This window comes from Balaenoptera acutorostrata, chromosome 3 (assembly GCF_949987535.1).
Source record: "Balaenoptera acutorostrata chromosome 3, mBalAcu1.1, whole genome shotgun sequence".
Lineage (NCBI taxonomy): Eukaryota > Metazoa > Chordata > Mammalia > Artiodactyla > Balaenopteridae > Balaenoptera > Balaenoptera acutorostrata.
The window spans coordinates 27,878,771-27,950,859 of record NC_080066.1 but is presented as its reverse complement, the minus strand read 5'-3'; positions in this window follow the sequence as shown (position 1 = coordinate 27,950,859).

Here is a 72,089-nt window from a genome sequence, read left to right as displayed (position 1 = left end):
CAAAACCCCAATGCATTCTAGAGAAGTTGTGAAAGGCTCCCACTTTACAGCCAGGAAAACTGAGGCCGCGAGCGATCTTGGGAAACCTCACGTCCCTCAACCAGCCCGGGGCCGACGCGAGCAGCGGAGATTCTGATGCTGGAGGGCCTCGGAGATTCTGATGCTGGAGGGCCTCGGGCCTGGGCAGCTGGAGGGCCTCAGGCCTGGGCAGCGGGAGGGGCCGGGCTGGGTCTTTACTGCCTTAACCTTGTAGTCCTGTAAACTGAAGCTCTTGAGTTTATGGAAAGCGCACCCACTGCAGCCCCAGCCGACAGCCAAGAGGTGCTGAGCCAGTGCTGTGTCTTTTATTTTCTTCACTTTCCAGATGGTTAACTATCTAAATTTCAGTGAGGAATGGCCACCTAAAGCAGAACCAAACCGACAAGGGCCACCTAACCTCTCTCCTGTCCTCCTTTTTCTTCTCAAAAAATGCTAGTAAAAATCTATTTGTGAACAGAGAAAGGAGCCTTTCAGGGAGGGGTGAGTGGAACAGAAATAAACCCTAATCGAAGAGCCAAGTGTGTAGGCCAAGAAGTGATGTAAATTAGTCCGAGTTTGGTCATTTTTGAAGCCGACTCCCAGACTCATCCTTCATTCCAGCTCCACGCCGAGAGTCCCAGCATAATAAAGCAGGGTTTTACGTCGTCTCTCTGACATGTTTATGGGCTCCTGGTGTACTATCCTTCTCGCTATTTTAAAGTCCTGGTCAGCTGTCTTCATAGTGAAGCCAAGGGCCGGATTCCTTTGAAAATTAAGCAACTCTAACTTGACCTTCACCACTTTGGATAAAGGCCTATTCAAACCTGGCTGCGTGATCGGGAACCCTGTGCATCGTGAAATGTGGGGCCCCCATTCAAGGCGGTGCCAGCGGGGCATGAGGTAGGCGGGGCCGGACGCCTGCTGAGGTCAAGGCCAGGAAGCCAGCTCCGGTCACCAGGCAGCAAGGGCTGTGAAGCACAGCAGGCACCTCTGGCCTGCGCCCTGCACAGATCTCCAAAACCCTATCACTTTGCACCTCGGTTTGCCCCTGTGTGTACAGAGCTGTCCGTGCTTGCAGGGGAACCGTGTGTGCAAAAGCCTAGGTTGTGTGGTAACAACTCATACTTATGATCTGTTTGGGGCAATATTAAGCAAGGTCATAACAGCATAGAGTATCAGAGAACCCGGAGACTCTGCCCCATCCTCTGTGCTAGTGATGGAGAAGCCAGGGCCAGACAGGGCACTGACATCTCCGAACCTCATGAATCCGCAGGGGAGCAGTATCTCTTCCCAACCAAAGTCGACCCTGGCCATTTTGTGGGTTTCCTGAAGGCAGGGACGGTGTCTTATTTACTTATTTTTGTTTACTTATTTTTAATTGTGATAAAATATACACAACATAAAACTTTCCATCTTAATCCTTAAGCGCACAGTTCAGTGGCATTAAGTACATTCATACTGTTGTGCGACCATCACCACCGTCCATCTTCAGAAATTTTTCATCATCTCATACTGAAACTCTGTACCCAGTAAATCATAATTCCTCACTCTCTCGACCCACTGGCAACCCCGATTCTACTTTATGAACTTGACTGCTCTGGGGACCTCATATAAGTGGAATCATACATTTGTCCTTGTGTGTCTGGCTTACTTCACTGAGCATAATGTCCTCAAGGTTCATCCATGTTGTAGCCTGTGTCAGAATTTCCTTCCTTTTTAAGGCTGAATATTATTCCACTGTATGTTTACACGGCATTTTGTTTACCAAGTTATCTGTCAATGGACACTTGGGTTACATCCACACTTGGCTGCTGTGAGTCATGCTGTGAACATGGCTGTACAAATAGAGGTTCAGGTCTCTGCTTTCAATTCTTTTGGGTCTTGTTTACTTTTTAGTTATTTTTTTTTTTAATTAATTAATTAATTTATTTATGTTTGGCTGTGTTGGGTCTTCGTTGCCGTGCATGGGCTTTCTCTAGTTGTGGAGAGCGGGGGCTACTCTTCGTTGCGGTGCATGGGTTTCTCATTGTGGTGGCTTCTCTTTCAGAGCATGGGCTCTAGGTGCGCAGGCTTCAGCAGCTGTGGCACGAGGGCTCAGTAGTTGTGGTGCATGGGCTTAGCTGCTCCACGGCATGTGGGATCTTCCCGGACCAGGGCTCGAACCCATGTCCCCTGCATTGGCAGGCGGATTCTTAACCACTGCGCCACCAGGGAAGTCCTGGGTCTTGTTTATTTTTGTATGCCTCACACCCACCAAAGTTAACAACATAAACACAAAATCCACTTCTGTTGGATGGTAACGAGTGAAGAAATATCCTAGAGTAGATGGTCTTTTTATCTCTTAAAAACAAAAACATAACAAGATGCTGTCTCCATTTTAAGGCAGCAAAGACATCTCGACCATCTTCTCCTCTCCAAAGTGAGCCCCGGAGAATAAGAACAAATCCAGAAAACAAACTCTCTTCCATGAAGCTTATAGCATAACCACGAACTACGTGCATGTGAAAAGGTGTCAAATGCAGGAAGATCACACGGGGAACGGAAGACCGTGGAGAGGGGCCACCACCTGGGCCCCAGACACAGCCGGCAGCGCCTCAGGTTTCCCGAGTGACGTGGAGTCTGGTTAGAAGATGCGAGCTGCAGACACTTCCCCAGTACCGCAGAGGAGCAGAGATGGTGCACAAAGAAACAAAGAACAAGTGTACTTTTTGAGCATCCGGCAGCCTGTGTCAGGTGTTAGGCTAAACACTTAGACGTTACTTTAACCTCTGCAGCAGGCCAGGTAACAGTGATGTGAAGGGGACAGACTCCAGACTGAGCAGCCCACAGTTCTCACTCTCTACTAGCTGGGGAGAAATAACGGAACTAATGCACGCACACACACATGCGTGCACATGTGCAAGCACTCACACAGCCCTGAGTCACAAAGAGCCCCATTTGTATTGTGTGTAAGTAGCTGGTCCAGAAAAGACTCCCTTTGTTAAAAGATGAATTTAACAAGAAAGAAAAAAGCAGCGGTCTATTAAAGATACTATTTTTTAAAAAAAGAGGGAAGGGAGAAGTCAAACAAATGGGAACCGATGGGCCATGGAACAAGTAGGGACGGACCCGGTGTGTCCAGGGAGCTCATAGAAACGCTCTCCCTCAGGAGGTGTTCAGACAGGCGGGGAGAGGCTCACGTGCTCCGCTGGCCCCTCAGCCAGAGCAGGAGGGAACAGCAGTTCACGGCAGAAGGGAAGCCACCACTGGAAGGGCCGGCAGCGAGCAGGAGGATGGAGGCTGAGAGCGGGACGAAACGATGTCAAGACCAACCAAGGGGAAGAGGTCAAAAAGGCACAGATTTAAATCAACCTGATACAGAAAGAAGCATGAATTGCCATCTGCAGACTGCAAGAGCATGCCAGACACTAAGAAGACACTGACAATGGATGAGTAACAGGGATCTATTAAAAGATGAAGAAAAGTTTCTTTAGGCAGCCAGGCCAAGGAAACAAAACAAACCACAAGATATCATAAGGGGAAAATCTGCTGTCCTCATGCTCGCCAGCGATACTTAATTCCAGAAGGGAGGAGAGCAGCCTGGAGCACGGAAGACCCAGCGGTTCTGTCCCGTGGACCCCTCCTGGGGGTTACTATGCAGTGTGTGGAGAAACTGAAGTGAAACGTGGGTAGCGAGCCCTGAAGCCATTTAAATGCAGGAATAAGACGAGAACTATGGTGAGGATTATGGTATCACAGCAGAATACTGTAACAGCAGAATGTTATAAATAAGACGCCGCAGCCCTGACACCATCACGGGAATGGGCGGTGGTATAAATAGGCAGCATTCCTCTTCTTGTGTAGTCTGGAGTTTAAACATACGGCATAAAAATAACAAATGATGCATATCTGAAAGTATAAAGTATTAGAAGAACTAGGGACAATAAAATTAAATAAACTAAAATTGTTGAGGTAAGAAAAGAGGGAACAGAGAAGTTAGAAATACACTAATTTCATACTGAATAAGAAGTCTAGAGATACTGACTAAAGAGGGTTAGAGGATTAAGCATACTATATAGTTAGTTTTAAACTGTAAAACTAACTATATAAAACTACAACAACTGTAAATAAAATGTAGTAAAAACTACAAGCAAAATGAAAAACTTTTAAATTAGCATGAAAGGAAAGACACAAAAGCGCATATGAAGTAAACATTACACTCATAGACCACATAGTGAAAAATTTAAGGAAAAAAAGGAAAAGAAGAAGCATTGAAAACAGAAAGCAAAATGAGAGATAGAACCTGCAATTCCACTTCTGGGTATGAACCCAAAGGAAGTGAAAGCAGACTCTCAAACAGATACCTGTACACCCGTGCTCTTAGCAGCATGATTCACGATAGCCAAGCTGTGGAAGCAACGCAGTGTCCATGGGCGGCTGCACGGATGAAGAACTGTGGTCTGTACACACAATAGAATATTGTTCAGCCTTAAAAAGGAAGGACATTCTGACACAGGCCACAACATGGATGAACCTTGAGGACACCATGCTAAGTGAAATAAGCCAGATGCAAAAGTACATATGTGATTCCTGAGGTCCCTAAAGCAGTCAAAACCAGAGACAAAAGTAGAATGGTGGGTGCTGGGGGAGGGGGAATAGGGAGTGAGTGTTTAGTGGGGACAGAGTTACAGTTTGGGAAGGTAAGAAAGTTCTGGAGATGGATGGTGGTGATGGTTGCACAACAATGTGAATGTACTTAACGCCACTGAGATGTACCCTTAAAAATGGTGAAGATGATTTTATGTTATGTATATTTTAGCACGATTAAACTTTAAAAAAATTAAACACACACAGAAAGCATAACATATAATGGAGGCAAGACCCAGGACAGTGTAACAGGTCTGAGTAAAAAATAAAAATTCATAAATACAGATAATCTAGGCCAGCTGGAAGGATATAACAGAAACTGGTAACAGTGAGTGAGCAGAAGATGCAATCTCCCCAGTCTATCCTTATATTCAAATCATTTACCATGTATATATTCAGAAGTATCCAAATACACCCAAAAGCAACTGATACCTGGGAAAGAATGCTCCTTACATAATTATCACAAGCTGATAAATGAATCCTTGTATTAACCATCTAGTATATGCTCACTCTACCAATTTTTCTCCGTATCCACAGAATCGGAAATAACATTCTATCAAAAATGCACGTTCTGGACTTCCCTGGTGGCGCAGTGGTTAAGAATCTGCCTGCCAATGCAGGGGACATGGGTTCTAGCCCTGGTCCAGGAAGATACTACATGCTGCAGAGCAACTAAGCCCGTGTGCCACAACTACTGAGCCTGCGCTCTAGAGCCCGTGCTCTGCAATGAGAGAAGCCACCGCGATGAGAAGCCCACGCACTGCAACAAAGAGTAGCCCCGCTGGCCGCAACTAGAGAAAGCCCACATGCAGCGACGAAGACCCAACGCAGCCAAAGATAAATAAATAAATAAACATTTAAAAAACCAAATGGGAAATCAAATTTTTTAAAAAAATGCACATCCTGATAAGACTGTAAAGACACTGTCCGTGTATTTCATGGGCTCCTGGGATTACATCGATTTAAGGGCTTTTACAGCAGGATCTCTCTGCCTGGGCCTTGGTACAGACAGCCTGCCACGGAGCCGTCCATCCATGTGTATGAGCGGGTGTGACCTCTGCCACACACAGTGGGAGGTGGCCAGCAATGCCTATGGAAAGAGTCGTCTTGTAAAAGCACGAATCATCTGGAGGGAAAAAAGGCTTTGTGTTGGAAGGTGGATATTGATAAGGGGTTCTGACTGGCTTTAAAGATAAGTGGTTGAAGTAATTCTTTCCAACTAGAATGTTCTACCTTATTTCCTTTTTTTTTCCCATAGTAAAAAAACACTTTATAAATTTATAGATATGTAAGATCGTTTAGAGCTATAGAATATTCTCACTTTCCCTTTTGCATCTTCCAACCACACCATCTCCAAAAGTGAGATACTCTGGGATTTAGTTAACATATCACAGTAATTTTGATTTAAAAAAAAAGATTTTATATTTTTAGAGCAGTTTCAGGTTCATAGTGAAACTGAGAGGAAGGTAAGGAGATTTCCCACATATGCCCCGTTCCTACCTCCACACATGCATATCTTCCCCCCGCCATCAACATCCCCACCAGGTGGTGCATCTGTTACAACTGATGAACCTACATGGACACGTCATCATCACCCAGAGTCCACAGTTGACATTAGGGGGTCACTCTTGGTGTCGTACGTTCTGTGGGTTTGTGCAAACATATAATGACATGTATCCATCACTAGAGTGTCATACGGGGTAGTTTCACTGCCCTAAAAACCCTCTGTGCTCTGCCTATTCATCCTTCCCCCCAATCATTCAATATTTTTTGTAATTGTAGATAAGAAAAAAAATCATGAGCAGGTGAATTTTTACCAAGAATTTTGACCACAGCTGTGATAAATAGCTGTAGCTTATTGACAGAATCTTACTGGTCAGTCAGGAAGTGTCTGCTGTCTCCTTTCAGACTTTGCTATGTTTACTTTGAAGGGCAGTCACTATGTTTCTGACTCTCCATTGCACACCACACAGTTCTCTGTATGGGTTCCCAGGTCAGACGTGTGGGACTATACCTCGTGGGTATTAACCTGGCACAGTAACCAATCTATTTAAATCACTCGATAAAAGGCAGTAACAGCCTAATCTGCGATGTGGCATCACGCCACCAAACTCCCACGCCGTGAAACAGAATGGCGGCTCAGTTTGTCATCAGTATCGTTGAGGTATTTTAACACAGACCTCAGTGAACATTAAGATCATGGTCTCAAGCACACATTTCTGAGAAACTACACCTGCCTTCATATTACAAAGGCGTTCGTGGTTTTATTTTCCATTTTTCACCAGGGTAACACCTCACACGTGGCTTTACACAAACTTAATGCATTGTTCAGTTGAATTAACTAGCTGCGGACATGCAAAAATGCTCAAATCAGATAATTTAAAACTTGCATTGGACCAAATAAAATTTTAAAAGTGGTCCGTGTATAAACTTCACTTTGTGAGACTCAACATAGTTATGTAGATTTTTCAATGCTCAGTGTCTTAGAAACGATCATTGAACTTGATTCAACTCACCCAGGGTTATTATTCGAATTCCATCTTGTGTGGCTTCCATCTGTTTACAATGAAAAAGAAAACAGATGTTGTATTGACCAGCAGCAGCCAACAGCAGTGATCCACACATCGTGCTCTCGTCGCTATTTACGTAGGAGAAATATACGGAGGGGGCTGCAGGGATGGGATTGAAGGCAGAACTCAGACAAGAATTTTCCAGCGTGTGAGCCAGATGAAAGTTTACACCTTTGAATTCAGTCTCAAGACTGAATTACAGCCCCGCCAGCTACTGAACCGCGTGCATTGTCGTTCTTAACACTGAAGGACGGGCCTCCAGATTCACAAAAATGGGGTTTCCTTGGTGACAGCCAGAAAATTTACCTACCTGTCACCACCAAGGAGAATGATTGTGCTAGGACAAGCCAATTTTCACTGAGAGATTTAAGTGCCTTTGAAGGTAAAATGGGCTTTCCATTTTGAATCCCACTGGTTTAAGAACATGAGGTCCATCCATCTGATCCTATTGTCTTGGACTGATGAAAACAATAAATTATCAAAATACATGAATTCAGATTCCAATCACATTAATGCTCAATCAGCCCTTCATTAATAATGGTCCATCAAATGAAATGCAAATGACAAGAAGTAAAATTAATCAAGAATTAACAAACTTTCTCTGTAAAGTAGCTTCGAGGAATTTAACTAATCAATTCCAATTCATACATTCATACGTTGACAAAAGGTCTCTTCGGGTTCCTCTCGTGTATCAGTCACAGGGGTGGATGTTGTGTGAGGTTATCACGGGTGTGAGATGCTACCTTGGAAGGTGGAATCGCCAGGCTGCCCTTCACCACAAGTAACAATCACTATGGTTTGAATTATGGAGAGAAATGCAGTGCAATATGGACACAGATGGGTTGTGTGTGGAGAGGGAAGGGGGGCAGGGGGAGAGGAGGCCTGCGGTCAGGGGAGAAGACCTCTCCTCGTGCCCAGGCCCCTTAGGCTGTGATTTCAGAGACAGCCGGCGCTGCCCAAGGCGGGGACCCAAGGCTGGACGTCTGGACCTCAGGCCCTGGGGTGCTCTGCTCTGTGAGGTGGGCCGCAGCCGTCCTGTCCAGAGAGGGGCAGCTTAATGTCTCGGCGTTGGCAATAACTAGGGTAACATGACCTATAATCACACAGGACTCACTCCTGCCCCACTGGTCCCCTGCTCGCCCTTGGCGAGCGGCCTCCTGTATGAGGCTGGGATGAAGAACTGGGACGAAAGAGGCTGAGCGCCTGTAAGATGGAGCGGCTTTGAGACAGGACAGGGTCCGGGGGGAGTGGAGACCTCCCGGCCCTGGGTCTCCCGCTGGGGAGGGGCTGTTGGGGCCAGCGATGCCTGAAGCTGAGCGCCCCACGTGCGAGCTCCTGACGCGGAGATGATGTGAACTAGAGGACAGGCTGGGGTCCTGAGGAAGCGCAGAGGCCTCCTGGGCTCCGTGGGCCCTGCACAACTCTCTGCAAAGACAAAGGGCAAAAGGAGGGGAAGTCATGTTCTAACGTACAATCTGCATAAGAGGGACGCATAGATACACACGGGCTTTATGGGGAGTGACGTCCAGGGCCTGACGTGTTCTCGGCATGGAGCATGTGCCAAGGGGCCATGGGCTGAGCTTTGCTGTGGGAGCAGCAGGCAAGGGCTTTCTCCTGCAAGGGACAGCCCCGTGGGACGGCCGGGGCTGCTGTCTTTGTGGTCACCCATCTAGCGACCTCCCTCAACCCACGTGCCCACAAATGCAGGGGCAGGGAAAGAAAGGGGGAACCCCAGGTGGCTCCTGAAACTTCTGCCCTGGTGACCGCCATCTCTTCCACCCCCATTCAGTTGGCTGAGCGCACAGGTGCAGCACCTGGAGTGACCGACAAGACGCTGGTGAGACTGACTGCCCCGGGTCTCTCTGGGAGCCTCCCTTTGCATGGAAGACGGTCACAATCTCACAGGCACACTGGACCTCAGAGTCCCCACCCAGGAACCGGGCGGTCCTCCCAGTTGGGGTGGGGTGATGTCCCAGCTTCCGCGTGCCTTTGTGGGATCCTTCAGGGGGTGGTGGCTGAAGGGATTCAGTTGGGTGGGAATTTTATCAGCAGTTGTATTACAGAAAATAGTGCTTAATCGCTTATTTGTTGAAGCATCTACTAAGACACATAAACTTGAGTTACCGAAGCCTCACGTGCATCTGCCACGGGCTGAGTGTCCCCAAATTCATGTGCGGAGGGAAACTTGAGCCCCCAGGGGATGGTGTCAGGAGGTGGGGCCGTTGGGGGGTGATGAGGTCATGAGGGTGGAGCCCCCATGGTGGGATCAGTGTCCTTATAAAAGAGACCCCAGAGAGCTCGCTCACCCCTTCCTCCAGGTGAGGACACAGGGAGAAGACGCGTCTGTGAACGAGGAAAGGTGCTCTCACCAGACAACAAATCTGTGGTCTCCTTGATCTTGGATGTCCAGCCTCCAAAATTGTGAGAAATTCATGTCTCTTATTTATAAGCCCCCAGTCTGTAGAATCTTGTTACAGCAGCCTGAGCTAAGACAGCATCTCTTCAGAGGTAAGAAAGGGAAGAATAGGGAGTATCTGGCATGTGGACCCCAGACCCCTGGGAGAACGGTAGAAATGCCTGAGAAGATTTCCCCAGGGGGCTGCGACCTTAGGAGAGCACAGCTCATGGGTACATTCATGGAGGTACAGCCTCTGGAGCCTCTGTGGCAGGGCTGGCCTGTGCCCCCTGCGGAGGCTGGAGGGGGAAGGGAGATAGGTGGGACACCTGTCAGGCCAGCCAGCCTCGCACAAGGCCCCCCAGGACTCAACAGAGACGTTTTATTGGTGTGTTTTCTTAGGTGTTGGACATCCTTGTCAGGCGTGTGAGTGGATAAAGACAGGAATGGGGTGAATTTAAGGGTGATAACTGCAGCTTTAGCACCTAGGCCAGTGCTTGGCCCTTGGATATTCAGGAAGTTTTTGAGTGCTTAGGAGAGAGCAGAGGGTTCTCCATCCAATGGGACCAGAGGCAGAGGGAAGGAAAGCTGGGTCCTCGGGGTCCCGACTACAGCTCCATCTGGAGAGTATGCTGCTAGGGGTGTCACCGCCCCTCACCTGGATCTAAGGGACCGGGGTGAAGACCCCCCAGTGGGAGGAGCAGGAGCCGGGCTCCTCGCTCAGCGCTGCCCCCACCCCTGGCCCCGTGCATCCTCGGAGCTGAGCTGCACGTCCTCCCCCGGCACACGCCTGGTAAGATACCCTGCCCTTAAGTCAGGCTCTGCTTAGTCAACAAGAGAAGCTGCTCTTGACCTTGTAGTCACTGAGTGGGCTATCACTAAATGATCTGCAACTCTGAGGCCATCATGCATCTTACTGGAGAGCAAACTTCCCCCTTTATCATTTTCTGTGCGCTTTGGCAATCCGTGCTATTCCTCAGGTTTATTTTTGCCCTTGTTCTCAGCCCACAGATGTTGTCATCACTGAGGTAAACCCGCAGGCTAGAAATTTGGGCCAAAATTATGGTGTATTTTTCAGCTTTTTAACGTAGCTTCAGAACTGTTTATTATTTCTAAATTTCTTGCTAAGATACTAATAGTTTGGGGAAAAAATAGATCGCTCTTAAACCAAATCAGCTTTCAAATAGGTCAGTTCTGGTGCTACTGTAATTGCGTTTGACATTTTTCCTTTAAACAAAGTCACACGTTACTAACAACTTAAACCTTACTCTTTGGAGATGAGATTGAAAAATGCACTGTGTGGGTGAGGCTTGCTATTCAAGCTGAACTTTGTAATAGAAAAAGGATGGAAAGGAGCTTATCAGAACAGAGTAAGGCTGATCTCCACGGCTGGTCGAGTGGCTGTCTCTTCGCTCATCCGAGTGACAGTGGCTGGATCCTTGTAGACAGACTACGTCCTTCCCTCCATCAGTCAGCGTGTGTCCCCAGCACCCCCTTTCAAAAAGTGTCTGGCCGGAGTATTTTCAGATGTCTCAGATTTGTGGGATTCTCACTTTACTATCTTCACAGATTGGTATAAAATCCTCAGATCAAAAACATTGCCTCACTTCTCCTTCACTGTGGAATTCAGTGTCTTGCATGTTTCTTTGTGTGGACTGGGCTGATATTCTGCCCTAGGCTTCTATCCTCTCTACTCTATGCCAACCACTAGAGCGTTTGCAGAGTTCTTTTCCTTTAAGTATTATTGCTTGTTCGTTTTTATGTACCCAGATGATATTGCTTGGGATATTGTATGCACTGTAAATTGAATACCCTGAAATGTTTTCTTTTAGTTTTTTCTTTGCTTTTTGCTTTTTCTTTTCATCCTGGAGTCTCCTTTTGAAAGGCATTTATTTCTATACTGTTTCCCTGTCACTCACAGCCTGGCTCATTTTACCCATACTTGGTCTCTTCATCCTTTTTCTCTGCATTCTCTTATTCCTCTTATTCTCTTAAGCTCAATGACCACCTGACTGGCTCAATTATTCAGCAATTATATTATTTACAGCTACAGAGTTTAACTCTTCTATTTTTATTTTCTCTGTTTTGGCTCTAAATAAAATTCTTGGTCCAGTTGTGTAGTGGTTATTTTCAAATTCACATCTGCTGCTGTAAGAGGTGCTTTCAGTCCATTCTTGTCTATTACTTTACTCGTATTTTCCACTGCTTTTTCATTGTCCCCTTTTCCCCATCGTCCTGTGCTCCTCTTCCCTGGGAGCTGCATCTGGGTGCCATCAACTCAGAGTGAATGCTGAAGCGCATCCAAGGGTCTGTGTCCCCAGGAAATAACTCTAGAGGCAGGACCTTCCTCTGCCTCCCACGTGTGTGCACACGTGTGGACACACAAATACACACACTTTTTTTTTTAAGGTCTTGTGCCATTTGTTCTTTTTTTTTTTTTTTTTTTAAAGGGATCACTTGCGGGCTTCCCTGGTGGTGCAGTGGTTGAGAATCTGCCTGCCAATGCAGGGGACACGGGTTCGAGCCCTGGACTGGGAAGATCCCACATGCCGCGGAGCAACTAGGCCCGTGAGCCACAATTGATGAGCCTGCGCATCTGGAGCCTGTGCTCCGCAACAAGAGAGGCTGCGATAGTGAGAGGCCCGCGCACCGCAATGAAGAGTGGCCCCCGCTTGCCGCAACTGGAGAAAGCCCTCGCACAGAAACGAAGACCCAACACAGCCAAAAAAATAAATAAATAAAATAAAATTAAATTAAATTAAAAAAAATAAGTTAAAAGGGATCACTTGAAGCCCTTTTTTTAAAAAAATTTATTTATTTATTTTTGGCTGCATTGGGTCTTTGCTGCTGCACGCGGGCTTTCTCTAATTGCGGCAAGCAGGGGCTACTCTTCGTTGAGGTGCGCGGGCTTCTCATTGCAGTGGCTTCTCTTGTTGTGGAGCATGGGCTCTAGGTGCGCAGGCTTCAGTAGTTGTGGCTTGTGGGCTCCAGAGCACAGGCTCAGTAGTTGCGACGCATGGGCTTAGTTGCTCTGTGGCATGTGGGATCTTCCAGGACCAGGGATCGAACCCGTGTCCCCTGCACTGGCAGGCAGATTCTCAACCACGGTGCCTCCAGGGAAGCCCCATTTGTTCTTTCCTTATTCACCCTCAAAGAAGCAAGATCTGGGCAGACCTGGCATTTGTCAACCCCAAGGTGCTTAGCTACCACCCCAGCAGCAGAAGGCAGGGTCCTGTCTGCCCATTAGTCCCACTCCTATTGGTCTTTACTGGGCTTTCTCTCTTCCCCCAAGGCAACATCTTCATCTTTATTCTCATTCCACTGCTTGGTTCAACACATCTTTGAGAAAAGTTAAAACTTTACATCAAAACCCATAATCTTCTGTAAAATACTGTTACTTATGTTCTCCTAGTCTCCATGTATACTACTGTGCAATTTTGTGTCACAGCATCACAAGCTCATGTCTGACTCCCTCGTGTGTTTAATTATTGAGATTTTTAGTCCCTGCCCAAGTGTGACATTGGTGATGCTGATGGTATTAGTGAAGGTGATGGTGTTGATGATGGTGCTGATGATGGTGATGGTGTTGGTGGTGGTGGCGATGGTTTTGGTGATATTAGTGATAGTGATGGTGATGGTGCTAGGGATGGGGATGGTGTTGATGATGGTGATGGTGGTGTTGTTGGTGGTGATGGTTTTGGTTTTGGTGATATTAGTGGTGGTGTTGATAATGGTGATGGTGAGGGTTGGTACTAAGCCCTTTGGCCTCAGCCCATTTTATAAAACAACACCCAGGAGCAGAGAAGGCCAGTTGCCCATGTATATATCAAAAGAAGGAGTCTAATCTTAGTCTTTCCCAAGGAAGGTAGATTCAATGTTTAGCTACATGTGCTACTGTCTGCAAGCACCACTCTCCAAAAAAATAGCTATGACCACTTCAAGTTGCTTTGTGTTTGTGTCACTACCTCTGCCTTCTCACGTCCTCTCTTCCCACTGCAAAGCACGTCCTTTGGAATATAAGATGGACTAACTCTAACAACAGACTCTCAGAAGGAATTTCTCCCTGATCTTGTTCCAGGACTAGGGATGTATCTCCCAGGAAGTGAGTTTAGATGTACCTATGTGCACCCCGTGGCCTGCTGTGGTATGTTTTCCTCTTTGGAGCATCTGTAGACAGTACAGAGCCCAATCCTCGGCTCATCTCCAAGGATATAATAGAGTCTTTGTGTGCATTTTGTGTGCTAAACCCACTGCTGCTGCTGCTTTCTTTTTCCCTTGCTCTGATTTCATCTTTCACGTCGTTCTTTTAAAGTCCATGTATTTTTATAAGCCTCTACTTGCAAAGGACAAAGACTACGTGAATAATAACTGGATGAAACCTAAATTCAGTGCCAGAATAGATACAAAGGGACAAGTTAGGAGCAGCATGGCCCCTGCTCACAGCGTGATGGCCCCCCACCCCATTCTGTCTGGAGATGCTGTTACACAGCACATCAATCCTCATCGCCCCCTGCCCCCCGCCCCCCGCCCCCCCAGAGCCTCTCCATGTCAAGGTATTGGCATTGACTGTGTGTCCAAATTTCTGTGTAAGTTCAGGGATCTGCTCAGTGGATCCACGTGATCCATTCGGCAGGAGGGCTCTGGAAGGAGCTGAGTCGGGCAGTCCTGGCAGGCCTTCCCGGGAGACCGTGGTGGACTCTGCTCTGTCACTATTGGCACCTTCACAATGGCTGCCTGCGTCAGGCTGACGGGGGCTCAGAAACCATCCCGCCCACTGCTTCCCAGCCATCCTGACCCCTCTTTCTTCTCTTCATTGGGCTAAGAGAAGACAGTCTTCTGCTGGATATAAATATCAAGAGTTTCAGAAAGTTCATACATAAAATAACATGGACTTGGGATAAACTACTAACAGTTAACTTTAATAAAAGGAAAGATTTTTTTCCCCGCATTTTGGCTTCCTTCCTAAACTCCTTAATGATCTTGGACACATGAACACAGACTTCTTTTCCTAATTATCTCAGGTACAATGCTTGAAAGTTGCAGTGATCTATTTCTGGAATTTAGATGGAGTATGGTGGTCTGAAAATCTGTTTTGATAATCCTGAGGGGGACAGATGGGATCCGATTGGATGCGCTACCACAGGGGTGGGAGTTGCTGGCACTGCTCCAGAGACAGATGTGAATTTTAAAAACTTTTTATATGGAAAATTTCAGACATATGTAAAAGTAGAATTATAAGCCCCTGTGTACTTATCAGCCAGCTCTCTGAATGATCTGCTCACGGCTGATTTTGTGTCTTCTGTGCCCAAACTGTTCTGAGCAAATCCCAGAGATGTACCCTTTTGCTAGGAAGGCAAAGCAAATCGCCCACTGAACTAACCTGTGTTGCTCATTTCGAGCTCCCAGAGAGCAAAGGTCCAGCTTCCCTAAAACCACAGTGACCATCCTGGTGATGCTGACTCATTCCCTTCCATGGAGATGTTCAAGAATCTGAGATTTTTAGTGAGTTTTGTTTTGTTTTTGGTTCTTTTTTTTTTGGTTGTTTTGTTTTTTCCCAAAATAGCACACTGTTTCCAGAAAGTAAAGACCTGTCATTCTTTCTCCAAGTTTAAATACATCAGTTGTGAGACATTTGGGATTTGGCTTAGAGGTTTAGGGAGAGAGGGTGCCTGTTTCCTAAAGAGGGGGATTGACCTGCAGGATGTTTGCTACAAAAAGCTTCACGCCTGGGTACAAGTTTGCATGAGCTTCTAATTATGAAGCCTGCGGACCAGGGAGGGAAGCCTGTGGCGGGAAGATGGAGGTGGCAGCTCCGAGGGTGCACGTCACTGACACTGCAATTCAAGATAGGACAGCGGGTGTTCTGTGTACGGAGATGCTGTGCCCGACCCTTCGATCTGGAGCCGGAGCTGCACAGGTGCACCTGACCCGCAATAACCCTGCCCCCTCCCCGCTGACAAGAACACTGTAAAGCAACCCTGCCCATGGCCTTTTGGAGAGAGCATGTGCTCTAGAGCGTGAGCTTGCACATCTCCATTCTTTGATCAAAGAATAAAACTTTCCTTTGCTTCTGAACTGAACTTGGTCTCATTCTATTGGCTTGAACGACACCAGGTAGGAGGACCCTTCTTGGGGTCCAGCTCCAGAGGGTTGGTAACAAAATTTTGGTGACCACGAAGGGACGGACTGTGGCCTCTTCACCTGCACCCACCCCCTAGGCTCCAGGCTTGCCCTGGCTCCAGTGGGAGGACGGTGGAGACTTTCAGAGGTTGGCGTGAGGATGACTCTGGTCTTTGAGAACGTGGACAGGGCAGAACCCATCAGGCTTTGGCCGAATTCACAGCAACTCTGCCCAGCAACCCCATACCCGGGTGTGGTGCACACACAGCGTAGCCCCCAGGGTAACCTGGACTGTGCCCCCTTCAGGAGATCGGAGATGGAAACTCACACACGTCTGCCTGCAGTGCCAGATGTCCAGGGACGATGGGGACTGGTGGATGAGAGGGCGCCACGGCAGTCTTGCCCACTGTTTTGCCCCTGAATCTACACTACACAGACCCTGAGTCAGTGGAAGAGAACACCATCCTGAGGTCGTATTTCATTCTCCAAAGTGCCCCCAACATTAGGCACACACTTCAAACTGGAAATAGAACCAGATACCCCTACCTCTTGCTTGGTCAGGGTCACCTACCGGGTATTTAATAACTGAGATATAGAGAAGAAAAAGGCCCCGAGGCAGCCCCACCTACTGGCTGTTGGCCTCCAATGTCAACTGGTCGGCACAGGAATCTGCACTAACTGCCCACAGAGACTCTTGACCCTGGTGAGTGACCCCTGGCCCCCACTGAGGGACAACAAGCCAAGAAAACAGGACCCAATCAGCGCGCCATATGTAAACAAGAGAGACACTGGAAGAGAGAACACTCTTGCCACCCCCAAAGGAGGATGGAAATGGCAGATCCTGGCCACTACTCTCAAAGGCAGATGGTCCACACAGGTGAAGAATGACGGGGTCGGGGGCTCCTAAGATGGCACTCCACCTGACCCCCCGAGGAAACCCCGGCCAACACTGGATGTAGGGGGAAAGTCTGTCGAATTCTTAGTCAACACCGGCGCCACTTAATCAGTTCTGAACACCAAATCAGACACACTCGGTCACAAGAGTTGTAAAATTATGGGGCTAGCAGGGGAGGCGCAAGAACGGGCATTCGTAGAGCCGCTAGAATGTAAATTGGATGAACACGCGCTAAACCATTCCCTCCTATGTCCCCGAATGCCCTGTACCCCTGCTAGGAAGAGATATCGCACATAAATTGGGGGCTACTATCCACCTAACAGGAGACAAACTGGAGATTGGTGTCTCCGTAGACAAAGGGGCACAAGATGATGATGTTAATGGCTGAGGACAAACCTCCCGGGAGTAAATCCTGAGGTCTGGGCCCAGGGACGGGTGGGATGAGCTGTAGAAGCCAGTCCCGTGATCGTCCATCTAAAACCTGGACACACATGGCCCAGTGGAAAACAATACCCTCTCCGTCGGGAAGCCTTGTGGGGCACTGCCCCAAGGCCTTGTTAGACCATCCAGTTAGCCTGTAATAGCCCCACTCTCCCTGTAAGGAAACCCAGATGATACAGGACCTCGGGGCAGTAATGAAGCCACCGAGGATACACATCCAGCAGCCCCTAATCCCTACACCCTCCTGGCCACTTTACAATCCACCAGGACCTGGTATTCTGTATTAGGTTTAAAAGATGCCTTCTTCTGTATTCCATTAGACCCAGAGTCACACGAATTTTTTTGCTTTTGAGTGGCAGGACTCAAACACGCAACAAAAACAATAATACTGCTGGAGAGTCCTGCCCCGAGGGTTCAAAAATTCCCCTGCCTTCTTTGGGGAAAATTTAGCTAAAGACCTAAAAGATCTACATCTGGAGGAGGGAACCCTCCTCCAGTATGTACATAACATTCTGATCACCAGCCCTACTAAGAAGGCCTCTGACAAAATACTGTAACCACCCTGAACCACCTGGCTGATAAAGGATATAAGGTGTCCAAGGAAAAGCCTCAAATGTCACAAACGAGGGTGACCTCCCTGGGCTTCATTCTCACAGAAGGTCAGAGAAGCCCACCCCAGGAAAGCAAAGAAGCCATTTGTAGCCTTGCTCCCCCTAGAACTAGAAGACAGCTTAGGGTTTCCTGTGGAGGGCCGGGTTTTGCTGCATCTGGACCCCTAACTATGGTCTAACAGCTGGGCCTCTATAGGAAACGTTGAAAGGAAAGGATGATGACCCTTTTGAATGGAATTCAGAATAGGAAGGGGCCTTTCAAGAACTGAAAAAGCAATTATGTCAGGCCCCTGGCCTGGCCCTCCTAGATTCAGCTAAACCCTCTGACCTGTACACTCATGAGAGAAGGGGAATCGCCCTTTGGCTATCAGCTCAAACACAGGGCCCCTTTCTCGGGTGGCTGCGTACTCCTCCAAACAATCAGGTCAAACCGCTAAGGGGTGGCCTCCTTGCCTACGGGCAGTGGCAGCTGTGATAACCCCGCTACGGAGGCTGCAAAGCGAACATCGGTCAGCCAATCACTACATGGGCTCCGCACCAGGTAAGCCTTTGGTAAGTTCTAAGGGAACAGAACAGCTATCCCCCGAAGGGTGATTCAAGTTCAGGCTGTGCCTTTAGACAACTCAGTGTCTACCATAAGAAACTGTCACATGGTAAGTCCTGCCACCCTGCTACCCACGGAAACAGGGCCCCTGGAGCATGATTGTATGGAAACCACAGACACGATCTATTCCATTAGCCCGACCTAGGAAGTGAGCCTCTCCCAGGTGCTGAAGAGGAATGGCCCACAGATGGGGTCAGTTTCAGGAGGGAGGGAAAAAGGCTGGTGGGATACGCGCAGTGACCTCCCAGACCCAAGGCAAAGGGGCACGAAGCCTCCCCAGGGACTTCAGCCCAAAGGTGTAGCTGTAGCCCTCACGCGAGCCTTAGGCCTCGGGACAGGGAAGATCTTAAATGTTTACACAGACTCCTACATGCACACGGGGCAATCTGGAAGGAAAGAGGTAGGCTTACTGCGGAGAATAAACAGGGGAAACATGGCTGAAAGCATAGTGAAGCTCTTAGAAGCACTACGGCTTCCCAAAAAGGTGGTAGTGACTCACTGTAGGGGTCACCAAAAGGGGGGTGCAACAGGTGGACACAACTGCCAAAGGGCAGCCCTAGAACCAGTAACTTGGCAACTACCCCTCACACCTCGAAGACCAGGTCCATCCAATCATCCCCAATTTACACAGAGGAAGAATTAGACAAAGCCTGAAAATGGGGTTTCAGTCGACATCTAGGAGGCCATGGATGGCTAGTTAATGAACACAGGCCATACTTCTTTCCCCACGTGCAGCTTTTCAGCCATCAGGGAGGCTCATCAAGGAACTCACCCTGGGAGGGAAGCCCTATATAATTAGTTGAGATCATGGTAACTCCTGGCATGAAAGGTATTGATATAATCAGTCAGAGAGCTGAGACCTGCCCCATCTGCACAATAAACAATCTCAACACCACACCCGCCAGAGGCCCCAGATAAGGCCCATTTAAGCCAGAGGATCATCTGGGAAGACTGACAGATTGAGTTCACCATCACGCCCAGAGTACCAGGCAACTTCAGGTACCTCTTGGTGCTTGTGCACACGTGTTCTGGGTGGGTAGAAGCATTCCCAGCTAGAACTGAACCAGCAGCTGAAACGGCTAAGGCGTTACTAGAAGAGATAATGCCCAGGTTTGGGCTCCCAGGAGCCCTGCAAAGCGATAATGGTCCAGCATTCGTGTCTCAAGAGACAAAGGGAATGACGAGTGTCCTGGACGTAAAATGGACCTCGCTCTCAGCCTGGAGACCCCAGTCTTCAGGAAAAGTAGAGAGACACCGTCAGACCTTGAAGCAGACCTTAGCCGAACTGTGTCAGAAGACTCAAGAGAATTGGGTTCAGCTGCTTCCCATCGCCCTGCTCTGCGTGGGGTAGCCCCGAGAGATGTTAAGTGTGTCTGAACTCCTGATGGTAGACCCACCCCCAGCCGGAGAGAAGGGCCACCTCAGCCCCCTCGAAATGCAACAACTCAAGTGTGTCGGCCAGGTGGGAGGAAACAGGAAAGGTCTCACGGGATACGGTGACCAGGTGCTGCCTGCACCCACCACCTGACCCCCACCCCTTCCGGCTAGGACCCTGGGGGAAACCGGAGGCTGCGAGCCCAACTCCCTGCTAAGTGGACACATCCCCTTGGTGACCCATCTGCCCAGAATTCGCACTCGAGGGAAAAGGCCTCGAGCCCCAACCTCGGCAGAGACGACCTGCGGCCACGGCCTCCTGCCGGCTCGGGGGACCCCACCTCCGACCTGAGGCCTCTCCGCCGTGTGGGCAGGGAAATCCAGGCCGGCGGGAGCCTCGGCCTCAGGGCACACTTGCCCGCAGACCAAGTCCTGGACCTGCGTTGTCAGGACCATGACTCTAGCTGATATTTGGGCCACGGAGCTAAGTCGTCCGGGTTCCTTTGCCCCAAAAGGTTAGACAAATGGGGGGGGTGTCCCTCAGGGCGACGAACAGTCGGGCCGAGGCCTGGGGGCCACCAAGCTCTGCTCCTCCAACGGGTCAGGACTCCACGCCCAGCAGGAGGCAAAGCCCACTGACAATTAAAAACAGAATCTGGGGGCTTCCCTGGTGGCGCAGTGGTTGAGAGTCTGCCTGCCAATGCAGGGCACACGGGTTCGAGCCCTGGTCTGGGAGGATCCCACATGCCGCGGAGCAACTGGGCCCGTGAGCCACGGTTGCTGAGCCTGCGCGTCTGGAGCCTGTGCTCCGCAACAGGAGAGGCCGCGATGGTGAGAGGCCCGCGCACCGCGATGAAGAGTGGTCCCCGCTTGCCACAACTAGAGAAAGCCATCGCACAGAAACGAAGACCCAACACAGCAATCAATCAATCAATCAATAAATAAGAATGTGAATTTCTTTAAAAAAAAAAAAAACAGAATCTGGTAATAAAACAAAGTCTAACCTTTTTTCCTGTGCTTCCTTTAGCTTCACTTGCTCACAGGGTAGGTGCAGAGGCCTCGCACCTGGCGTCGCAGACCAGAGGTCCTGGGGTGGAGGGACGTGCCAACACCTCAGTGCAGGACGGCGGGCGACGGCTGCGCGCACGGATATGGCTAGGGAGACGCTGCGAGCACGTGCACGTGGGATAGGAGCGAGCACGTGAGCGGCGCAGCCCCACCCCCCACCCCCAGAGCCCGCCCCGCCCCCTGAGGATCCCTGTAGAGCAGCCCCGCCCCACCTCCCCCGCCCGTCGGGAGAGCATGTGCCCTAGAGCCCTTGGCCCTGCTCCCTTCTTGGACTAAGGGGTCACGTTTTCCTTCGCTTCCGAACTGAACTCCAGTGACACCGGGCAGGAGGACCCTTGTTGGGGCCAGACTGGGACGGTCAGTAACAAGAGGAAATGGAGCCGGGGATACAGACAAGCCATTCAAGGAGTTTGGCTGCAAGACGGAGCAGAGAGATCAGCAGTGGCTGGAAGCTGCGCGCCGTGTCCACCCTGATTAAGAAGAAACGATAAAGGGGCCGTTAGGATGGTGATGGTTGCAATTTACTCCAAGTCCATGCAGTGAACCAGAGACATGGGTACCCAGATCCTGTATCTGTTAGCCCCGTTCATCTGAGTGCTAAGGTCCAAAGTGCAGTATTTTACCGACCAGAAGGCAGCCCCACGGTTTGTAGAGTTTCTACCAGGAGCAGCCTTCTCCCAAGTCACGCAGAGACTCCAACGCCTCACCACAGTCTGCATTCCTGGGGGTCCGCCTGCCAGACATGAGACCCCAACCAGAGAGGGGTTTCATCTACTTTGAAAACCTTATTTCTCTAGGATTCAGGCAGGAAAACAGCCACATAGTTCATATCCACATGCAGTATGTTCTGAGCTCCATCCGCTTAGTGGGGGAGCTACTTCCTGCCAATTCTCAGGTAACCCTGGGCCGCTGAACTTTCTGGGGACTGTGCTCTTTTCCCAGGGGGTCTCGGCTTCAGGAAGGGCTGTGCCTGGGGCTCCCTTGTCACTTGCCACCTGGCCTCTGCTGGAAGCATCTTGTCTCTGGGGTCCTCCCTGGCCAGGCCGTGGGCTGACGCTGCTGTGCCCCCTTGTTCGTGTCCACAAGGTGTTCCCACGTCCATCTGTCTCAGCTTCGCCCCACTCTGACCTCTGTTCTTGGGGTGGAGGAGATGAACCCACTGCCCGCCCTCCACCCCAGGCACACAGGACTTCCGGGGCTAAGCTGGCCTGAGTGGCCAGGCTCTTGGCTGGGCGTTTCTGCAACACCCCAGTGGCTGTCAGCAGGGGGCTGTGTGTCTCCCCAGGACTGACTCTCAGACTCGGAGCCTTGGTCTGTGTTCACCAGGATCCCCCTGCCCATCTAAGAATCCTCCCCTCCCCTCCTCAGGGAATGGGCCAAGGTCCCTTCTCAGGAGTCCACTAGTGTTTCAATGTTTTTGTTTTCCTTTTCTCCCAACTGCTCCTTTTTCTCCATTTCTTCCCATTTAGGAAAACACTTTTAGCCTGGAAGCAGGGGTAGAGAAAAGCTGGCTCTTAGATAAAAATATCCTTCCACATCTATTGTTTTGTGCCTCTACCTCCACTTTTCAAAGTCTAGAGCTAGGAATTTGCCTCTATTGTTTCTCTCTGGGCTGCTCCCCTGTCCTCGTTTCCTGAGGCAGTTAAGACAAACCCCAGGCTGTGTGAACAGACGGAAGGGTGTAAACAGAAAATGGTGGGAGAAATTGTTAATCTACCAAAATGTTATCCCACCGCAACGCTCCTGTGAACCTCAGAGTTTCAGACGTACGACTTAGCAAAAATTGTGGAATAGATAAGAGTATCATTAGTGCTTTCTAACAGGGCAAGGTGGTGGGCGAGGTTTTGTGGGAACTCCAAAGATGAATCAGAGACATTTGCTGTGCTCAAGAATATGGCCTGGGAGAGGGATTTATGTAGAACAGCATCAAGGCGATTCTCAGCTGGGGCCCTCTAAGGAAAGGCAGATTAAAAGGAGAAAATCATACATACTTATTCCATATAAGTTTTATGTGACATGGGAGCCTTCATAAGGAAATGATGCCCTGGTTACACCTGGAAGTTTTTATACTGGGTATGATAAGAGTGGAGAGTCATGGAAAGGTGTGAAAGGCAAAGAGTTTGCGCTCAGGGTGGTGAACTGGGGGGACCTGGCAAGGCCTGTTCATGGGGTTCCTTCTCCGCATCCCTCCTCCTGGAGACAAGGATGCTCCCTTCCTCGGGGTAGAGGGAGGGCACCTCTCACATGAGGGTCTCATGACATGCACCTGCCGTTCCTCAGATTCCTTCCCCTTGAAATACTTAATGTGCCAAGCTGCCATATTTGGGGTGGCGTGTCCTGAACCCCGTCATGGCCATGGACAAGTTCGCCTCACCGCTCTGAGCTTCAGCTCCCTCCTCTGCACCTGTAGACAGGGGACCTGGCTGGATGCTGGTAGGAACAATTGCATTAGCCACTCACAGCAGCATGGATGCAGGAGCTTGAGGAAGGACCCGAGGTGTTGCAGCTCAAACCTTCAGGTGACAGGAGAGGATCTGGGCCCCGTAACCCCACTCCTAGCTCCCGTTTTGGGGATGTCCTGACCCCCGTCAACTCCTGTAGATGGAAGCCAAGGGAGGCCTTCAAGGTTTCCCTGCTGTCAGCTTCTCCCTTTTCTCCCATGAATCTGCTCCCAGGTTCCAAGAGTCCCTGGGTTTTCTAAGGGTTGTGTTGACAAGTGTCTCTTTTTCGCTATTTTAGTTTATAAATACGTGTGAATCGTCATCCATGCCTGGGCGTGAAGGCAGCCGCTTCCTGTCAACAACATTTAAATAAATTCGAGTAACTTCGATTCTTCTTCCACATGACAGAAATGCATTGCAAATCTTTGTTACGCTATTTTGCAATTCATATATTCTTCAGCCTAACAATTCTTTGCAAAGGCAGAAAGGGTTTCTATTTCTCTATCACAATGTTAGCACTTTGCTAGGAAGGACCTTAATAGCCATGATGATAAAACAACCTGTGGAAAACTCCTCCTGGAGGGAGTTTGTAAGCCTTTGTAATCAATAGCGGGGGAGGAGGGGCTCTTTTATTCTGTCTGGTAATAATAAGAATAATTTTTGTGAAATAGAATGTCAGCTTTATTTCACAGAGTTCTGATGTCCTGGGGTGCAGGCGTTGCTGTCTCCGTGGGGAAGACACATGTCGTCCTCATGGAGAGCTCACCGGGGTGGACTCTCGGATGCCCTACAATGTCTGTCCCTCTGGGTCCAGGCTGCCCCCCCTCCTCCCAGGGCCTCTGCTCAAGCTGGTGGCACGTTATCCGGCTGAGAACTTTGCCAGTGCACTCCGTCTCCGCATCCGTCCCGGGACCTCTGGGATGCTAATGGGGGAGGATGGAACAGGGCGGGGTGAGGGGCCCAGAACAGCGCCCGGCAAACAACTCAGAAGAATCTGAACCAGAGACTCCTGGTGATTAGGTTTGGGGTGAACACGACTGCATGCAAGTTCAGATCCTTCTATATTTAATATTTTTTCTAAGAATGTGTCACTTAAAACTTGCTTTATCATTCCAAGACTTCCATAGACGGGATACCACTTGACGACCTTATGTGACCCATTAAGAGCTCAGGAAGCGGGTTCTCATCGGACGCTGAGTAGCTGGTGCCTGATCCAGGACCCCCAGCCTCCAGGACTCTGAGCAAGAGCAAAGCACCCCTCTCCGCGGGTGGGGTGCAGCCAGCGAGGGGCCGAGCGATGCACCTGGGTGTGACATTTAAGGAGGCACCAAACAAAGAAGAAAAACAAAACCACTCTCAGGAATAGAGATAAATACTATCTCAATACAACATGTCAAAACATCAAAATTAATGCAAAAAATCATGAACAAAGTATCAAAATCTGACATAAAGACAGTTTTGTGATGAGCCATATTGAAGCCTGAGGCAAGAAAAAAATCGGGAATAGTAATGCTGTCTTTATTTAAAATGTTGATTTTTTTTTTTTTTTTTTGCCATGGGGCTTTGTATCAATTTTGATTTTTTATCATTCTGCATTAAAATGGCACTTATCAAGATGACTGAGATTCCGTGCCCAGGTGAGTCCCTCACTCACCTCACTCTCCTCTTGACTGAGCCTGCGAGAAAGTGCCCAGGTGTCACCTCTAGGGAAGCCCTGCTGTCCCTAAGAGCCCTCCCCGCCCGCATCTCCTCAAGGGGGCCTGCGGGGCGCAGCACCAGGGGTCCTGAGTGGATGGAGCCAGGGGACGGGAGACAGGAAGTGAGTCAGAAAGGGTCACCCTTTCCCTCCCTCATTTGCTCATTTGTTCACTTGTGTGCTTACGTATTCATTTGTTCGTTTGTTTGTTCATTTATTAGATCAGTCGCTCATCCGCTCGTTTGCTCGCCCGCTCACTCGCTCACCTGTTCAGTCCCTCGCTTCTCTCGTTCATCCACTCACTCCTTCATTCGTTGATTTGTTCCCTCCACAGCTGTCTCCTGGCACAAGGTCAGGACCTGTTTCCGGGACTGAACAGGAGGTACCGTCCCCTGTGCCTGGTGCGACCCCGCCCCTTCCCGACACGCCTCCTCGCGTGGCTGCGACCCCCTAGCTCCCTTGCCCGTGGTGGGATGGCGGCTCTGCCGGTGAGGGCGCCGGCCTTCCCGCTGGCCAGCCTTGGGGCACGAACCACGTCGGGCCGCCCTGCAGGGCCTGGGGGTGCGGGCTCCTGTGTGGCTTAGGTGGCCGGTTCACCAAGTCAGGGTGATAAGGGCACCGGCCGGAGTGGGGGGAGATGCTAGGGGACCTCTCGCCTCCCAGGACGCCGTGCCTCAGGGGCCTCAGGAGCCGCACCACCGGGGGCCACCTCCCCTCTGACACCTGAGGGTAAACGTGGGGAGGGGGCGAGCACTGAGTTCAGGGGTGGGCGACCCGGAAGACACTGGGACGTTAAAGGGGGCGGGAAGGAGGCTCTTTCCTCTTGAGACGGGGACTCATGTTCTCTGACCCCAGGGGCAGAGCTGAGCACAGCCCGTGCCCCGTCACGAGCCGCCCCGTGTCCAGCCGCGGGCAGTTATTTTACAGCGCGACATCCTTTTTACAAAATGACGCCACCCAGGCTGCAGGCTGCGTCACACTCAAGGCAAGCGTTCTGCTCCCCACGGAAGCCACATAACGTGTGGCTGAAAAGGACCACGTGTAACTGTGTTTCTGCCACACCTCCTCACAAGGGAACAGGTTTCCTGGAGCAAGCTCCGCAGTGAGCGCGGCTGGGAAGGGAACGCCTGACATGATTGACGGCCATTGATGTCTATTTCAAACCAGCAGGAGAAGAACCGCAGTCTTCACGCCAATGCCGTCGAGGGTCTGGTGATGGGAAGGGCCGTGCCGGCTCCCTCTGCTTCGAGGGAGACCACCTCGACTGTCTCCGGGCTTCCCGCGTGCAGTCCAGGACACAGCAGGTGGGGTTGGGGGGCCCGGTGCAGTCACCCCCCAGGACCCGGGGCCCCGCCCCACACATCCGCCAGCTGCGTGCCTGCAGGTACAGCTCTGTGTAAATCGTCACTACAGGCCGCCATTCCCAGGAGGCAGAGTCAGAGCCGATGGAGAGCTGGACTCGGCTGAGAGATGGCCCCGGGCCCAGGGTGAGGGGCGGAGGCATCGTCCAGGCCAGTGCGGCCGCGTCCCAGGAGGCAGCCATGAGGAGCGGCCCGGGGACACTGGCTGCGGGGTGGCAAGGTGGATTCTGTGCAGAGAATCGTACAAAGCTTTTTTTTTTTCTTTAGCTTTAGCATCAGTGAGGAACACCTTCATTTCCCGGCAGACAGCCTCTCATCAGGCAGGGTGGTCAAAGCCCACTTTTGAAATGGAAAGTAGTGACTGTGGTGATCATTTTCATTGGAGAATTAAGGGGAAGTGGAGGCCTGCACTCGCCACCCCAGCTCACCACAGGCTGGTCTCAGGAAGATCTGAGATCCGGGCATGCCTCGGAGGCCTCCGCCCGGCCTGCTTGCTGGGAGGGGGTCTGCAGCAGAGCAGCGTCTGGAGATGAAGTCAGCGACCCTTGCACAGAACCCCCGCTTTGGTCTGGAAGCGGACTCGGCCTTAGAGGAGAAAAGTGTCTACAAAATAAATTCCTGCTGCCCTACCCGCCTTTCCTCCAGCAGCAGGGTCTGCTGGAGCAGCATCTGTTCTTCCCGCCCCAGCCCGGCCCGCCCCGGGTGACGCCGTGTTCCCGCCCGTCATCCCTATCCCTGAGCGGGTCTGCACCCGAGTGTGGTCTCCTGACTGCAGGTGTGGCTTCCACCCCAAGCGGAGGATCCCTTGCAGTGGTGCCATGAACGGCACCCGCAGGACAGCCCCCAAAGGGCACGAAGCACGTGGTGTCGGGCACAGCGGTTCTGGGAGAGTCTGTCAGAGCCGGGGAGCTGAGGCCTGCCCGCCCGGTCCTGCAGGGGAGGAGGGGCCAGCAGGCAACCAGCGAGGAGCTCCTCCTAGAGCGCAGCTGGCCCCCCGCCCCCCGGAAGCACGGCGTTGGGGGGCACGTCTGTGCAGGGGGCCCTCTGCTCTCCTGTCACCTCCTGCGTCCCAGCACCTGCCTCCCGCCCGGGCGCCTCCAGCTCTGCGTCTTCACCTTCCCGCCTGGACTCTTTTAGCTCAACGTATCAATTTAGTTTTCCCTTTTGGGATGGAGGAAAAATGGAGTCACCATTTCCCTCTTGTTTAGGGAGATGTTGAAAACAAGATCAAAACTCATTCTGCCCTCTGCAGTGAGAATTCCAGAGCAGAAAGAAAAGTCTTGTCCACATCAGAACATGAGGAGGAACCATGGGTGTCCCCTCTGCCTTAGGAAGCCGGTGGCAGGGGGTCTAGGGGATGGAGGGGTGCCAGCTTCCGGGCCACTTTGTCCAGTGACCCGAGGACGCAGGCCATCTCATCAAGGTTCATCCAGCGACTGGCCACTGGGGATCAGGTGCTTATGGGAGACCCAATCTTTCAGAGGCCCGGGGTCTGCTTTCCTCCGTGACGCGCACATTCGCATGGAGATGTTAACCTGCCGCCACTAAGCAGTGCTCGGGGGCTCCACACCTGCTCCCCAGGCCAGAGTTCAGACACGCAGCTGTGACGCTTCCCCGAAGGCCCAGGAGGTGTCGCCAGCGTCCTCAGAATGAAGCCACCACCTCCCAGGGACACGGCTAGAGTTAAGGCCACGCCTCTGAATAGCAGCGTGATGGTTATTAGTGGGGAAATGGCATAAAATTACTCCAACATTTAGTGAAACCATGATCCTCAAAAGCAGAAGCCCCCTTAAAACTCCATCGGCGAGCGTGTGGAAGCTGGGGGCCCGTGACCTGCTGCGTTTGCGCCACCCTAACACTGCGCCTGTCGCCTGGCCTTCTTGGTCCCTCCTCACGCTGGAGGTCAGAGGTGAGCTGCTGCCCTTCCTGTGCAGCCCTGCCCTGCATCCCCACACAGCCGGCGGGCAGCTTGGGGGCTTCCGAGGCCGGAACAGGACCCTGGCATAGTGATAGGCGCTTTGCAGGTGTGCTCAGGAGGCTGCCTGCTCTTCTCACGTCTCCCCGGGACCTCTCAGCCCACCCAGCGGAGGCTCTGAGCCAGTCTGTATTTTGCCAAGTTCAAGTTCAAGTCAGCGTGGGTTTCAGACCTTGGCTCCCTTTGGCTGTAAGAACCTGAGCTCACTGTGCTGCCCGCGGGTACGACAGACGGGAGAGGAACCGCAGGCAAAAGCAGGTTCAGAAGATGCTCCTGCGCATGTCGGCCCCGCTGCCGGGGAGGAGAGGCCTGCGCTGATGATGGGGGCAGTGCTGGGGCGTCGCCACGGCGGATGCTCTCTGAACCTGTCGAGACAAGGGCAGACAGGATTGGAGAAAAGCGAACGTGTCCCTCCGCCGGCGCGAGTCCACGACGGCTGGGCTTCCGCTTACTGTTGTTTCCAAGCTTTGCCTCGTGAAGCGATCAGTTCCTGGGGCAGACTCGGCCTGGTCCTCGTACTCTACCAGGCGCAGATGGCACGAGGACCAGACTCAGGCTGGCTTTCAGTCAGCTCTCCAGCCCGAGGCGCCTGACGCCGGGTTTGGAGAACGGCTACTTGAGGCTACAGATGCAATCTGCTGAACAACTTAGGAGCGACGATAAATACCTGTCGGCTTCTGCGTGGTGGAAACCACAGCCACCCTGCAGGGTACAGGGAGATGTTTCCCGTGATTTTATTCTGCATCTTGGCGCTTGCTCCAGGGGGCCCCATATTTCTAGGAACCCCGGCCCAGCATCATTAAAGGAGGCATTATTTTGTGTTTAGTGGAGCACTAAATTGGTGCTACAGCGCTGTGATGCTGGTGGCGAGTACCCCTCTTACCATGGCAACGGTAGCACGTCAGGTCAGGCTGCTCCTGGGAGCGCGGTCTCCAGCCCTCATTTACACAGAGACCCTCACATTTTGTGCACGGAATGAGATTAGGCTTGTGAGGGCTCCAAACGAAGGCCTTGCTCTGTCAGTACATCAACTTACTGCACGTTCAGGAAGCATCAGCATTAAAATAAAAGTTAGTGAACCGCAAGTGACAGACGCACCTGCATTGCACACACTTGTCCTTTAACGTTTACACTGCTTACCTGGGCTCCACGGACCTCAGGGTCAGCGGTGGGATTCCTGTGCGCATGCACACGCTCACACGGACACACACATACAGACACACACGTGATTACATGTGGATGGGCACACTCGCATACACATGTAAGCACACACATTCACACACACACAGATTTGTGAGAAAAAGAGATTTACAGGGAACAGCCCCACTCTACAAGGCATGTCTCACCGTGTGACGAGAACATCGGGCACGACGGTGTCATCTTGGCAGAGAGCGTGGGGGAGGGCCCGTGTGTGCAGGAAAGAGGCGGCTGCAGGGAGGCCAGGCGGCGCCCCACGCGGGACTCCTCTTCCGCCCACCTCCCCGCTCCAGCCCAGCTCTCTGAGCACAGCGCCGCCTAGTTGGGAGAGAGCCTGGTGTGTGTGTTGTGTGTGCTGTGTGGTGTGTGACTGTGTGTTGTGTGGGCTGTGTGGTGTGTTGTGTGTGCTTTGTGTGGGTTGTGTGTTCAGCGTGTGCTGTGTGTGCTGAGTGTTGTGTGTGTGGGCTGTGTGTGTGTGTGGGGGCTGTGTGTGTGTGTGTGTGTGTGTGTTGTGTGGGCTGTGTTCTGTGTGTGTGGGCTGTGTGTGCGGGCTGTGTGTGTGTGTTGTGTGCTCTGGGTGAGGTGTGGAAGCAGGGAGACAAGGTGGAGGCCGGGGAAGAGACAGGAGACCGGGGGGAGGAGGGAGGGGTGATCTGATGGCAGGTGGGTGGCCTCCATCCATGGCCACGAGGAGAGCCCTTTGCTGCCCCGGTGCGTCCATCATGAGGTCCGAATGGCAGCTGTGACCCTGCAGCCCACAGTGCTCACTGGCCGACCTCCCCGGGGCCAGGCTCCTGGAGCAGAAGGAGGCCCAGGAGGAGGCCCGAGTTCTGACGGAGCCGGGTGACGCCTGGCCGACACCGAGTCCTCAGTGGCGGTGACCATCCTCAGCCCTGGAGGACTCGGGGCCCGCGGGTCTGCCCCCCCTGCCGCCACCTCCCAGGGACTTAGAACACACCTTCCCCTGCCGGGTGAGCTTTTCCTCATCACGAACTGTAGCCAGCAGGGAAGAATGACTGAGTCATGCACTTTGGGACGGCAAACCCACAGCGGATGGCTTCCCCTTGCTGTTCAGCCGTGGCTCCCCAGGCGTCCCCTCCCCCGCAGCCCCACTAAACGGTTCTGTCCCTGGTGGCTCCAAAGCATCAAGACGTCGATGACATAGCGAAGCTGCTTACAGGCTACACTGATTCATGGGAGACATGACATCTTAGAGAATTAATAAACTACATAAATAAGAGTTAAATAAGCTGGGACTTCCCTGGTGGCACAGTGGTTAAGAATCCACCTGCCAATGCAGGGGACATGGGTTCGAGCCCTGGTCCAGGAAGATCCCACATGCCGCGGAGCAACTAAGCCCGTGCGCCACAGCTACTGAGCCTGTGCTCTAGAGCCCGTGAGCCATAACTGCTGAGCCTGTGTGCCACAACTACTGAAGCCCGTGTGCCTAGAGCCCGTGCTCTGAGACAAGAGAAGCCACTGCAATGAGAAGGCTGCGCACCGCAATGAAGAGTAGCCCCCGCTCGCCACAACTAGAGAATGCCTGCAATGAAGACCCAATGCAGCCAAAAATAAATAAATAAATAAATAAATATTTTTAAAAAACAGTTAATAAGCTGAGAACGAATATGTGAAAGGGAAAGTTGAGGAAATTAAACAGTTTGCTTGGATGCTACAGTACAGCTGTGTCTACCAATAATATTTTGACCAAAAACAGAAAATGCACATTCCAAATATCGACACTTTGTCGACATCATGCCAAAATCTCAGTACTTAGAGTCATAAAACTTGAGCCAAGAAGCCGGCCTGAGTGGGAGCAGCTACTGAGCATGTCCTTAACGCGACCCGAGCCTGGATCCGGCCCGTGGATCCCTCGGATCACACCACCTCTGCGGATGGACTGCACTACCCCCGCTGCTGGCCGTGTGAGCGCCCACCTTTCCTCACGGGATGCTTTTCGGGGTGGGGTTAGAGGGAGCTCTACTCCCTGTAGACGTCGGACATCCTTTCTCACGGACAGAAGATGCTCAAGGCACGAGGCCCCTGAGGGGCCCGCCCAGGCTCCCCGCGCCTTCCTGCCTGGCTGTCCTCAGGGGCCCCCAGGTGCCACAAAGACTTAGGAAAGGCCTTTTCAAATAGTACCCACAGACACCATTCCCAGGTCAGCCAGCTCTCTTTAAGTAGGTTTTATATTCTCACCTCCTCGTTACGATGACTTGCCTTACAGTCTGTGAGTGAAGGCCGTCTCTTCACCTAGGCTGGGCCGTTACCTTCAGGGTGCCTGCTGTAAGCGGGGTGATTGCGGGCTTCATCCTGTTCTCCAGTTGACTTGCTCATTGATTGTGGACAATCTCACCCTTCCTGTAGGGTGCAAGTTTGTTGTTTATTTTAGCAAGTATTCTTAATAGCCTTAATCTGCTGCCAAGTCAGTACTGTGTTCCTCGACTTTCATGATAAATTAAATCTTTTCCTGCAAGAATCCAGATGATGTGCTGGTCTCTAAGGATGTAAAGAGGACACCCTTTTTCTTAACCTTTTATTTTATTTTATTTATTTATTTATGACTGTGTTGGGTCTCTTAGTTTTCGTGTGAGGGCTTTCTCTAGTTGCGGCAAGTGGGGGCCACTCTTCATCGCGGTGCGGGGGCCGCTCTTCATCGCGGTGCGCGGGCCTTTCACTATCGCGGCCCCTCCCGTTGCGGGGCACAGGCTCCAGACGCGCAGGCTCAGTAGTTGTGGCTCACGGGCCCAGTTGCTCCGTGGCATGTGGGATCTTCCCAGACCAGGGCTCGAACCCGTGTCCCCTGCATTGGCAGGCAGATTCTCAGCCACTGCGCCACCAGGGAAGCCCCCTCTTAACCTTTTAATCTTGGGTGTTGGGATGCCTAGAATGCGGTCATTTTCAACCACTCTGTTCATAAGCTTTCACATTAGCTGACCTAACTCTTACACTCTTTTAAAGAAGAGGGAGCTTAGCTGTAGAAGTGTCGGACTCTGCAGCTGACCTTGGACGTACCAAGAGCTGGCAGCTCCTGGGTGGCCAGCTTTGATGGGAGCTGAGACTCTATTTGCAAACATTTGCCAGGCACCCCCACTAGTTAAGCTGCTCCTTTGAACCCAAACATTAACCCTTTAGAAAGTACTGTCTCTGGCACAAATTGCTTTCTACGTAATAGCAGCCACTGGGTGATGGAATGAGGCCCTCCCTCCTCCCGTGGGGACTGGATGAGGGCCTGCACGCTGTGGCAGGGAGGCTGGAGCAACCACTGTGCACGTGAGGCCGGGCGGCCACACCATGGAGCACCAAGCCCCGTGGAACTGGCAGGTCCAGCCTTCAAGTGCACCGCGAGGTTACGTGGGGCTAGATTAGGTCACCAAGAGGCCAGGGATCCCGAGGCAGTTATTCAAGTGGAGGAGAAGTTGGAACTAAAATTCACAGCATGGTGACAGCCTGGGGGACCCCTGGCTTACGCAGGGGTCTGCCTGGCTTTGATTCGGGAGTGGATAAGGTGTGCCATGGCCCCTGGGGAGGTCAGCGTGGGGAGTCAAGGCCGGGCTGAGAGCCTCGGAGCGGCTTCCGGGCATCACCAAGCCGCAGGGACGTGCTGGGTGGGGGAGGGGCTCGGGTGGGTGTCAAGGCCGACCCAGTGGGATTTGTCATTTCCTGGGGGCCCATCTTGCCACCACAGACAGGGTAAGTCTGACGTGCACAGGGGACCGCAGGGGTGGCTGCCCGCGACGAGTGGGTGATGACGAAGCAGTAACGGCAGCGGAGAGCCGGGCGGCCCCACACAGCACCCCTGCAGTTGCACGGGGCCAAGACCGGCCTGTGCGCAGCTGCTGGGCTGGCTGGTGCTCTGACACTGTCATCGCTAAACTACCATCCAGCTAATGTAGGTCAATACCCCAGCCTCAGCTGGCATTCCGGTCTTGAGCTCACAGAGGCTGTGATCTGTGCCTAGAAAGCAACAGCCAAGAGCAATTACTCCTCTGAATATCCACTTCTGGATATTCAGAAGTTATAGACATTTACCTGATATCAGATGAAGAGATTAAAAAAAGGTTTTGTGAGAGAGTTAGAAAAATGCAGCCTCTTGCTTTTCTAAAACAAGCATTTTAATTCAATGTACTGAACGCATGCTGGGCCCCGGCTACGTTGAAGCACTGCTGAGGGGGGTAGAGAGGCAAACAGACTGTCCTTCCTTCTCTAGGAGGAGGAGGATTCAGGTGTGTCTCAGTCAGGGTTCTCCAGAGGAACAGAACCAGTGAGATGTAGGGAGATACAGAGGAGAGCTACTACAGGCGCTGACTCACGTGGTCCTGGAGGCCAAGCAGTCCTCCACCTGCCATCCGCCAGCTGGAGGCCCCGGGAGGCGGGGGCGGGGGGGGTCGTTCAGTCTGAGTCCGAAGCCTGAGAACCAGGAGCTCTGATGTCCGAGGGCAGGAGAAGATGGACCTCTTTGTTCTATTCAAATTGGATGGTGCCCACCACAATGGAGAGGGTGGCCTTCTTCACTTAGTCCACCGATTCAAATGCTCCTCTCTTCCAGAAACACCCTCACAGACACACGCAGAGATAACGTTTCACCAGCTGTCTGGGCGTCCATCGGCCCTGTCAAGTTGACACATTAAATTAACTGTCACGATATGTTAAACTCCTACTACAAGAGAAATAGGATAGGCATAATACAGACAGTACAATGAGAGTATGATGTAGACACATAGTAGTGGCATTATTTTTAATGAATTCATTAATTTAACAAACATATGGAGGCCCCCGTGTAAGCCATGGCTCAATTCACAAAGAGAGAAACAGCAAAACACCACGAGTAAGTTATGAGCAGTTATGGGGACATTCCTACATGTTTCTGTAACTGGCTTGGTCTTGATTTGACCTTTCAAATGTAAAAGGGAATTTTATTGTTCGTCTGTGTGTCCAGTAAACTCAGTAAAGTTCAGCAGTCCCATGACTATGGCCAAGACGAGCCACAGAAGTCGGCCATCTCAAGCCTGTCCCGCAGCGAGGGTGACCACTCAGAACTGCTGGACTGGCTTTCCTCTGACTTCAGTTTTTTACCCAGAAGATGGAATAGACAGGACGTAGCTGAGTGGGGGACATAGGCAACTTCAGAAGGTGACCACGCCCAATCTCAGAGGCATAGCGGACAGCACTGTCTGTGCTGTGAAGGGCAGCCTGGTTTACTTCCCAGGTCACTGTCACTCGGATTAACGCTGAACTTCCCCTCCTGAGTGAGGGCTGTGGAAACCTGGTCTCATGCTCAGTGAACTCAATGTGAAGTGTTTTAAAGTGTTATCTCCATGTCATTTGCACAGAAACACAAAATGCAAAATATACCAAATTGTTTTCCTTCTGACCATTTGAGTCAAAAGAATGCAAAAATAAATGCTTTCCCCCCACCTTTATTGAGGTATAACTGAAAAATAAAACTGCATATATTTAAAGTGTAGAATGTGATGATTTGATATACGTACACACTGTGAAATGATCTCCACAATTAAATTAATTAACACAACTGTCACCTCATGTAGTTACCAGTTTTTTTTTATTGGTGAGAACATTCATGATCTACTCTCTTAGCAAATTTCAGGTACACAACACAGTATTGTTCCCTGCAGTCACCATGCTGTACATTCGATCCCTGGACTTACTCATCCAATAAGGGAAGTGGGTGCCCTGTGCCCGGCACCTCCCCACTTTCCCACCCCCAGCCCCAGCTCTGAGCTCCACTGCTTCAGATCCCGCATGTAAGTGACACCATGTGCTCTTTGTCTCTCTGTGTCTGGTTTATTTCACCCAGCATCCATTCTCCAGGTCCATCCATGCAGAAGTTAATGTTTCACAAAAGCACTCTCACATTCGGGGTTTTGTTCCACACAAAGTTCTGCGTTTGCGTGTGCTTTGTGTGTTGGCCAGTGGGTGAGCCCTCTCCTCACTGGGATTCCTGGTCCTCTAAGCTCAGGCACCTGGGGCTCCGGCACTGACTCATCCCTCAGGGTCTGGGGTCTTCATGCGACTTTCCTGCAGGCTGGTGAGGCACCTGGCAGCCTCAGCGCAGAGGGGATGCACCTCCACCCTCTGATATAAAGCGCATCACTAACTTCTGAGGGTCCTGTAAACAAGACAAGGACATACCGAGTACAGTGGCCCTGAAGGTGCAGGGCTGCTGATGTTACTACGGCAGAGATGCGGCCAGAGGAAGGCAGCAGGGATGCTGGCTGTCCTGGGATGCATCTTGCCTGAATTCCAAAGCCCGCTTTTCAGCCTGGTTTGCACTGTTCCGTGCCTACCTTGAGACTTCCAGTTGTCTCGTGAGGCATGGACAGACTCGTGGCCATGCCCTCCATCCTCCTCTGCTTCCAGCCCTTTCCTCTCCCCTCCACACATGCCCTGCGCTTTCCTGGTCCTCTCAGGAGTCGCCCAGAGCCTTGGTACCAAGTCAGAGGAGGCCTGTGCTTTCTCCCTGGCACACGTGCCACCACCAGCCACGATGGGGAACAGTCTCACGTGCACCCTCCTCCAGGTCAGTGTCCCATCTGGAGGCACGTTTCTTAAATTGTGGGTCCTGACCCACTAGGCTCATGAGATCGATTTAGAAAAAAGGAAGGAGGGATGGAGAGATGAAGGAAACAGAATAGAACAGATTTAAGTGCACTGCACATAATAAAGTATCATGTCTTGAAGTGTTAAATGGTGTGTGTGTGTGTGTGTGTGTGCATGTGCAATGGATCGTGATATAAAATCTAATTAGAAGGGTTTGAGGCCACTGATATATGTGATATATTTCAAGCAACGTATACATAGGGCTCCTACATCTGAATTATTTTTCCTAAAAATAAGAAGGAATTGAGTCCTATATACTATAAAAAATTATGCAAGAATATGTGTTGACATATTTATTTGAGTTACGTTTAAAAATATCAAGCAGGATTTTTTCCATCAACTTCCTTTTCTATCTTTTTTTGTGACAATGTTTATCATCTAATATAAGCAGTGATTTTACTCTTTTTTTTTTTGTAATTCTTTATTTTATTTATTTTTATTTTTGGCTGTGTTGGGTCTTCGTTTCTGTGCGAGGGCTTTCTCCAGTTGCGGCAAGCGGGGGCCACCCTTCATCACGGTGCGCGGGCCTCTCACTATCGCAGCCTCTCTTGTTGCGGAGCACAGGCTCCAGATGCGCAGGCTCATCAATTGTGGCTCACGGGCCCAGTTGCTCCACGGCATGTGGGATCTTCCCAGACCAGGGCTCGAACCCGTGTCCCCTGCCTTGGCAGGCAGATTCTCAACCACTGCGCCACCAGGGAAGCCCAGCAGTGATTTTAATAAGCAGATACACAGCTAGCATGAGTCCCCGCCCGCTGAGCAGCTTCCTAGGGAGGACTCAGGCAGGAGTGTGCAGATTTGAGTCTGTGTAAGATGAACAGGACAACAGATGGGGGAGGGAGAAGAAGGCCAGGTACCCGGCGCGGGGTGGCGAGGTGTGAATCTTGGATCCATTTCCTCCAGGGTGTTTCATGGGTCTGAGCTGCGGGGGGTGGGTGAATGAATGACCTCTTTGCTCTATACTGTTTTCCCTTTACTTGGTTGAATTGCATTTTTTTTCCATTATATTCATCCCAGTGATGTGCTGTAAATCTATTCGTACTTTAAGGAAGAACCCTTTCATGACACATTTGCCTGACACAAGCCTGTGATGAGAGCAGCTTGGGAAGATTTGTTCTCCCTGATTTTCTCTTTTCCTCCCGTGAGTGAGCAGCAGTCTGGAGCGGAAGGGAGGAATCGGTGACTCAGCCCATCTTCTGTGTGGCTCGTGTTCCGTCATCGGCTGGGGCATCTGCTGTTTTCACAGAAGCCGAGTGGAGCCCTGGAGAAAGTGACAGGGTGGGTGTGGAGCCCTAACCCCAGTTGTGGTTTAGGGTTATCATACCTTGATAGTTGCGTGAAAAACAGTTTTTGCTTCCCGAAGATTCAGTGTTTATTTCAAAAATTAAGATCCAGCTGGAGGAATAAACATTTTCTTATACAATTCTTTAATTCATGGTTTCTCATCTTTGCGTGTGAGAGCCCCAGAGCAAAATACTTCACCAAAAAAGGGTAAAATCAAGATCGCAGTTGCAATTATAAGATCTGTAAAGGACACAGTTTCCTAGTGGATAATAAGGGAATGATGATGTCAATTATCATTTATTTGAGTGATTCGACGCATGTTCCCTGAAATAGCAAACCTGGCTCAGTCGTGTAAAGCAGGATATTTTTGGCCTGAAACCTCTCAGAAATACAAATATTTTGTAAGGTGAGGTCCAGCCTAACAGATTTGTTTTTCATGACTTATATTCATGTGAAAAATAGAATGTCTTGTGGCATATAAGAAATCAAGTACTTTAGGATTAAACCCAAGCAACGTAAATTACAAAAACAGAGGCGGTTTCTAGGGGTATAAGTGATGTTAGCTCTGGTAAGTCACGTGCATTTACTGGCTGGATTTAATTTTGTAAAACGACATAGGGGTGCTTAATTCTTGGTCATGTTTCTTAGAGAAATTTAGTTAAAAAGTGCAACTGCGTTCTTGCTCTTTGTTCCTACTTTCAGTTAACCTCTTCCAGGAGCCGATCTGTATCAGGTGTAAACATTAGGACATGTGCAGCGATCAACAGCAACTGGACGATGGGCTGAGATTCTGAAATGACCGAAGTAGCTATTTTAGCACTGCGAATCTAAAGGCATCCTCGCTGCAGATGTCTGGTCACAGGAGTCCATGGTCTCAGCGACTGGAGGCTAAGAACCTTGTTGGTACAGTAACCAACTTAACATCAGGTTTTTACGTTCTCCATACTGTTATGTATGCCGTGTCTCCATATTAGAAAAGGAGTACTTGGTTCTCGAATTGAGGCAAAGGTCAGACTGTGCTCTGCGAGCTGGATGCTTCACAGTCACTTTATCACCTTTGCTGGGAGCCTGGTGTGCTACCAAGGTGACGAGCTCGTCAGCAAGGCTTCAGGTCCTAATTTTCTGCTCAACACCGGGTAAGGGCCGAAACCTCACACAGCTGTTGCTAGGGCAACAGACATAATGAGGACAGTGTCAACCAGACTCTGAAAATGTCTCTGCCCAGGAGACAGCGTCGTAAAGCTTTGTACTGTCAGTTCTTCAAGCAGGAGCAACATGAACTGAGCGTTCTGTCCTCATCTGATCCTACGAAGGTCAGGTGCACGTCCTCCTTTTATTCACGAGGAAACTGATGCCCAGAGGTTTCGTGTCTTTGGCAAAAGCAGAGACGGAGGTAAGTCCACTCTGACAGGACCCCCAGTGTTCCCCAGTGGCGTGGACGACGCACAGTCAGGCAGCAAGGCCCCCAGCACAGCCGAGCAGCTGGAGGGCGGACCAGCAAGGCGATGGCTCTTTCCACCAAGCTCTGCTGGTTCTGGTGCTTGTGACTGTGCATGTCACTAGGGGGAGCATGCAAAGGAAAGAAAGAAGCATCATTTACCGTATTTCTCCACCCAAACTACCTGCACCCCCATTCTTCTAGGCTCCTAAAGCTCCCACCACCTTGTGCTAATGTCCGCTCCCTCGTCTCCTCGTGGACCATGTCCTGGACCTTCTCTCTCCTCCCTTCAGACCATCTTGGGGCTGCCTAGGTCCCCACGCCACTCAGGCAGCCCCATGGCTTCCTCTGCTCTTGATTCCAACCCTCAAACCACAACGGGCGTGGAGACTCTTCAGTGGGGATGGTTCCACTGTTTGGAAGGTTTGGAAGCAACCGGCTGTTTCCCAGTCCTGCTAAACCTGATGCAGGAGTGGCTGGCAGGGCCAGGACGGACCTGTCTGTTCCTGCTGGAAACACAACCAACTGTGAGAAGATGCCACCAACTGCAATGGTTTCTAAAGCTCGGGATGCAAACCTTTTCCCCCTTCTTTTGAAGATTTTTATGTAATTCTGTCTCTTAGTCTGGTGGCCACCATCATCTGCCATTCAAATCTCACTTCCTGAAGCCCGCGCATCTGTTTACACGGCAACATGAATGTGGCCGACACGTCAGGAGCCCATGTACCCCGAAGGCGCTCAGGCCCTGTGCGTTCCCCACCTCACACAAGTTGCCTCCAATACTGCCTGCTTTGCCCACTGTTTTGATTTTTCTTACTCATACTTGGGAATTTGATGACATCTTTAACAGCATGGTTTAATTCTTGCTTTGTTCAACTTTAAATTTTCATAAACGCTGAAGTTATATTTTTCATAGATATTTACAAAAGCCTACAAAATATATCAAATCAGATCCCTAAATATGAGGTCTCCTGAGTGTACAAACTAAGTTGATCTTAATGCACAACCAGAATTTAAATCTTGTATTTCTTCTAAATAATGAAAAATTCTTTGTCAATCCATATTTTTACCTTTTTATATATCTCTGTGCCACATACTCGAAAGAAAACATATGCAAAATAGAAAGTAAAATTTAGAATTCCAATTGTCATTGAAGGAAATGTAAAGAAGGACTCCACAGCTGCCCCGCTGCCCCCTTTCTCCTGCATTGGACACCTTGGTGTCTACGGCCAAGTGACGGCTCCTCACAGGTTAGGTAGTCTTCACTGTTACAGTACAGTCGTTTGCAAAGTCACAACATTATCTTGATAGAAAATGCACACTTTTCTTTGTCCTTTCTTAGTGTTCACTTCAATTCTATTTATGCTAAACAAGCAGAGACACTTCAAATTTGCAAATAGTATTGTTGGGATTCAGTCTTTAACTTCTCTCTCAGAAACAGCTTTCTGTTACGTTTCTGCTGAAAGTATCCTCCACCTTCTCAGGCTGAGCACAGTCACGCCCCATGTGGGAATTTCAGCTGGCGGATCAGGAGAGACTCAACCAGAAGGTACACATGACAGAAGGAAAAATTCCCAGTCCATAAGAATGTTCATAGGGCTTCCCTGGTGGCGCAGTGGTTGAGAATCCGCCTGCCAATGCAGGGGACACGGGTTCGAGTCCTGGTCTGGGAAGATCCCACATGCCGCGGAGCAACTGGGCCCGTGAGCCACAATTACTGAGCCTGCGCATCTGGAGCCTGCGCTCCGCAACAAGAGAGGCCGCGATAGTGAGAGGCCCGCGCACCGCGATGAAGAGTGGCCCCCACTTGCCGCAATTAGAGAAAGCCCTCGCACAGAAACGAAGACCCAACACAGCCATAAATAAATAAATAAATAAAATTAAAAAAAAAAAAGAATGTTCATAAGCCCTTCATTAAAAATAGCATATCTAAAACAGTGAGAGTGACGTGAGATGCCTTCACGTGCAGTGATCTTTCTGACAAAAAAAAATCTTCAGCCATCAATGACAACTTGCTTAAAAATATCTGTAGTGTTTTCTTTTTTAAAAAAAGTTATGTTACACTAGCAGAATGGCCATCATTAAAAAGTCTACAAATAACAAATGCTGGAGAGGGTGTGGAGAAAAGGGAACTCTCTTGCACTGTTGGTGGGAATGTAAATTGATACAGCCACTATGGAGAACAGTAACCACTGTGGAGGTTCCTTAAAAAACTAAAAATGGAGTTGCCATATGATCCAGCAATCCCACTCCTGGGCATATACCTGGAGAAAACCATAATTTGAAAAGATACATGCACCCCAGTGCTCATAGCAGCACTGTTTACAATAGCCAAGACGTGGAAGCAACCTAAGTGTCTATCAACAGATGAATAAAGAAGATGTGGTATATATATATATATATATATATATACACACACACACACACAAACATATACACACAATGGAATACTACTCAGCCCTAAAAAAGAATGAAATAATGCCATTTGCAGCAACATGGATGGACCCAGAAATGATCATACTAAGTAAAGTAAGTCAGTCATTTATATGAATAAGTGATAAGGACTCTAAAAAGATGATACAAATGAACTTATTTACAAAACAGAAACAGACTCACAGACAGAAAACAAACTTATGGTTGCCAAAAGGGAAAGGGGGTGGGGGAGGCATAAATCAGGAGTTTGGGATTAACACATGCACACTACTATATATAAAATAGGTAAACAACAAGGATTTACTGTATAGCACAGGGAACTACATTCAGTATCTTGTAATAACCTATAATGGAAAAGAATATGAAAAAGTATATATATCTATTTGTATAACTGAACCACTTTGCTGTACACCTGAAACTAACACAACATAGTAAATCAACTACACTTCAATAAAAAATAAAATAAAAAGTTATTTTAAAGAGAACTATTGGTCTGTTTTCTTTTTGTATCAGCTTATATTTGGGGATAACAGCTTTAACATCTGTGATTAGTATTGAGGACTTAAAACTTCTTATTTGAATTGTTGCTGATATCTTTCCTTATGAATACCTATGGTCACACCACGGAGCAGGAATGAATGTTGTTGCTCAAGTAACACACCTGTCTATCTATCTATCTATCTATCTATCTATCTATCTATCTATCTATCATCTATCTATCTAATCATCTATTATCTGTTGATCAACGATCTCTGTTTTCTCTATCATCTATCATCTATGTGTCTATTATGTATCTATCTCTGTCATCTGTTGTCTGTTACATTGTGTCTATCATCTGTCTGTCACCTATTATCTATCATCTATTTATCATCTCTCTCTATATCTAATCTATCATCTATTATCCATGTGTCCATCATCTACCCCTATCAACTATCTATCGAATCTATCATCATTCTACCTACCATTTTTATCTAATCTACTGTTTTCTTATTTATTAATCTACCCATGCACCCGGCTCATCACTTTTTTGTGCTACAGAGAATTTGATTCCTTTACCTCTTCATTTACAGTGAGGAAGCAGAACGTGAAAGAAAGCTGGCAGGTAAGTGCTGAAGCTTGCACAGCTAGGATTGTAATCAAGGTCTCTGAGCTCAATCATGCCACTTTTCATCAAATCAAATAAAATGAGTACTTCTGTTTTTCGGAAACAAAAACCCAAAACTTTGATTTTCAGTAGGCTACATGTAGATAATGAAGGTCTGCAGTCCTCTTCCCATATTAAGGGATGTGATTTGGAATGGAGAAGCAATGGTCAACTCTTAGCTGAAAATTTTTTTTAAAAATGCTAAAAGAACGGTATCCTTTATTGTTCCAAGCATGTACTTTTATCATCAGATTGCCTGCCTACTCACTGCTGGTTACACAGAACAATCCCTTTTGCCTCTTTTATTATCTTCTATTATTTTTTAAAGGGGTCAAAAGTTATTTAGCAATTTATTCCTTAAGAGAAAGTTTCACTCTATTCTATTCTCACTGAGTTTTTAAAATGATTTTGCAACATTTCCTGTTGCTTATGGATTGACAGCAGGAGTCAACAAACATGCATGCCTCCTGCTCAGTGACAAAGATGGATACTTTATGCAATTAACCAAAGGACACAAATATTTACTCAGAAGGCCTGATCTTGCAGGCAGGAACAGACGCTCCCTCCTTCTTGGCAGCTCCTGTGGCCTCAGAATCTGGGGCTGAGACACTTCCTCTGTCCACGCGAGGTGAACAGGCCAAAGCTGAGCGCAGTTCTTGTGGCCAAAACGCCCTTGGAAGTACAGCCTGGGCAAACGTTCAGGAAAGCAGCGCAGGGCGCGCTGGCTTCTGCTGGCGGCCTCGCTGGGGACGCTGTGTTTTCCACTTTCTCGAGTTCAACCGAGCTCTGGGCAGAGCTTCGGGGGTGGGGGGAAGCCTGTTCCTGCGCCCCAGAAAACCATCCCCGAGGCCAGTCCTGCCTCCCACCTCATGTCCTTTCCAGCACATCGTTCTGAGGAGCAAATCCATTCCCTGCCACCTGGAACGTCTTGCCTTCTTGGTAGATTGTACTTCCCGACATTTTGTAATTAAAAAAAAAAAAAAATCCTGTTTATAAGGGGGGGGCCCTTAGGAAGGGTGGTTTCTCAAGGTCTCTCCCCAGGGAGAGCCTTTCCTCCTGGCCCGGGAGAGGCAGGATGGCTCGGGCCGAGGTGCTCTCAGCAACCTGACGTCGTCCCCAGCACCACGGCTAGAGGTCTATTTCTGAAATGACCCCAATGGGCTGATTTTTATTTGATGTCACTGGAAACACTTGCAGTCAATACTGGGTTTTTTAAGCAAACTTTCACTCTATCTTTAAAACTGAGGTGACTCTCTCAGTCTGAGGGAATTTGTGTGTGTGTAAGGAATGGCTTCACTTCTGCATTTTCTCTCTGTATTCAGTATAGTCTATATTTGTAAGGTGGTTTTTCTGTCTATTTCTCTTCCTGGTAATTTTGGAAGAAAGAGGAAAACATCTTCCACCAAAATCCAGGTGAGAGAAGGGAGGTGAGACTTTCCTGAGAACACGGGGCCCCAGGGCCGAGGGGGGTCACTTTCCGGGTCTTCCTCACCCCCCTCCCACTGCTCCGTTCTCCAGGCATCTGTTACTATGGTTACTCCTTGTCTACTGGCGTCGGGAGATGGAAGATGTGAGAGAAAACTTTAATTTCTGTTTCACCGCATTTTCCATATTAATGAAGCACAGGTGAGCATCCTTCCCTGTTGCCAACTGGACCATGCCTTCTCGGGATGGGGCTCAGTCTCCAGAGGTGAATTCTGTGGAAGGAGGGGTCCGAAAGTGTCCTTTCAAACTACACGTTCTGGCAGGAGCAGTGGGAGGGTGGGAGTGTCTGCAGCACAGCGTTTGCCAGAACAACGTTAACAGTAAATGTGCGTCACAGTGACGTTCACGACTCCACTTTCTCGCCCATCTGTAAAGCAGCCTTCGGGCGGGAGGCGCCTCCCTGGCCCAGCCATCCTGGCTCACCGCATGGATCCCTCCCTCATGTGCAGGCTGTTCCAGGAACACCCGTGGCCTCTGCACGCACAGCCCTCTCACTCACCGTCTAGCCCAGCGCATCCGGAGGAAGGACGGGGCCAGGATCCTGGGCCAGTAAGTGAAGCAGATCCATCTCCCACCTCCGGGCTTGAGGGTTAGCCCCTTCTGTTCCAGTGCACTTCTCCTGTCCTCGCATTGTGCTCTCAGCAGTCCCAGAGAGATTAGCATCCCAGAGAGAACAAGTAAAATCTCTCCTCTTACAGTTCAAAGGATGTTTTGGAGGTAAGTGAAGCAGCAGCTTATTTCATGGATAAGAACCAGTGAGCGTGTGGCTTTGGGTCTGAGCTCGTACCCTGGTCCACAGTCTCCTTCCTACCATGGACGTCAAGGGGAGTCCCCGATAGACCAGAGGTTCCAGGAGGAAGTGGCCCTGCTGAGGTTACTGGTCCTGCTACGAGTTATGCGTCCTGAGTGGACCAAAATTTGCACTAAAAAGACTCTCTTCTCCATATAATCCATCCCTTAGCCCTACCTGCCTGCAGAATTAATTCACACCCACATCCTTTACCATTCAATTAAAATAACCAGCGACTGCACAGGACTCGGGGCTGCCAGGGAGACGTGTGCGCAGGTGGGCAGGGCTCATAGACGGGGTGCTCTTCTCCTATTAGAGCGGCTCTAGGGAAGGAACCGAAAAGAAACCAGCATGGTTGGCTGCGGCTGCGAGCATCTACCTCACACAGCAGCAGCCGTAGGGAGAAGGGGCAGGAGCTGGGTGGAGGGCGCCAGGCTCTGGACATCAGTCAGAATAAAGCCTTCTTCCTGCTGCTCTGCCTGGATTCTCAAGCTCTGCTTTCAGTGTAATTTCCGAGAGCTCTCTGCACCGATTCAGTAGTTAAAGGAGATGCACCCTAAACCTTTCACCACGAAGGTTGTCTAGAAAACTGACACGGTGTGGATTTGCTCTCCATCATGGCATGAGGTGCCCTGGGATCGTGGGGACGTTCTGGGAGTCCTACTTTATTGAGAGCGTGCACAACGGCTGTGTTCCCAGCCAGGACAGATTGCACCTGCTCCTTCCCCAGCACACAGCTCCATTAGCACGAGTCTCAGGCAGTGCTTGTCCTTCCCCAGCTGCCTGCATGATGCTCACGATTGAGCAGGTGGGCGGAGGAGACCAGGCTCCCTCCCCTCGCCGACCCACATCCGTGGAGGCCTTGGCCTTGGCTTCTCTGCTCTGTATCATCCCAGGGGACGGAGAGAAGAGAAACCAATCGCTGGCTCACCATCCTCAATGCTTCACCTATGCTCCCATTTGCCGCGCTCACCGTGACTGCAGAGCTGGTTCTACAGACAACAGAGTAAGCCTCATGCCAACCAAGAAGGCCCTGGAAGACTGACCGCCCAGGACTGCAGTCCTGTCTCACTGGAAATCAGATAACAGGTGGCACCAAGGCAGGACTTTCTCGGGGGGTGGGGCACTTTGTCATCTCCTTCGCAGTTCAGATAAAGTGCTGGCTTCAGAGCCTGCAGGCGGAGCTGCTTGCAGAGAATGGGCCCGCCTCCCGCACACACCTTACCCTGGTGGTCCCAGGCCTCCTCTCTGCTTTTGGTTCCATCAGAGCCGAGCTCCTGGTGTGTGCTTGGCGCTCATGCAGGTCATTTCATTATGGCAGCCCAGAGATCTGCGGGCCTCCAGCAGGTCACGTGGACGGTGAGGCCGCAGCCTGGGACGGGCTGACCCAGGCCGCCGACACAGGTGTCTCTCTCACGGTCGTTGGGAACATCTAGAAAACACACAAAGTCATGAGGAAGGAAGCAAAGCTCACCCACCGCCCGCAACCCACAAGCGGCCTCTGTTCTATGACACTGGGGCTTTTCTCTTCCAGACTGTGGTCATTCGTGTACGTTCATATTTAATATAATCTGGTTCACACAACACTGCATGGATTATCTTGTTTTTCACTTGATATTGTAGGGGAGGAAAAAACGGTTTTTCCTACTAGTCTCCTGGGTTCTCTGGCTGGAACCCTGTAAATTGGACTGACAAAAGACAGATTGACAGGAGAAAAACATAACATTTATTTAATGTAAGTTTTATGTGACACGGGAGCCTCCAAAAAGAAATGAAGATTCAAAGAAATGCTTTAACCTGAGACTTTTTATACCGGGCTTAGTGAAGAAAGATGTGATAGGACAAAGAATCTGAGCTCAGGTGAACTGGTGGGACTTGGCAAGTCCTGTTCATTCAGCTTCCCGTCCGCAACCCTCCATCCTGGAGACAAGGATGCTCCTTTCCTCGGGGTAGAGGGAGGACACCTCTCACGTGAGGGTCTCACGACCTGCTTCAGGGGAAGGTCAGAGAGCCCTTCTTGCACCTGCAGTATCTCTCAAAAAGATTTCTTTTTTGATAAGTGAAAACACTCAAGTGTATATTATAACTGTATTGAAGGAAAAGCACAGGGAGCCCCCGGGTGCGTGACGGGGGTTCTGATCCTGACTCGGTGTGTCTGAGGAAGACGGAGGAGATGGCATTTAAACCGACTCCTGGTGGGAGAGGGTGGGTGCAACAGAGAGGCGTTCCAGGCGTTCCAGTCTTGGGAATAGCATGGCCATGGCCTTGGGGAAGGGAATGGAGCAGAAAGCCCTGGCTTTGGGCAGAAACCCCTGGCTAGGCTGCTGATGGCCTCTTGTTTCCCCTACTAAACTCTGGCCCACGGGATGCCATGGAAGGGGTTGGATTTGGAGATACAGTCAAGGGGCAGAGGTCGCTCACAAGTGCAGAGGCCCTGTGGCTAGAAGAACGCATGGTGTCGACAGAGATCCGCCTGGATCAGGAGACGGTTGTGGGAAGAGGGAGGCAGGTCTGCCCTGCTCTGCTCACCCCAGAGTCTCTGAGTTTCACTGTGGGAGGGAGGGAACCCTCCCTCTGCCCTCTTAGGCTTTTTCCTGGGGCCTTGTTAATTAAACTGACAGAAGACAAAGTAACAGGAGAAAATGCGCGCAGATTTTTATTGGTGTTAATGCTTTTTACATGCACGGAGGACTTCACAGAAAAGAAGTGAAAACCCAAAGAAGTGGTTAGGCTCAGAGGCTTATATACTATTTTAACAAAGGGCAATAAATTGTGGAGTAATGACCAGACAAAGGAAGGTGGGGTGGGCCTCTAGGGGGAGTAAATTGTGGGAAGGTAAATACAGGGGGAAACTAGTGGAAGATAAGAGTTATTTTTAGCAAGGTTTGTTTGTGAAGACTCATTTCAATGCCACCTTTCTGTCTTCTTCTGGCCCAAACCTCTCCCCACCCAGAGAGGGAATTTATGGCGGTCTCATTTTCAGAAGTTTCTGCCTTTAGTCAGATGAGAGAAGCTCCTGGAAAGCTGCTTTCAGCAGCTGTTGACTCTCAGTCAATCGCCTTCAGCTCAAAATGATCCATGTGCCAAAGTGGTATATCCTGGGGTGCCACGTCCACATTCCCTTCACATCCCAGATGTTGGTCAGTCCATGCAAAGAACCTGGGACTGAAATGAACTACGTGTGCCACTGGGGTCAAGCACAACCTTTCTGGGTCTCCATTTGCTTGACTCTAAATAAACAAGGCAGAATCTAACACAGTTGACCCTCGAACAATATGAGTTTGAACTGTGGGGTCCACTTACACACGGATTTTTTTCAATAAATACTAGGACTACACGATCCAAGGTTGGTTGAGTCCACGGACATGGAACCGAGGATACAGAGGCCCAACTGTAAAGTGACAGGTGGATTTCTACTGCTCGGTGGTGGGTACAGTATGGGGTCCGTGTTGTTCAAGCGTCACCTGGCACTGTTCCTGGCCTTCCCGGTACTGTGGCAACCGCCTTACCTATTTTCACAGCCACCTTATGACGAGATAGTCACCATCCTTATTTTCCCAAGAAGGCAGCTGAGCCTTGAGAATCTGCATCCCAGCCGAGGCCCCTGGATAAGCAGCAGGGCTGGCCTGGGAGCCAAGACTGCCCCCAGATCACGTGTTCTGGACCAGAGCGCTGATGAGATTCCCTTTGGGGACTTTAATTCAATCTCAAACTAGAGAGATTCTGGTGGGTTCTCTGTGTGCCAGGTGTCTCGATATGTGGGTGCTTTTCAGGCATCATGGCAACCTGGGACAGCAACCTATTTCTCTGTCTTGTTTTCCATCCAAACCTAAATAACAGGACATGAGTCACTCACGAAGATTGGCAGAGAATAAACTCCTCAGAGAGGCAAAACCATGAGTTCAAAACGCTTTTTTTTTTAAACAAAGGATAAACTCACAGAGCACACTGGAAAGGTCAAATCTTACAGAGCTAGGCCAATATTTGTTTAACTGCACTAAGTGAAAGATGATTTGGGCGAGGGACCAGGGAGAGAGACCTTTTATTTGATCTGATTTTACACAAACATTTCTGCGCTCAGAGAGGGAGGGAAGGTTCCAGAGCCTTATCACAACCATCACGCAATGTCTGCTCCAAATGTCATGTCTTAGATGCTGACTTACAGCCCACGGTGATAACCCAGGCTTAGTCCATATCAGATGTGCACAGCTGTGGGCACATACCTGCAGCCCTGCTTAGGTGGCAGTTTTGACTGTTCAAACAAAAGTTTGCAAATAGAGAAGATGTCAATCAAGGCTCTGCAGTGAGGGTTATTTAAAGATTCTTTATAATTATCTGAAGAGAAAAGCTGTCTGTCTTGCATATCGTTCCTTTGGCATGAGCTGGATACAAAGCCACATAAAAAGTTGTCCTGCTCTGAGCGACAGACCTTCAGCGAGGGGCTGACTCTTACATGTTTAAGGGCTGAGATGAAACAAACATGTGTTTGAATGAACCAGATTCAACTGGTCAGAATCATCAATCAGCCCACATGCTCGCTTGTTTGTCACCTTCCACAGTTAGAAGCAGGAACAAAATCTCAAGAAAAATAGGTCATGTTTTGGGCTGATCTCAGAAACCACGTCGAGTGTGTATCCCCGGGTTGGTTCTTCCTAGAATAAACTCCTGCTCTATATTTAATTTAAACGTTGATGAGATTTATATTAGAAAGGATGGCCCAAGATATTGAATGGTCTGCAAACATTAAAGGAATGTTTGATTAGGCTCACTGCCTTCTGTTTATGGTGACAGAATGGAGAAATGAGCTCACATTTTACAAAGAACTTCGAAAGTAGAAGGAAATAATTCAGTAACCCTTACTTAACCAAGGCTATCACTATCTGGAATACCCCACTCTATCAATCTTGTGAGAAATCAGAGCCCACAAGAAAAGCCCTGGAGGTTCCCTAGGACGTTAGGAGGAGGAGGATGCAGAGAAGAAAGAAGAGGAGAGACACGTGAACCAGAGTGAGTGAGGAGTCCGACCCGTGGTGCCTGGTGGTGATTGATGCCTGCGACCCGTCTCGCTCCCGGGCAGGGCTCAGGCTGGGGAGGACGAGACGGCGTAGGGGCCCCTCTGTGCAGCTGCAGTCTGTCCTCAAACCCACGGCTAGACGAGGGCTCCAGCAGCAGCAGTGACTGCACAGTGTGGGAAGCCGTGGGTTTAATTCTTACCACTTGCTCATGTGTGGTCCTGGTGCCAGCAGCACAGGGGACGGAGTGGGGTGTGGGTCCAGTAGTCCTGGACAAGCCCTGTTCCCTCACTCTAAAGACCTCCTGTATCTCCCTCCTAACTAGTAATTCACATCTCTAGTGCACGTACACGAGCCTGGTGCTACGGTACATGCTTCACACCCAGAAGTGTATCTAAGACTCATCTTAACCCCAGGAGGAAAGTCAGCTTAGTTTAGGTAACTCGCTGAGTTACCGGCAAGATGCTGGTGTAAAGAAGTCCTGAACTACTGTCTCACCCCAGTCCTCTCACCTGATTCTTGTGTGGGTTTAAGATCTACAGTGTGATCCCGGCCTGCAGAGTGATCGCGGTCTGCAGTGATCTGTGGTAGTTACACAGCAGACCACTCCCCCTGGTTAACTGACCAAGTGATGGAGTATATGTTCACATGCGTTGCCCCTGACCTTCTATTGTTCTGGATACTTCCATAGTCTACTCTGGAAAAGAGAAGAGCTTCCCTAAAAACCACCAGGGCTTATGTCAGCAGCCCTGGGGACACCCCTGGCCTTAGGAGGGCAGACAGTTGTGTCTGTAAGTTCTGGAGGGCTGGGTGACCTGGGACACAGAGAGGGGGCAACTGGCTGACAGGGCAGGAGAAGCTTACAGCAGGCTCAGTTTTCACACATCTGTTCCAGTGAAATCAGGCCGCTGAGTGCACTGTGGCTGTGCTTCTAGTAAATACCACCCATTAACTGAACCCCTAACTCCCAACTTGCCCAAGCTTTTGTTTCTGTGTGTTTGTTTCCCAGATCGATCCCTACAAACCATGCAGACTATTAGGTCCCAGTGGCCATTTATCTTGCTGCCTTTTGGGGAGGAGAGTGTGATTTTGTGTCCCCTCTGCCACTCGTTCATCTTTTTGTTCTTCCTATTTTGCAATGTGCGGCTGCTACGTAGAACCCAGAGATGACCTGTGACCCGTGGGGCTGCTGGTGTCACCTCCTCTGACCCACGGCTTTAACTGCTTCCTCTGGCTGCTGGGCTTCATGAACCCACACTCTGGGCCTTGCCAAGGCCCCTGCACCCAGTGCTGTTTGGGGGTCACAGAACAATAACAAAACATAGAGTCCTCACCTTTCTCAGAACCTTTCCTTTGTTGATCTTTCAACTCTTCCTCCCCTACAATGCTTTTCCCAACACAACCGACCCAGAAAACCTAGTTGTCCTCAACGAGGCACAGTTTTCCAGATGGAGCGTAAAGGAAAATTGACCCATCAATGACACTGGCACCTGGTCTTCACCCCAGGAAGGAAGGCTCCTTCACCTGCCGGCAGCTTCCTGGTAACTTCATGGTCACAGGGCCATTAGCACCCACTTGTGGTCACATGCCCAGCAATGTCCCGAAAGCCTCAGGGGCCCAGGGTCAGTGGCTTCCAGGGTGGGAGCTTCAAAGGCTGAGTGGTCTTCGTGGACACATCTGGAAGCACAGACCCGAATCCCTCCTGTGTGTAACTGTCTCTCCTTCTTGCATTGGAGGGAAGAGAAATTTTGAGATGGGCTTCAGGACTCCGTGTGCATGGCTGTGTTTCTGAGGTGAGGAAGAGATTGGGGGTGCAGCCGAGAGCTCCTCAAACTGTCCCCTCTCCCCTTCTTTAGCCCGAGAGCCTTTCCAGAAAGAGTCACCTTTTGGATTAAGGGTTATTTACATCTAGGATTTGTCATTTTCAAAGCTTTAAAAATTGTAACATAATACTTGCTATAGATTTTTAAAATCAAATTTCAAGAATTCAAAGTGAAAATTTAATTTCCTCCTTTTGTTTGTTTGTTCTCTCCTACTGTAATCAGTCAGTGTAAATATTCACACATTCATTCAACAGTAGTTACTGGACTCCTACTACACACCAAGAACCGCTGTAGTTGTTGGAGATGCAGTGGACAAATACGCTGTCTCTGTGGGTCACGCCCAGGGGGTGGCGGTGACGTGCTCACCTGAATACGCCCGCTGGGGGCAGCGGGGTTAGACCGGTGGTCTAGGGGAGCAGGGGAGAGACAGAGCTGCTCAGATGAGGTGGACAGACAGCCCCTCTGACAGGCTGACACTGGTCAGTGTACCCACAGAAACACCCTTTGCATTCTGCACATGTATCTGCAAACTGACTTTTCTTCCAGAGCAGGACCTGGACCAGAAAGCACCTACGTCTTGTGGTCTTGAATTCACAGACTTGAATCAGGGGTGCAGGAGGTGGGACCTGTCAATCCAGGACAGGAGGTGGACACTGGGTGGGTTTCCCTGGGGCTTGTTTTCTGTGGTCCTTCGAGAAGTGAAAACACGGAGACACACGCTAGGCACAAAGCCCCCAGAGAACCTCCGGCAAAGCCATCTTTAATCAGAAGTGTGTCCCGCTCGTGGGGGCCTTTCTTCTTCCCTGTGTTAAGCAGCATCCCCTGGATTCTGAACGCGAGCAGGTGAAAACACAGGAGTGGAAATCAGGTTCCAAGCGGCCGTGCGGGGGCCATCGGTCACTCTGCTTCCGCGCCTGACGCGACTTAGCAGGAGTCAAGGTGCGCCCTAACTTACTTTACCTACTTCTAAGTCAGCGTCCTTGGCGAGCCTCAGCACAGGCCGCAGGACGACTGACACACGGGATCTGGAGAAATCTCTCCCTTATTAGTGGGGTTCCCATTTCTGCTCGTTCTTCTCAGGCAGACGAACTGTGATTCTGGGGGACAGGGCTGTGGCACGTGGTGCTGGCCTCCCGGCTCCACTGCACTGCTGGCGGACAGCGGTCTGTGGCTGTAAGCCCCGTGTGTCCCCGAAGGGCCCAAAGCCATTCTGTGCTTTAAGGGCCTGTAGCTGAGAACACCCGTGGCAAACAATGTTCACCCCGGACGCTGAATGGGGAGCCGTGGGCCGTCAGGGCTGCAGCGAAGAGTACACTGCAAAGCCGCCTGCTACGGACTGAGTGTCTGGGTCCCCCAGATTCATATGTGGAAACCTAACCCCCAAGGTGACGGTGTCAAGGAGGTGATGAGGTCATGAGGGTGGACCCCCACGATGGGATCGGTGCCCTTATAAAGAGACCCCAGAGAGCCCCCTGCCCCTTCCTCCAGGTGAGAAGACACTTCTCTGCACCAGAAGAGAGCCGTCACCAGGACCCACATGCCGGCACCTTGATCTTGGACTCCTGGCCTCCAGAACCGTGAGAAGTACGTGTCTATTGTTTAAGCCCCCGTCTGTGGATTCTGGGAGGGCAGACTCGGACAGAGCATCAATAGCACCCGAAATGCCCAGATGACAGGCCTGGGGACCATGGAAGGAAGTTGGTAAATATAAATAATGTAAAATTTTAGAACTGGGAAAACCCATTCTGGGAATACCAAAGAGCTAACAGTAATGTATATGAAATAGAGATTTAGCCACTCTGTATTCATACATGAGGTGGTGGAGGGGGGCACAGAATAAGAATTAATGAAATCCTAAGAATTTCAAGGGAGAAGATTTTCTGCACTTGCCTGGTGCAGAATATTTCCATCACGCAGTGTTTCTCTCTTCACTTCTGTTAAATCATTTTATTCAATCATACTTGTACCTGCGTGTCTCCTGTCTGACCTTGAGGGTAGGAATGGAAGATTTTCCTTCCCTTGTCTGAAGACAGGGCCTAGACTTCGTGTCCTGATGGTAATTAAAATATACTTGAAAGGCAATTTGGCCAGGTGGGGTGTTAATGTTTCTGGTCTAAATTACTGAGCTGTGTGTTATTTCTCAGGAAAGTCAGATAACCTGAATTACAGACGGAGTTCAGGAATACACATCTGCTTTTAATCTCTGGTCCTGACCAGACCACTGGGCTTCAGAACCTCCCACACTTCTTGTGAGGTGGGGACAGGACCACCCACGAGAACTCTCTTCCCCTCAATCCTCAGCAGGTGAGTGGGGTATAGTGCATACGAGTGGAAGTACGTAGTCAACAGTTCAGTTCAGTCCACACTTACCTTATGTCCGGAGCCCTGGGACCTTGAGGGATGTTTTGATGACCAAAGTGTCAAATTCGTATCCTGCATCTTGTTCCAGTGCCGGCCGTGTCGTAGGCAAATGTGTTGGTTGAATGAGTGGATTAATGTGGTCTGGCTCTGCAAAGCACCTAAAAGAAATGTGACATGTTTTGATATTAGACTATACATATACAGTCTAATTCCTTCCTGAAATCGAAGTTTCCTAGAGAAATGCAGAGGCGAACCTTGAAAAACGGCCCTGGGCATGACCTAATCGACGCGCTGTGGTCATCTGTCACTGGTGAACCTGGCCAAGTCACTATGTGGCGTCCAGGCTGCCCTGGGTCTGCTCTATTCAACGCTTATTTCTCGTGTGCCTTCCTGGGGCTGCTGTTCACTTGGACTAGGATTCATCCAGTTCAGGAATCTTTAAGCACATTACTTTTTTTTTTTTCTCATTAGCCTTTTATTTTTAACTTAGTTTTATAATAAACAAACAAAAAAGTAGATCATTAAAAAAACACCATAGCTGTCAATTTAAAATTTTAAGTGAGGTTCGTATTAAACAAAGCACTAACACTATATCCCATAATTACATCTTTACTTGCTTGCAAGGTGCTTTTCAAACTGTAAAATAAGGCTTGGGAATAGGGTACAAATGGTTATCCCCAGGAGTTACTTACCCCCAATGTAAGCACACTGCTTTTGCTATGAAATCATTTATTCCCAAGCAGACGGCAGTTCTGAATTATTCTTATGGCAATAGCCTGGCGTCACCACCAACCCATCTGGAGGGCTCAGGAGCGGTTCTGACTCAAACACAAGGATGTTGACCTCGGGGGTTAAGTAGCTATCAATTCACAAGCTGGACTAATAGACTCAGCTCAACGTCTAGATCAGACTCAGCTCATGAAGATTTTTCCAGCCTTCCTGTTGATTTGGGTCACTCCATCGCTAATCTGATCTATTGTGGGACTGCCTGTCATCCAAGACAGTTTAAAAAAATTGAACCAGTTGGGAAAGTCGGTGGTTTTAAATAGATGTCATCTTCAGAAGAAAGGGCGGCATGTTAGCAAACCAGACCATGTGTTGGCAGAGAACCTCAGATGTACAGAAAACCCTGAGAAAAAGTCTTGGCAGCCTGGCCTCCAGCTGAGCTGTCATCTATGACACAGATGTCCTTACATTTGTAGGTTTAGGGTCGGCATCTTGAGGTGGGCCTTGGTTCGTCCTTATCTACAAAGGAATGGGGCTCCCAGGCTCACCCAGGAATGGAAAAATGGGAGATGGAGATGGGCCGATGGGCCCGAAGCCTCACACCACCACAGCCGGATAAAATAATCTGCATTTCAACAGCAGGAAATGGAATATTGCATTCATCGTAGAATAATTTTCACTTATTTGGCATTTTAGGGACTTATTCATGAGGAGATTCTGGGAATGCTTTCAGCAATGAAAATTACGTAGGATATTGAAATAGCACGGAGGAATTCAGCAATGTTTTATCACAGGTGTGCCTACTTGCCAGTTATAAAAACAATTTTGACTAGTTTAAAACAGGCCTTATTCTCAGAATCCCAGCTTTTTCTATTTGAAACAGTTAATACTCAACCTGGGTTCAAAATGAGGATTAATATTCACGACTTCATTATTTGGCAAAATGCTATTAAGCTGATATTGGCTTATTCAAAGGAGAGTATAATTTGATGGGCGGTTACTTTCTAGCTGAGTAGATACCTTCTTATTTCCTAATTAGAACGATGAAAATTCTAAACATCTTTCATCCAAAGACCATTTCCTCCCTGACATTTTAAGTCACTGGGATTTTCCTGTTAAGGTGTGGGCCACAGCCTGACAGAGGATTTGTTCTCAAAACCATTTCTTGTATGGCAACTCGGTACAGCCTGATCAAGAAATTTAAACATTGCTTACTGAGCTAGCCTCCGGAGGGAAACATCTCATTTTAATGAGGCCCTCGGGAGGCATGAGGATCACACTGCCTAACTTAGGTTTTGTGTTAGGCTTCCTGCTAAAAATAACACACAGAACACCAGCGACCATTATCTTTTAATGCAACCATGGCGATCACAGTGTGATCCTTTAAAAATAGCAAAGTTTCATTAGGTGAAAGCAAAATCCACATTTCTTTTTAAATACCCACCTTCTGTGAATACATGAGCAGGGACATCCCTGCTGGCTGGGGGAAAATCAGCTCTCCTTCACTCCTGCTTGTACTGCAGCTGCTTCCGATTTTTCCTCGTTACCTTCTCCACTTTCTGTTTATTAAGCACAATCTGGGAAAGAAAGAGTGTGGTGAGTCTTCATTAGCTTGGAGGCAGCAAGCTAGCTTTCAGAGAAATCTGGCTAATTAAGTTGATAGTAGGGGTAAAACGGAGGGTCTTTCATTTGCATAAAAGCAGGGATTTTGCAAGGCATGCATTGTGAAATGTTGCCAGGCTCTGGAGCACCATTCCATCTATGTGGATTGAAATATTCAAAGCCCTCGTGGGCCACAGGGTATCAGGATAGAGGGTTCAGTGAGTAATAAGCAAACTGGTTTGTAAACCCACCAGATTTTTCATCCAGCCACGCAAGGCTCCCCATTCTGGCATGAGAGAACGATTCTATAATCTACTTGAAGAGAGAAGGAGTGGGAAGCACCTAGCTACACCCCAAGGTTTGAACTGGTCAAGTGGCCATCACATTACTCAAGTGGAGCAGATTTTTTTCCTGTGGTAATCCTTCCACGTGTAAGTGACACTTCATATCACTAATGATTTTGCAGCTTACGGAGAAATACAGAGGGGAGCTGATCAACAGAACTTCCTGGCACGTGACTGTGACTGATCATGTAAATCAGATAATTCCTTGTCACTGTCGTTTGTTGTTACATCTCACACAGATTTCACTGATGACCCAAGGATCTCACGAACAGGAAACGAAACGCTGTTGGCATCTGCTGATGGAGGCGGGGCCAGTTGCTGCGTCATGTGCGATGTTTTCTAGAAGGCTTCTTGGCTTACTTGCAGGCACAACTGTTTACAAGCATCTGGGGACAGGCTGCAGAAGGGAAGGGAGAAAGAAATGTACATGTGAGAAAGGACCATTCTGTGCAAAAGTGAACACTTGATAAGAGGCCAGAATCAATTGGAGGGATTATTCTAGTATGACTGACATGGCTCTCATTTCCTACTTGACTGCTCATGATTTTCGTAAAAGGGTTGAGAGCGCATATCCCTCCATTATTTTAATATTGTAACAGGAGAATGCTATTTGCACAATTTCTCTTCACATTAACATCTTAAGTATTAGACAATAGGATGAAAGGGAATGAAAGACTTTTGAATTATTAATGGGTGCTCTTAGCTTAATGTGTATATGATACCTGAAGAATAGTTATGAGTATAATATTTGCTTGTAATAAATTCCCAGTTAAAAGAATTATTGTTAAAATAGGCATGAGACACAACTCAAATAATATTTTAAAAAACTGTTATAAAATAAAACATTCCTTAAGCCTCATCTCATCTCTATTACATTTTCATCACCAGTCCCTCCCTCCTACCCTCTTCCTTCTCTCTCCAACACAAGAAAAATCACAGGGTTGGAGGAGAATCCAATTGTTACTGCAAGTTAAATCGAAGCTATCTAAAAAGCTGATAAAAGCTTTTCTTTGATATAAATCTCCTATAAAGTCTTTTGCTTCAGGTTGGCCTTAGGGGACGATCTCAGTGTGATAAGATTCTTTGGTGCTTCACTGATTTAAATCTCTTTTGCTAGGGTCCTTCAACCTAAACAAAGTTTTGCCTCATACTGTCTTTCTACAGTGAGTTTACATTTATCTACAGTATTTCTCAGGCACACCTGTGTTATCTCCCTCTGTTTGAGGACACCTGAGGCCTCTTCATTTTTGCATAATGAAGATGCAACTCTCCCACAGATAAGTACACAAAGGAATACATTCTTTTGCATCCGTCACACTCTTATTTTTAAGAATGTATTTTCTCAGTTCTCTTTGGAATCGGCCTTTTATTAAATAAATTTAGGAGAATACTGTTGCATCAACTCTTCCATGAAAACATTTGATTTTCCAGCGGGCCTTTTATTTCCAACGAATACAAAGGACAAAATTGCCCAGAATGAATAAATTATATGGGTGAAACAATGATTGCTACAAAATCTGTCACATTATTTCACTTACTCTATGAATCTCTAAACACAAAACTATACCAGGGATAAAAGTAATATGTACAATATCCTATCTTTGTATAGTGCATAAATCTTTGCAATTCTCTTTTTGTTGCTCTTATTCATTTTGGTGTTACAACCAGCTAACATAGTTTAGGGCTTTGTTAATCCTAATTCACAGGTGAAGAAATTGAAGTCCAGGGAGAAGCTGCCCAAGGTCACAGCCTGAGTCCACGGCGGGGCCAGGCTGGAAAGTGGCTGTCGGTGCATCTTCATTCTTTTCCTTCTTGGAATGATGCCGAAATTCAGCCTCTGTGCGCTGTGTGGAATCGAATCTCGGAGACAGAGTTTTGGGTGAAGTAGAAAAGAACAGCTTTATTGCTTTGCCAGGCAAAGGGGAACACAGCAGGCTCTTGCCCCGAAAAACTGTGTCTCAACCCAGGGAGATCTGATGAGGAGTTTTACAGCAATAGTTCAAGGGCGGGGTTGCTGATAAAATTAGGGTGTGTGCAGGGCCGCACCCCTCTAATCTGGTCTCAGGTAATCTTCCTCTTGAGCTTCTCCGGTTCCTTTAATCTTGCCTCAGGTGGTTTCTTAGCTGCTCCTCCCTTGATTAGCAACTGTTCCAATCTGCCCTTTGGAACTCAGGGAAGGTCACAGAGGCTGCAGTCTGTTCCCTACCAACAAGAAATGGGGAACAGAAAGGTTTCTGTGCCCAGGAGCCCCATAGGGTCCTGCTCAGTTTCAAGGAGACAGTTTTGTTCTTTCTTTCCCAGCCCTCATGCTTATTTGTCTTACACCTTCCACTGCCGGCACCTCCGTGATGCTGAGGAGAGAGCAATCGCTCCTGTCCTGCTTCTGATCTGAAAGGGGCAGATTTCAACATTTAACGATAGGTAGGATTTTGCTGTAGGTTTTTGTTTTGTCTTTGTCTCACTTTGTTTTGTATCTGCCCCTTATCAGATTTAGGACATTCCCTTTTCTTCCAGGTGCAAGAGTTGATTCTGTGTGTCGGGTGGGGTTTATTTCGTAGCTACTCTTCTGAGAGTGTGGCCCCTTCTGATAACCAGCACCTTGAGGGCACAGCTTCCTGTGAAGCCCCACTTTTGCATGGCTCCAAACTTTACGAGCCCACGGAGTTTTATCTTTGCTGGGCTTAGCTGGTGCTGGCAGGACAAAAGCTGTTGGCGCCTGGCTAACCCCTCTGCTTACAGGCTTAGAGTCCATCCTGATAATCACTTATCCTGTCAGCTAGTCAGTAATTTAAAAATAAGCTTCTTTAGAGTTGAATCATCATTTTATCACTTTCATAGGGGAAGATGATCTGAATACCCTGATGTGTCTTATTTCTGGAAATGGAAATGTCTCTGCTTAGCTTCCAAATTGTAGCTGCTTTTCTGTCCTACCCTCTTTAGAAGAAAATTTGTGAGTTTACATCTTTCAAAAAATCCTTTTCCATATTTTACAGTGGGAGTTCAAGGAAGGGCCAAAATAAATGTGTGTTATCCACTCCCTTTATATAAAAGTCCTGCCTGTAGTTTTTCACTGTACCACAATGTTCTCCTGGCCAAGGAAAACCTATGAAGCTCCAAAAATAATATGGGGAGTGGGGGGATGTCCAGTTGAACTGAAATCTAGAAAGAAACACTTTGTTTTTAAAGATTTTTCTTTTTGATGTGGACCATTTTTAAAGTCTTTATTGAATTTGTTACAATACTGCTCCTGTTTTCTGTTTTTTGGTTTTTTGGCTGCAAGGCATGTGGGATCTTAGCTCCCCAACCAGGGATCGAACCCGCACTCCCTGCATTGGAAGGTGAAGTCTTAACCACTGGACCACCAGGGAAGTCCCTGGAAAGAAACATTTTTTAATAAGAAAATTTAGTCAGGGAACTTTCCCCAAGTATGTTTAATTAAATATTACCACTTTTCAAGAAAAACAAAATAAAGCAATGTTTATGGATTTTAAAGAAACATACTCAAAGGTACACACTAAAAAGTGGTTGCCTCCTTCAGGATAATCCCTTTGGAAGGATGCATACTTCCCAAATGAGGCAGCCTGGACTTTCTTTCCCCCTTTCTTCCTCCCTCCCTCCCTTCCTTCCTTCCTCTCCTTTCCTTCCTTCTTCCTCTCTTTCTTTTCTTCTTCTCTCTCTCTGTCTCTCCCTCTCTCTTTCTCTTAATTAAAGCCCAATTAAAAAAAAAAAAATTTACCCTAGCAGCGTATCCTATGAAAGTCACACTGAATTTTACAAAACGGCCAAAAGTCAGATTCAGTCAGGTATGGTGAATCAGGAATGTCCAACTAGCATGTCGGCATTTTTGATAATGGTGTGTATATGCCTGTGCGTGTGTGCACACATGACTTTAAAGAATGATAATCACTAGTATTTTCTTATGTGACTGAGGGCAATTCTGAAAGGAGCTTCCCATAGATAACTAGGAGGATGTCTGGTAACCCAGTGGAGACAAAGGGCTTCATCCTCAGAGGTGACTAAAGCTAACCACCTGGGCTCCGCCGTGCTCCCTTGGGGAGAAAGCCCCTGGTGCACACGGCCCTTTTCCTTCCTTGCTGCTCTGATCATTCTCAACTGAGGTCTAACTGCCTCCTGGATGTCATATTAACTTCCTATCCTTTCAAAGGTTTTCTTCTTTCTTATATGTTGCTTTGTTTCACACACAGTTTCCTGATAATTTAAAAAAAAAAAAACCTCTTATGACTGTCTGGATTTATAGACACCTGCTCTGGTAAGGGTACTAGCTTCCTAAGGTTGCATCAGGTCAACTCCTGGGAGACATGAACTTTGTTAGCGATTGCCAGATTGGTGCGTATTTCTAAAAGTACATTGGTCAGTCATTAAATAAAAGTTAAAAATAATCAAAATCGGGGCTTCCCTGGTGGCGCAGTGGTTGAGAATCTGCCTGCTAATGCAGGGGACACGGGTTCGAGCCCTGGTCTGGGAAGATCCCACATGCCGCGGAGCAACTAGGCCCGTGAGCCACAACTACTGAGCCTGCGCGTCTGGAGCCTGTGCTCCGCAACAAGAGAGGCCACGATAGTGAGAGGCCCGTGCACTGCGATGAAGAGTGGCCCCCGCTTGCCACAACTAGAGAAAGCCCTTGCACAGAAATGAAGACCCAACACAGCCAAAAATAAATAAATAAATAAATAAAAAAAATCAGAATCTCCAGACAGACATTTATTTCTTGGACACCAAATTTTCTCTAGCCCTTATATATATATTTATTGTCATAGGAGATATTATACATCTCTCAAAATAAGGAAGAATGAGGAATAACTGGAAAAAAAAGATGTACTTTAATTGCAGAGTAAAAAGGATATAAGTAAACAAAGCCATGGAGAAATTACTTACAGACAAAAAAACAGAAGCTCAACCTCACACCTACACAAAAATTGAGTGAAAATGGATCATAGATTTAAATGTAAAACATAAAACCATACAATGTATAGAAAATAACATAGGAACAAATCTTCAGGACCTAGGATTTGGTGAAGAGTTCTTAGATATGACACCAATAACACAACCCATAAAAGAAAAACCTGGTAAACTGGACATCAAATTAAAAACTTTCGTTCTGTGAAGGGCTCTGTTAAGAGCCTTAAGACCCTGTTAAGAGAAAGACCCAGTTAAGACAAGCTACAGACTGGGAGAAAAGATTTGTAAACCACATATCTGACAAAGGACTAGTATCTACATTATATGAAGAACTCTTAAACTCAACATTTAAAAAAAAACCCAATTAGAAAATGGGCAAAAGACATTAAGAGGCATTTCACTGAAAAGGGTATGTGGATGGCAAAAAAGCACATGGGAAAATGTTCAACATCACTAGCTGTTAGGGAAATGCAGGTTTAAAAACCATATGGGTTATACTACACACCTATTAGATTTAGCTGATCTAAATAACAGCATCAACATGAAATGCTGGTGAGGATGTGGAGAATCTGAATCTCATACGTTGCTGGTGGGTATATAACAAGGTACACCGTCAACTCTGGAAAACAGTGTGGTCATTTCTTTGAAAAACTAAACATACACTTATCATATGGCCCAAAATTGCTGTCCTGGGCACTTACTCCAGAGAAATGAAAACTCATGTTTGCACAAATAAAGGTACATAACTGCTTGTAGCAGCTTGATTTGTAATAACCAAAACTTGGAAACCACCAAATGTGCCTCAGTAGGTGAATGGTAAAACAGACTGTGGTACATCCACACCATGGACTATTAAAAAGTCAATTACAGATACCTGCAATGTGAATGGATTTCAAGGTCATTACGTTGAGCAAAGAGCCAATCTTAACAGATCACTTATGTGTAATCCCACCAATATAACGTTACCAAAATGACAAAATTAGAGAAATGGAAAACAGATGATGGCTGCCAGGGGTTAGGGATGGTGGGGTGGACAGGGGAGTGACAGGTGTGACTATAAAGAGGCATGCATTAGTTTTCTAGGGATTCCATAACAAATGATCACAAACTAAGTGGCTTAAAAAAATAGGAATTTATTCTCCAGCGGTTCAGGAGTCTAGGAGTCCAAAATCATGGGAGAACTGGGATGCTTCCCTGCCTCTTCCAGTTTCCGGTAGCTGCTGGCGATCCCTGACATTCCCTGGCTTGCGATGCATCACTCCATATCCATCTCCGTCTTCGTACGGTCTTCCTGCTTGTGTGTGTGTCTGTGTCTCTTCTCTTCTTATGAGGATGCCAGGCATGGGATTTAGGGTTTACTCTAATCCAGAATGACCCCACCTCATCTTGATTACATCTGGAAAGATCCTATTTCCAAATAAGGTCACATTCACAGGTACTGGGGGTGAGGACTTGAACACATCTTTTTGGGGGACAAAAATCAACAGGTAGCACTGTTGGTAGGAGGTAGCACCACTCAGTGGTGGTGAAGTATCGTGTGTACCCATTACAGTGGTGGTTACACAAATCTGCACAAATGATTAAGTGACACAGAACTAGGCACGTGCATTGTATCCATGCCAATTTCTTGGTTTTGACATTGTACATAATTATGTAAGATGCAATCATCGGGAGGAAACTAGGTGGAGGATACAAAGGAACTTCCTGCATTTTCTTTGCAACTTCCTGTGAATCTACAACTATTTCAAAATAAGAATTTAAACAAGTCAACACAGCAAACTACACATGTATGTTTATAGCAGCTTTATTCATAATTGCCCAAAACTTGGAGGCAACCAAGATGTCTTTCAGTAGGTGAATGGATAAATACTGTAGTATATACAGATAGTGGAATATTATTCATCCAGCACTAAAAAGAAATGAGCTAGCAGCCATGAAAAGATATGGAGGAAACATAAATGCTTATTCCTAAGTGAAAGAAGCCAATCTGAAAATGCTACATCCTGTATAATTCCAACTCTATGACATTCTGGAAAAGGCAAAAACTATGGAGACAGTAAAAAGATCAAGGTTTGCCAGGGGTTTGGGGAGATGTAGGGATGAATAGGCAGAGAATTTTTAGGGTGGTGAAAATACTGTGTGATACTATAATGATGGATACATGTCATATATTTGTCCAAACCCACAGAATGTACAACACCAAGAGAGAACCCTACTGTGAACTATAGACTTTGGATGATGATGACGTGCCAATCAATGTAGGTTCATCAATTGTAACAAGCGCACCATCTGATCAGGGATGTTGCTAGTGAGGAAGCTGTGGGTACGTGGGGTCAGGGTGTACGTGGGAAATCTCAGTACATTCCCTTCAGTTTTGCTGTGAATATAAAACTGCTCTAAAAAATAAAGTATTTAATTTTTAAAAAAGTAAACAAAAACATCTCTTGTCTCCCTCTCCCCTCCTCTTGCACCCTTTGGTTGAATTAGGTTATATAGCCTTTGCTGTGTGGGAGACACACTCACATATACACACACCCCCCCCACACAAACAAAACACCCCATATCCATGTTATTTGAGGGCTGACTTGAGTTTTGGGTATCTGGGTATCTCTGTAGAAGAAAACACAGTTCTTTCAGTTGGAAAACCCACATGTCTGGTGAGGAAATGGTGAACGTCAACTGGAGAACAATTCCAAGCTACTTCACAAAATTGGAGCATTTTTCACTTGCCTATTATATACCTTATTTCTTTCAACACCTGGTCAGTGGGTCGGAGTCCCTCTACCTGACTGACCAAGAACTGGTTACCGAGCTGTGTCCCTGATTGAGAAACATTAGGATCCTTCTGACTCTGTCAGAGAGAAAATCTAAGGTTCTTGGTATTTTCAGTGATCCCAAAAGTCAGTCTTAAAGTAAAATCTGATTTTCCTCCAAAGCCACCCGTTATTTAGATCTGAAAAAAGGCACATCAATGTGTTCACAATAGTTTATGGTGTCAGTTTATTTCTGACAGTTACGTTCTTTTAGAGTGAACTGGAGCTGCTCGTTCAATTTGGAAGGAAAATGGCAACCAACAGACTTAAATTCCAATTTTTTTCCTCATATGACAAGGCAGTCACTTTAATGTGAACCTAATGAAGAGTCCTTTTAAGCCTCATCACGTGGAAATTGAAGACATGCTTTTAGCGATAAATATGTAGCAGCTTCACTGGGAGATATTGCTGAAACTTCTGGCTGCCTCTTTCTTTGGTTTTGGATGGCATAGAAGGTGATGTGTTTATTTCCTGTCTCATTATTGATCAATAAGCAATATGGAAAATACCTTATTCTTTATTAATATCATACAAATAAAGGGTTGGAGCCTCAATGGGTGGTTTTCCTGAGCTTTGATGATCTGATTGTGCAGCCAAACCCACAATGTGGAAAATGGAACATTTTATGAAGTTCATACATTTCCAAAATTGCTCCCACAATGATGCTTTCATTTTGTGTTAGAAATGGAATGATGGCTTCTATCTATTCCAGAAAACTTCAACATTGCCTCAAGTGAAAAGGAAAAGCTTATATTTCAAGGCCACTGACTGTAGCCCATTTACATGTCACAAGGGAACGTATGCCAGTTCCTTTTATGGTAAAGAAAACAATGATGGAGTGGAGTCTCTTCACTGTGTCTCTCCATCAGCCTTCTTGTTTTGCAGATCAGCCAGCCTGGCTCCTGCAGCAGGATGAAAATGTAATGTCTCCCAGTGAGCTAGTGAATATCAACACTCTTTCACTTTCTGTATGTAAACTCCCTTTTTAGTGGATAGAGCTATTAGTCGATAAAAGTATTGACATTTTTATGGGATTATTTTTGGAAAAGACTAACATGTAATTCTCAATTCAACATATGGTAGTGGTCAAATTGTGTTCCTACTGTGTAAAACGCTTGAAGAGTAACCCATGCATTCTCTTGGCCAGCACACAGAGAGAAACTTGATTAATTTCACCAGTACCCCTTAATCTCCTTCCTTGGCTCTCAGCCCATCCTGCAAGGGTTGATAAATCTTACATCTCCTGAAGATTATTACAGTTCCTAATAGTCTTATGACATTAGAAAGAAGCTAGGCTCAATGGCACAAAATGCATCCAACAAATGAAATCACATAAATAATTTAGGTTTCACAATTTTATTTTTATGGGGCGTTTTTTTGTTGTTGCTGTTGTTTATGGGGCATAATAAGTACAGTTGGCTTAGCCTGCAGTAAATGAAAAGGGAACATTCTACACCAAAAATTTCATTGTGTTGCTGTCTTTCACTGTTGGCAATACTCAACCATCCAATTCCAGCCTAAGGTCACTCACATGTTCATAAATAACCATCAGAGAGGTAAATACTCACACACACACACACACACACACACACATCTGCCCTCCATTTTTATAAAAGGAGCAAATCTGCTCCTTTTCTTGTTAGAAATTATTTTCCTTTCATGAGCCTAGAGCAAACCTTTGTCTGTTTTGAAATAACTTGTGCTAACTTGTGATCATCAGGAAATATTTTTAAGAATCCTCTGGCTCTTAACACGCTGACTGAGCTCCTTCTATGTGCCAAGGACTCTGCTAAGTATTCCAATGGGTGTCAAGAAATTATGATGCATGCCCTGGTTCTCAAGGAGTCAGTCCTTCATAAACACGTGAGCATTTAAGTGGAAAAATAGAAAAGTTTCCAAATAATGCAAGAGCTGATGCAAGACAGCACATAAACGACAAAGGGATACAGGAGAGTCTGTTTGACACCACAGATGTAGAGATTGGTCTAGGATTTTGCTTTAGAATAGCTTTCAATTAGTCCAAATATGGTAAGCAACATATAAAATTTTACATTGCATTTACAATGTAATTAGTGGACACATGATACTTAAAGTTGTTTATACAAGTCTGCTCTGTGGCCATCATTTCTCAAACTCAAGCTGATTGAAGGCCAGTCTGAAAATTTAAACAGATCTTGAGGCTTAGTCCTTTTTACAGAGTCGAGTTGCTTTTCTTCAAACATCTTCTGATGCCATGTGCAGCACAAACACTGGGAACAGAACAGGGGAAAACACACTTTTCCTGCCCTCCTGTTGAGTGTGGTCTAGTCTCTCCCAAGGATGGGAGGGAAGGGACAGGAATGACACTTCCATTTGCTGGACATCCACTCTTGGCCACCAGACAAAACGTGTACAGACCTGCGTCACACGAACAAACTTAAGGACTTTGAGCAAGAGTGTATCCATCTTCACTGGGGGTCCTTCTGCTGGTCCCGCGGGTGTCACTCATGAGTCTGCGTTCAGCTGGCAGTTGCGGGGCTGGGCTGGAAGGTCTGAGAAGGCCTCCTTCCCAGGCTGGGGCCCCAGCTGGGTCCTCGGTTCCCATCCACATGGCTGCTGGCTCTGGTAGACCAGGTGGCTTCTTTCCACGGTGCTCAGGGCTCCAAGAGAGTGAATCTGGATATCCTGGGGGCTTGCCCCAAATGTCACAGCGTCACTTCTACTGCATCGTGTTGTCAAACCAAGTGACAAGGTGATTCAAGGGGAGGGGAAACAGGCCCCACCCTGGAGGGAGGCAGGAGCACGTACCCACCTCCATATACAATCCCCTCCGGTGCTCACAGGAATCTTTCAGAGGAAGGGGTTTCATTACTATTTTTTGTGCTTTTTTTTTTTAGGTGAGAAAACTGAAGCTTAGAGATATGAAGAGATTATTTAACTTCTTGGAGTTCTCTAAACATTTTTGAGAGTTTTTGTTAAGAGTGAGGGGCTTACAATGAGACACACTGGCGATTAAATGCTTCTTCTGCAATTTACCATCTGTGAAACGAAGGGCAATTTATTTACGGTTCCTGCAAAATAGCAATAATAATACCTATCTCACATGGTTATTTTCCGAGTTGAATTAAGTGGCGTTTAGCATAATTGCCTCGCATGGTGCCTTGCGAGTTATCAGCACTCAGGGTATATTACCAAGGATATTATTTATGGATTAAAAGAGGAAATTTGAATCATGTGGTCTGAGAGGAGGAAAAAAATGTTACATTAAGGATTGCCAGCAGAGGTCTTTAGAGAGAGAAATGATTATTGATTAGGAAAACTTGAAACAGTTTGGCTACCGCGATTGTGGGAAATCGCCTTTAGGTCATTAACAGGAAGGTCCAAATGGGCCGAGAGAGTGCCTCTCCTTTGTGGGTAAGGGGGTGGTTAGTGAGGGTGTGCAGGCGGGAGGGGAAGGTGACAGGAGGGGGTGGAGGGGGAGGGCCTGAGAGGGGGAGGGGCCAGGAGGAGGGTCTGAGTCCCTGGAGACCTAGAAACTGACATTTAACATTAAGCCTCCGTTATGCTCCACCCAACCCTCAACATTATCCCATGACCTCTCGTAAGAATTCTACCTCGATGTGAGCAACTCAACACATTAGTTTAATAAAGGGTAGTTTTCTCAAAGCACTAGTTTTTTTGGTGTTTTTTTTTTGCACCACCAAACGGGAGCTGCTTTTCTTCCTGAATTGGCCCCTGTGTCTTGCAGAGTGCCCAGCGCACCGTGGGTTCTCAGTGAACAGTGTGGGACACTTGGAAGGAGATCACTGCTTCATGTTGTTTGCTTTTCCAGTTTTTAGGTGAGGGCCCAGGATGCACAAGCAACTACATCATGTGGGTGATTTTAAATGGAAACAACACAAAGTCCGTGTATTCAATATTTCAGGGAACGTGGGGCAGAAAAAGGAAACAGCTGGAAGGCCGGATGAGAATTCAACACAAGCAAGGAATTCAAGTTCCTAAAACATTGCCCCAGCTGTTACAGGTGGTAGTGGTGGTGGCTGGGTGGATTTTTTGGTTAGTTTATTTGTCTTTTTGAGCCATATTTGGGATGAGGGCATTGAATCATCCTAATTGCAATATCAGGAAGCAGGGACTTCCCCACACTTGGGAAGCTTGGACTTCCCGGCTGTCACCTGGGTCACAGTGCATGAAAATCATCTGCTTTACCTGAAGCCAAGCAACGTAACTTAGTGAAAAGAACACGGGTTTGGTGCCTAGAGCTCTGAGTTCTAGTCCCATTTTGTCATTACTTGGCTCTCAGATTTTGAAGAAATTATGTGAAGTCTCTAAAATAAAATAACTTATATAATGAAGAGATTAGGTGTCCTGTAAGATTCCTCCCTCAGACCCGTGTCCTTCCTGGCTTTATTTGCAAATTCACAGACAGCCCAGGTACCACGGCAGTTAAGTCAGAGTGGGGAAAAAGGGCAAAATTCACACAGCTTGTGAAGAGCTAATGCCAAGCCAAGAGGAAAAAAAAAACATTTCAATAGGTATTGGGAAAAACTGTCAACAATTACCATAACAGGAAATTAGTGAAAGAACTGCAATGGCCAATCAACCAATGGAAACATGTTTAATCTCAATAATAATTGAAGACATCAAAACATAAAGGAAGATGAGATATCAAAGTTCACTTATTAAGTGGGGAAATATGTTTTAAATGCCTAACATTAAGTGTTCTATCACATTGTTGGTTATATAGCATCAACATCTATAGTTGATGAGGTAGGTTTGGCAATATTTATCAAGAGCATTAAGAATTTATCTTTAACCTAATAATCTTACCCTTTAGAAGCTGTCTGCATTTATTGAAGGATAATTCATAATAATTCCAACCTGAAAGCTACTTTGACACCCATAAAAAGGGAAGAGTTAAATACATTATGATACATGTGGTGACCACCAATACAGCCATCAAAATCTGTAATTTTAGGAATATTTTACACTAAGGGGAAAAGCATGGTGTAGTGGTGAATGCAAAGAAAGAAAACATCCAAACTGCAAATTCAGTGTCATCTTAACTGGGAAAAACGTAAACAGGTACTCATACGAAAATACTGAGAAAAATAGACACCCCAGTCTTGAGAATACATATTTCAAAAGTGATTGGATAGCTGACATTTATTTCGTTTTTCCTTTTGTTCTGCGTTTTCAAAACTTTAATGAACTCGAAAACACTGTGATTTTTAAAAAAGCAGAAAAATGCAATAACAAATATAATTTCCCCTTCAGATATGCTCCAAATCCCTTGAGCACAGACACTCGGACGAGTGTCCTTTGGTGTGTCACTCAGCAAGGCTCTGGCCCCTGTGGGCCCTCGGCTGGTCAAAGGTCACACTTGGAACCAAGCGGACACAGATCCCGTCCCTGGTAAACAGCATGTTCATGAAATAAAGGTATAACCAGGCTTCCTTGGAGGTAGAACGGCAGGTGGCTTTAATTCTTCTGTTCCCAAACACCATCCAACTCCCCCACCCCTTTTAAATCCAAAAATTTTCTTTTATTAGAGCAGTTTTAGGTTTACAGAAAAACCGAGCAGGAAGTGCAGTGTTCCCACATACCTCTCCTCGCCCTGCAGGCTGCTTTGCTGTGGGTCGTCCAGGTGTGAGTGAGTGCGGGGCACACCCGATACACTGGAAATGCTGTTTTTATTTCCACGCGCCAACACAGCACCTACGCAAGGGTGGCCGGCAGAGATCTTGTTTGTAGACGCTGCACCCTGAGCTCCCCCCCAGCAGCGAGGGACAGCACGTCCACCGTAGCCTGTCCACCGAGACGTGCCAGGGCCTGCTGCCGCGGCAGACTGGAAAGGCAGACAGGGGCCTGCCTGTCACTTCCTCTAGTGCTTTGTCACATGGAGAAAGGGGCTGCTTTCAGGGGCACCAAATGTCACCATAAATATTTATGAGAGATCCAGTGTTGCTGTGCTGGAGAGCAGTTTATTATCAGAAAAGTCACAAATAGAACTGAAAAAACAGTGGCAAATGCATTCCAGCCATGCGTGTGTATATATGTTTCCGTGTGTGTGTGTACATGCGCATACATGGTGTTAAATCCGCGGCTACCATACACATGTGTGCTTCTACACCTGCTTCTTTCTTTTTTTTAAGCTCTCCACATACATCTATGTGTTTCTGAAATTCACCATTTACAGGTGCTCGTGGCATCCGACGCAGGAACCCCAGGGCTGTGTAGTCGCCTTCTCGTTGCCCCGCAGACGGTTTTGCAACGTGCAGAAAGAAAGACAACTGCTGAGGATGCAGCGCCAGCTATCAAGCCCCAAGTCTGTGCTGGGTTAGAAACGAGAATCCTCCTTACGCCTCCCCCTCCCCCAGGCAGCAAGGCCACGTGGCAACATGCACTTTGCAGAAAGTCTGCACCAGCCAACAGCTGTTTTCAGCTCGCAGCTTGCAGCTCAGACCCACTGTCATAACAAGTGTGCAGTTAGGTATGACGACTACCAAGGAAAATACCACAGTTTACCAACAGGTGACTTAAAAAATAACTGAAGTAGATGCAACTCTCTCTAAAATGATGTCACTCTCCCCTGTATTTGGAGTGATTGTCTGAGTGGTTGAGAAGGAGTGGCTTTAAACCCGGGCCTGCAGGATGTGCCCAGGGCAGCCGAGCGGCCACCTCCACCCCCTCCCCTCCTTCTCCTCCCACTGAGCCCCCCAGGCCTCTCTCCTGGAACACAAGGCTCCACCAGGGCCCAGGCCACTGGGATTTCCCCGTCCTCTCTCCTCCCCCTCATGACCCCTCCACAAAGACCCCGCCCCTTCCTTACCCCCCCTCCCCCCTCGGCATGGGGGACACCAGTCCGTGGATTCAGCATATGCTCTTTATCAACACTCCGGGCTGGTCTGTCCAACTTTCTGCTCTTACATTCGGGCTGGCCCCTGGCCTGTCGTCTGGGGGACGCCACCTAAAACCTCTGTACACAGTCATTTCCACGTTTATCCCCAGCTCACCTCCTGCCCTGAACAGCACACCGTGCATCAACTGCCTGCTTGATAACTTCACTTTTCTGTTTCAGACTCAGCAAGTCCAACCCCCCGATCTCCCCTCCTTGCAAGAAAGCTGGCCTCTCGGTCTCCCAAGTTCATAACCGTCCTCTCATTCTGCCAGCTGCTCAAGCCAGAAACACTGGGGCAGAGTGAAAATGGAGTTTTGGGTCAAATTATGTCCCCCTTAAATCCATGTGTTGAAGCCCCAAACCCTGGGAACTGAGAATGTGACTGTATCTAGAGACAGATAATTACAGAGGTAAAGTAAAATGAGGTCACTAGGGTGGGACCCTAATCCCATAGGACTGGTGTCCTTATAAGAGGAGATCAGGATACAGACACATGCAGAGGAATGACCACGTGAGGACGCAGGGAGAAGACGGCATCTACACACCCAGGAGAGAGGCCTTGATCACAGGCTTCCAGCCCCCCAGAGTTGGGAGACAACGAATGTCTGCCGTTTAAGGTCCCAGTCTGGGGTACTTTGTCACAGCAGCCTGAGCTGACTAATACAGTCCCTTGTTTAAAAATAATCAAAGATTTCAAGACGACACAGCAGAGCATTAAGCGAAGCGCAGGCCCTTCTGATCGCGTGGCTGCTGGTCCCTGCCCAGGAGGCCAGGCTGCCTGGTGGGTCAGCTTCAACTGCTCGCTTTCACACCCATGTCCAGCCCATCCCCAACTCGTCCCCCACAGCCCTCAGAAGTCACCAAGGTTAGGCCGTCCCCTGCTGGGGTCCAGCCATCATTTCCACTCTCCCAACAGCCTCCCCGCCCTCCTGTTGCGCTGGGTCCGCTGATGCCTTCACATGACCTGTCAGGTTCTCTCATTTCTCTGCTCAAATCCCTTCCATGCCTGCCCCTCAGTCAG